The sequence below is a fragment of the Camellia sinensis genome, chromosome 5, assembly GCF_055761805.1.
Source record: "Camellia sinensis isolate YWXY chromosome 5, ASM5576180v1, whole genome shotgun sequence".
In the NCBI taxonomy this organism is placed as follows: domain Eukaryota; kingdom Viridiplantae; phylum Streptophyta; class Magnoliopsida; order Ericales; family Theaceae; genus Camellia; species Camellia sinensis.
The window spans coordinates 205,161,478-205,232,246 of NC_138965.1; the positions used below are offsets into that span (position 1 = coordinate 205,161,478).

Sequence of the window (70,769 nt, forward strand, 5' to 3'; positions counted from 1 at the left end):
CTTTGTCCAGGGCTCCGCTCGAGCGACCATCGAGCGACCATCGCGCGTAAAATCTCAGCATCCAGTACTTTTACTGTTTTGCAGACCGCTCGAGCGAAGGATTCCTAGCTCGAGCGAAGCCTTTGATTTTGGACTTACGCTCGAGCGGAGAAAGTCTCGCTCGAGCGAAGCCCCTATTTTCAGCAAAGTTTGCGAAATGTTTTCTAAGTGTATCTTTGCATCCTCATCCCATCCTAGGCATTCTTAGGCCTAGTTTAAGACATTTAGATGAGGATATCGCTGTGGAACACACCAAGGCAAATTAGGGACTAAGTTATGATATTTCCCAACTGTGTAGCTTAGTGTGTGTTCAATCTGTTAACTGTGTAGGGTTGGCGACTGGGGGACACGCTCTAGCATACTGTAGCCCAGAACTCTGTGAGTAACGATTGTGTAAAGATATGTTCACAAATGATTATTTTCTGAACAACAGAAAACACTGTTAACTGAATGAATGTATGTCCTTTATTTCTGAACTATACTGTGGCATCCTTAGCACCTACTGTTTACTGTTACTGTTACTGTTACAGAGATCTCTGTCGGTTCCCTCGTGGAACCACTACTGTTTACTGACTGATGGCCATCATTACTGTTCGGTCTTTCAAGACCTACTGTTACTGTTATGCTAATGGATGTACCACATATGACTGTTTACTGTACTGAACGACTGAAATACTGATTGAATTGAACTGTTTTCATTACTGTAAGGACATTCATTCTAAACCCCTTTACGCTTTATGTTATTCACTGGGCTTTAGCTCACTGCTCATATATATATGTAGGTGTACAGGCACCAGACCGCAGCTAGAGGCGTCAGGGTTACTCCAGTTTTGTCAAGCTAGCCTTTGTGCCTCACTGTGAGGTTCCGAGTTGCCATGCTATGGCTTGGGGGTGTTTTGTTTGTTTTTCCCCCTTCTGTACTGTTTTACTGTTCTGTATAGACCGAGTGTTACTGTACTGTTATCTAGGGTCGAGTCCCTAGTCTGAATGATTGTAAATATTGTGTATACTGTTCTGTACTGTTTATGTATAAATGTATGAAAAGCCTTTTTGCATTCAGACTGTCACAGCTCAATGGACACTATTTATTTACTGTATTGGCTTCCGCCAGGCCCTGTACTCTGTTTTACTGTATTACTGTTCTGCAGGCCTTCGGTAATCTCGGATTACTGGCCGGTTACGGTGCTAAACCCTTAGGGCCGGGTTTGGGTCGTGACAGAGTGGTATCAGAGCGATACTTACCACGAGTTATACCGCACACACGTGTCCAAATGAGCTATAGGGTGTCCTAGAAAAGTGATTAGGGCATCTCATGAGCATGATAAGTGTGTGGTTATGTTATGACTGAATACATGCTAATGTGTTAAACCGTTAAACAAATGACTGCTCATGTTTAAAACTGTTATAACTGCTTATAGTGAAATGGACAATACAAATGAACCTGAATCCTCGTCTACCGAGGCACGAATGGAAAGAATGGAAAGAATGATAGAACTGATAACTGCTAGACTGGAACAACAACAGAACCAACCGCCCCCACCTCCTCCTCCTCCGGTACAGCCGGAACCTAATGTGAATGTGGATGATGGGGATATTATTGCTCTCACCCATAAATTCAGCAAGATGAAACCGCCATCCTTTCAAGGAGGCCTCGAACCGTTAAAGGCTGAAGCTTGGGTGCTTGAAACAGAAAAATTGTTTGAAGTGTTTCCGTGCTCGGAAGCGAATAAGGTATTGTTAGCTACCTTCACCCTACAAGAAGAAGCTAGAAGGTGGTGGATGTTGATCCGCGATACAAATACTGTTATGACTTGGGCTCAGTTCAAGGAGTCCTTCTTTGAAAAGTACTTCCCACAGTGTGTCAGGGATAGGAAAGTAACTGAGTTTGAACAACTGAAGCAGGGCACAATGTCCGTTGTAGAATATGAAACAAAATTCACTGAACTTGCCCGTTATGCACCGCATATGGTGGATACTGAATATAAGAAGGCCAGAAAATTTGAAGGCGGCCTAAATGTGGCAATACTTGACCGGATAAATGTTTTGAAATTACCGACTTTTGTGGGTGTTCTCGATCGGGCATTGATGGCCGAGTCGAACATTGCAGCAGTGAAACAATCTGAAACACCAACAACTGAATGGCATGGAAAAAGGCAGGGTTTCAAATTCAAGAAAGGCAAGCATAACCCGGCCAACAAGAAACAGAATACGGAGTCGACAACTAGCCCCAGCCAAGGGAGTGGGTTCATACCACCCTGTCCTGAGTGTGGCAAGAAGAACAAGGGGGTCTGCTACAGAGTATCTGGAGCTTGTTACAGGTGTGGCAAGGTGGGCCACATGGTTAAAGACTGCCCCTCTGCTCCACAAGCCAGGGGTAAAGCTGCACCAAGCGCAGCAGCATCAAACGCTCCACCAAAACCGAATCCTAAAGCTACCGGGAAAGAGCCTATGAGGCAAGGCCGAGTGTTCGCACTAGTACCGGGAGATGTGCAGAATACCGAGACCGTTGTGTCAGGTATTCTCTCTATCTGTACTCAAAATGCATATGTACTGATTGATTCGGGGTCTACACATTCTTATGTATCGCATGCTTTCTCACGGAAATTGAATAGACCCTTAGAACCCATGAACTATCTGCTAGCCGTATCATCACCCATAGGGGGATCTATGACATGTGCTTATATGTACCCCGCATGTGAAATTATTGTTGGGGATATGCATCTGTTTATTGATTTACTGCCATTGAACATTGATCATTTTGATGTAATATTGGGGATGGATTGGTTACAAAAATATCATGCCACTATTGATTGTGTGACCAAGCAAGTTGTTTTTCGTCCACCTGGTCTGCCTGAATTTGTGTTTAATGGGAGTGGAGTAGTACCTCCTCCGTATTTGATTTCGTCAGTGAAAGCTGTTAAATTAATTAGAAAGGGGTGTAAAGGATATCTGTGTTCTGTACTGACTGTTTCTACTGATGATAGTGTTAAAACTGATGTGAATTGTATTCCTATAGTCAGAGAATTTCCAGATGTTTTTCTAGATAATCTTCCAGGAGATTTGACTGACAGGGAGATTGAATTTACCGTTGATGTGATTCCCGGAACACAACCAGTTTCTAAAGCTCCTTACCGAATGGCTCCAACTGAACTGAAAGAACTGAAAGTGCAACTGCAAGAATTGTTAGACAAAAAGTTCATCAAACCTAGCACTTCGCCATGGGGTGCTCCTATTTTGTTTGTCAAGAAGAAAGATGGCTCACTGAGACTGTGCATTGACTACCGTGAACTGAACAAGGTAACTGTGAAGAATAAATACCCATTACCGCGCATTGATGATTTATTTGATCAGTTACAGGGTGCACAAGTGTTTTCCAAGATTGATCTCAGATCAGGATACCATCAACTGAAGGTTAAACCGGAAGACATTGATAAAACTGCTTTTAGAACAAGGTATGGACACTATGAATTTTTGGTTATGCCTTTTGGAGTCACGAATGCCCCTGCTGCCTTTATGGACCTTATGAACAGAATTTTTAAACCATACCTTGATGACTTTATTGTTGTATTTATCGATGACATATTGATTTACTCCAAAAGTATAGAACAGCATGAACATCATCTGAGACTTGCCCTACAAACCTTAAGAGAACAGAAACTGTATGCTAAACTGTCTAAATGTGAATTTTGGCTTGACCATGTTATGTTTCTGGGGCATGTTGTTAGCAAAAACGGAATTTCTGTTGATCCGCAGAAAATTGAAGCTGTAGTGAACTGGCCTAGACCGACCAATGTGACTGAAGTCCGAAGCTTTTTGGGATTGGCTGGATATTACAGAAGATTTGTCAAAGATTTCTCCAAAATTGCTCTACCATTGACTCAGTTAACACAAAAGGGGACATCATTTGACTGGACTGACCAAAGGGAATCTGCCTTCCAGGAGTTGAAAACTCGATTAGTGACTGCACCAGTTCTTACCCTACCTTCAGGTACGGATGGTTATACTGTATTTAGTGATGCTTCTCATAAGGGTTTGGGATGTGTTTTAATGCAGAATGGGAGAGTTATTGCTTATGCTTCCCGACAGTTGAGACCACATGAAAAGAACTACCCGACCCATGACCTGGAACTTGCTGCAGTGGTGTTTGCACTGAAAATTTGGCGTCACTATCTGTATGGGGTGACATGTGAAGTATACACCGACCACAAGAGCTTAAAGTATTTCTTCACACAGAAAGAACTGAATATGAGACAGCGGAGATGGCTGGAACTGATTAAAGATTATGACCTACAGATACTGTACCATCCGGGAAAAGCCAATACCGTTGCCGATGCATTGAGCCGGAAATCGATTGGAAACTTAGCCTGTTTGCTTACAGGACAGAAAGAGTTGCTTTGTGACCTTGAAAAATCTGAAATCGAAATTGTTTTACGAGAACAAGGTGGAATCTTAGCTGCTATTTCTGCTCAACCGGCGCTGATTGAGGAGATTAAAGAGAAACAGCAACTGGATGACTTCTTGAAGAAGATCATCGAAGAAAGAGAATCTAAGCCGAGACCGGGATTCAAATTTGAGAACAATGTACTGAAATTTCATGAAAGACTGTGTGTACCAAATGATACTGAACTGAAAAGAAGAGTTCTGCAAGAGGGCCACAACTCAAGATTTTCTATCCACCAGGGGAATACGAAAATGTACCTAGATCTGAAACAGAATTTCTGGTGGCCGGGAATGAAGAAAGAAATTGCTGATTTTGTATCCAAATGTCTTCATTGCCAACAGGTCAAAGCTAAACATCAACGACCTGCCGGACTATTGCAACCCCTACCCATACCAGAGTGGAAATGGGAGCATATCACGATGGATTTTATCGTTGGATTACCTCGCTCCAGAAAAGGTATGGATTCAATTTGGGTTATTGTTGATAGACTAACCAAATCTGCTCACTTCTTACCTGTCAAGACAATTTATAATGCGGACAAATTGGCTGTTATCTATATTGATGAAATTGTAAGACTGCATGGAGTGCCTGTGTCTATTGTTTCTGACAGGGATTCGAAGTTTACATCGAGGTTTTGGCAAAGCCTACAAACTGCACTGGGTACTGAACTGAGACTGAGTAGTGCCTATCATCCTCAGACAGATGGCCAGTCAGAAAGGACCATCCAAACTCTGGAGGATTTACTGAGAATGTGTGTCCTTGATTTTCAGGGAGACTGGGAAAGTCATCTGCCATTAGCTGAATTCGCCTACAACAACAGCTACCATTCGAGTATAGGTATGGCGCCCTTCGAGGCATTGTATGGCAGAAAATGTAGATCTCCAATTTGCTGGGCAGAAGTTGGAGATGGGCCTTTGCTTGGGCCCGAGATTGTGTATGAAACAACTGAAAAAGTGAAACTGATACAGCAAAGATTGAAAACTGCACAGAGTAGGCAGAAAAGTTATGCAGATGTCAGAAGACGGGACAGAGAGTATGAAGTGGGTGATCACGTTTTTGTGAAAGTGACACCAATGAAAGGCCAGACTCGTTTTGGGGTCAAAGGCAAGTTAGCACCGAGATACGTCGGACCATATGAGATCATTGAGAAAATCAATCCGGTGGCGTATCAAGTTGCGCTTCCTCCTGAAATGGAGCATATGCATAACGTCTTCCACATTTCCATGTTGAGAGACTACCTCCGGGATCCCTTCCATGTGATTGAGCCTACTCGGATAGTGTTGAGTGATGACTACACTTACGAGGAACGGCCTATACAGATTGTAAACCGACGGATCAAGAAACTGAGGAACAAAGAGATCCCGCTAGTAAAAGTTGACTGGCAAAACCACGGTGGCGTGTATGCCACTTGGGAAAGGGAAGATGACATGGCCAAACGATATCCTGAACTGTTTCCACTGAATCCTATTTTCTTGCAGAATGAAGGTAACTCGAGTTTAGAGGACTAAACTCTTTATAAGGAGGGGAGACTGTAACAACCCTCATACTGTTTACTGATTAGGGACTGATTGATTACCGATAATCACCGATTACTGCTAAACGGAACTGATGATGACTGATAACTGACTGATAATTGAACTGATTAAAGTACTGAACTGACTGACTGAAATTGGAAACCGAATTGACTGAGTATATGTTAGTTAATTGCATTCTATCTGTTTGATTGTCTGATTATCTGTTCATGTTTATATGTTTAAACTGCTAATTGAAGGCCTTATCGGCGGCCGAATTAGAAACCGATTGATGTTCCGTGACCCTCATAATTAATGTGATTTTATGGTATATTTATCTGAAAACTGATTAGGTATGATTAAATTAGATTAAATTAAGCTAATTAAAGAGTTTGCCATATTTACCATTTTGCCACATGAGTGGCCCACTCAATACACACACTTGAGCCTTATGTACACACTTGAAGAACATTTTGCTCAGCCATTTTCTTGTGCTTAACCGACCAAGAGAGGGAGAGGGAGAGAAATTGAGTTCTACCTTGAAAATTGCTTGGAAATTGAAGTGTATTTGCATATTTGAGCTCCCTCACTCTTAATTCTACAAGACTAAGGTAGGACATCCATCTTCTTGTTGTTGTCTTAGAATCCATTCTTGCACAATTCATGCTTTAATTGTAGAGTTAGGCCATGTTTTGGTGCATACATGTTGAATTGAAGCTCATCTCATGCTTGCATGTGTTCTTGGTTGAGTGTTGAGTTGTTTTCATGGCAAGAATGTTACATACATGCTCATATTGTTGTTATAGACCATGTGTTTCATCTGGTTTTGAAAAGAAACGAGCTCATTTGAGCAAGCTTTGGAGCTTCAATTTGGTTTAAAACTCATTCATGCATGTTTGAATGTTGTTCTTGAAAATGGGTTTGAATATGGTCTTAATTGACTCACCTTTGGGGCTTGAATTCATAAATGGAGCTTTGAAACTTGTTATACATTGAATTTAGTTATGTTTTCCAGAATTTGGGCCCAAGAGGTCGAGTTTGGAGTGGTTGAATGCTTGGTTCGAGCTTGGGAGGCAAATCTGGAAATTCCAGATTTGGCTTCCTCGCTCGAGCGAAGGGTTCCCCGCTCGAGCGAGCACCTTTGTCCAGGGCTCCGCTCGAGCGACCATCGAGCGACCATCGCGCGTAAAATCTCAGCATCCAGTACTTTTACTGTTTTGCAGACCGCTCGAGCGAAGGATTCCTAGCTCGAGCGAAGCCTTTGATTTTGGACTTACGCTCGAGCGGAGAAAGTCTCGCTCGAGCGAAGCCCCTATTTTCAGCAAAGTTTGCGAAATGTTTTCTAAGTGTATCTTTGCATCCTCATCCCATCCTAGGCATTCTTAGGCCTAGTTTAAGACATTTAGATGAGGATATCGCTGTGGAACACACCAAGGCAAATTAGGGACTAAGTTATGATATTTCCCAACTGTGTAGCTTAGTGTGTGTTCAATCTGTTAACTGTGTAGGGTTGGCGACTGGGGGACACGCTCTAGCATACTGTAGCCCAGAACTCTGTGAGTAACGATTGTGTAAAGATATGTTCACAAATGATTATTTTCTGAACAACAGAAAACACTGTTAACTGAATGAATGTATGTCCTTTATTTCTGAACTATACTGTGGCATCCTTAGCACCTACTGTTTACTGTTACTGTTACTGTTACAGAGATCTCTGTCGGTTCCCTCGTGGAACCACTACTGTTTACTGACTGATGGCCATCATTACTGTTCGGTCTTTCAAGACCTACTGTTACTGTTATGCTAATGGATGTACCACATATGACTGTTTACTGTACTGAACGACTGAAATACTGATTGAATTGAACTGTTTTCATTACTGTAAGGACATTCATTCTAAACCCCTTTACGCTTTATGTTATTCACTGGGCTTTAGCTCACTGCTCATATATATATGTAGGTGTACAGGCACCAGACCGCAGCTAGAGGCGTCAGGGTTACTCCAGTTTTGTCAAGCCAGCCTTTGTGCCTCACTGTGAGGTTCCGAGTTGCCATGCTATGGCTTGGGGGTGTTTTGTTTGTTTTTCCCCCTTCTGTACTGTTTTACTGTTCTGTATAGACCGAGTGTTACTGTACTGTTATCTAGGGTCGAGTCCCTAGTCTGAATGATTGTAAATATTGTGTATACTGTTCTGTACTGTTTATGTATAAATGTATGAAAAGCCTTTTTGCATTCAGACTGTCACAGCTCAATGGACACTATTTATTTACTGTATTGGCTTCCGCCAGGCCCTGTACTCTGTTTTACTGTATTACTGTTCTGCAGGCCTTCGGTAATCTCGGATTACTGGCCGATTACGGTGCTAAACCCTTAGGGCCGAGTTTGGGTCGTGACACTGTGCATTTATCGTACCTGTACCAACAATGGCACATCAATTAGATTGTGCACCATGCGTAACCTTTGTTTTAAATATAGATTGGTCTGAAGAATGTCTAAATATCATGTTAATAATGCAGGAATGCTGATGGAAGGCCCACAACAATTTAGACTTTAGTTATACTTTGTTTTATTTATTCAGTAAATTTCGAACAAATGTAATAAATTCTTATTTTTATTACTTTAATTATGCAATGTCAACATTTTCTTTTAAAATTACATATATTTTATGCTAACAATTTAAAAAAATGTTTGACATAACCATAAATAGTTTTTTTAAATTCAATCTCGTGCATAGCACGGGTGATATGCTAGTCTATACTTTATATTAAGCAAAATGGGGGTTTTTAACCCCCAAGGCCTATGGGAGCTTCAATATCCCAATCTGAATTTTCTAAATTTTTTATTTTTTATTTATAAAAAACATTTATTGATTTGGTCAAAATCCCCAGATCAGTATTTATTAACTTTTTTCAATTCACATGTCTTTCTACATGCCTGCATTTATTGATTTGGTTAAAATCCCCTAATCAGCATTTAAAATCCCCTCATACAAATAATTATAGATACAATCCGTGTATAGTTATTGCAGTATCATTTTCAACTTCTCCCATACATTATAGTTAGTGATAAGATTGTTAAATTATTTTTATAAAAAATCTTTAAAAAACACAATTTATATATTAAAAAAAATCTAAAACAAATATAAATATCTATAATTATTCCGTGTACAGCACGGGTGATAGGCTAGTATATATTAAGGAAAAAGGAGTTTCTAACCCCCAAGCCTTGTAGAAGTTTCAATATCTCAATCTTAATTTTCTAAATTTTTTATTTAAAAAAAAAAAACCTCAATATTTGTTGATTTAGTCAAAATCCCTAATCAGCATTTATTAAACTTTTTCAATGCACATGTCTTTCCACATGCCTATATTTATTGATTTAGTCAAAATCTCTTGATCAGCATTATACAAATAATTATAAATACAACCCGTGCATAGTTATTGCAGTATATTTTTCAACTTCTTCTATACACTATGGTTAGTAATAAGATTGTTAAATTATTTTTATAAAAAATCTTAAAAAAAACACAATTTATATATTAAAAAAATCTAAAACAAATCTAAATATTTATAATCTCATGCATAACACGGGTGATAGAATAATTCTAAATTATGAAAATAGGAAATTATATAAAGTATTCACAATAGAAAATGATATAAAGTATTTTTGATTTTTAAAGCTGACTAATTACTAATATAAGAATGACCAGTACATCATTTCTATTTTGATTCATGATTTAATCATATCCATGCTATTTCATTTTGCTTGCATGGTCATGGATTCTATTTTGTGAAGCTATTCTATTCCTTCCGAAGCTAACAAACAAAAAATTTAGAGATTTTTCTTGAAACCAGCAAATATAAAATTTTGGCATATTTTTCAGATTTAATTTGAAATGGAATTCACTACTTTTGAGGCTAATTTGTTTTAGAGCATTGATAGAGGCCCCCTCCAATCATCACCCCCACAACCCCACACACACGTGGCTGGTGGTGATTGGAGGAGAAGGAAAACAAAAAAAAGCAAAAGAAAAAGTAACCAATCAAAAAAGAGAGGGGGTCAAAGGGGGTGAGGAGAAAGGAGGTCCTAAACATTTTTGTTTGTTTTAATAATTACCTCATTTTTTATTATTTGATTATTCGATCTATATTTTTTTTGGTCCCCTTTTTCATGCCTCCAGGACTCTTCTTGAATCGAAAGCTTTGGAATTTGGTTAGGGTTTAAGATTTTGCTTGTAGTTTCAATTCATACAATAAAATTTATAAAATTTAATAACAATTTGTCATGTCTTTACCTCGATCTATTATTCCTAACCAATGATAAGGCGATATGTCTTTATTCCTAACCAATGATGGCGCGACCCCCACGCGCGAAACGCGTGGGGTTCAACTAGTATAAATTAAAATCTCAAAAGAACTCAATAAAATTATGTCAAAATTGTTAAATTTGTTATATTTTCTCCTAATGGGAACTCTTTGTAATTTAAAATAGTACTAATTCACAAGAAATTAAAATGAAACTTGTCCAAAAACAAATAAACATGTGAATATGTCCCAGGAAACTCCAAAACATCAATGCATTCAAACTAGGACTTTACAAGACATTGGTATCACATGCAAAAGGAATTTAATGAGGGAAAAAAAATTGTATACAGAATATCACACACCAAACCTGGAGATCTTTTACATTTTTTCTTCCACAAATAGAAGACACTCCACATGGATATGATCATATGATCCAGATTACAAGTCATAAATTAATCTAGTATCAACTTGAAACAGTCGCCAGATTAAAGGCTGAATAAAAGATCATCAAATATCTCGAGAAGTTGCAGCGGCCTTTTTGCAGTGAGCATTTGGCAGGTTGATGCAGAGAACTTGTCAAGCGAATCAAACGAACGCAGAACCAGATTAACCCTATTTTGATGTTAGAGTGGAATCTTCTCCACTGTTGTTGCTTTGAACCAGCTGGCAAACCACATAAGCAATCAATTAATAATTAAATGCGAGTAACTGAAAATTTACTTCTTGTGAAGGTGTCCGATATCAGATGCATATTTAGAGATCGGACACAACAAAATAAGAGATGTTTGTATATTTTTAATCTATTATGTAAGATAAAATAATATTATATGTAACATACGCTGTCAAAAAGGCATTTTACTCATTCTAAAGCAATTACACGACAAAATTTACATATAATGATAGTGTTATATACAAATATGATTTATTTTGATGAGTTAATAGGAAGAGAGTGGGTTTTACAGTACCAGGGAGCCCACTCGTTCATATGCTTCCATAACCGTTGGATCTTCCTCGTCCTCGTATCCAATTTGCAGTAGCCGTGGTCCATTGACAGACCAAAGAGCTCTTCGACCGGCCTCCTGTTACAAGATTAAACTCACCCAGATGCAATAGCTGTCTTTGAAAATGTGAATTCACACAACAAGAAAGAAGGAAATACTCTCAACTAAAAATGAAAAATAAATTCTTCATTCTGGTGAGCTTTGACTACTTTGAATATTCGAGAAACGACATATTTGATGCTAGAGAAAACTCCATCATTTTCAAAACTCTAATTTTTTTGTTTTTTTTTGGTTGTGTGTGGGGAGGAGTAGGGAGTAGAAAGGGATGTAAGTCATAACCCATACTATTGACAATCTAAAATCCAAAACTATATCAATCTATGCTGCAATGGCTATATGAAGAAAGGCTAAAAGTGAGATCTTTTCTGAGTAGTAAATCTATTCTTAATTATGACTTCTCATATGATTGATTGTTGATCATATTTATAGATTTAGCATTTATTTTCTATCAGGAGGGCAAATAGAGAGGAGGGGGGGGGGGGGGGGGGGGGGGGGGGGGGGGAATTGAAGATGAGTGTTCGTTGATTTGACCTGTAGAGCAAGCAAGTAGATAGCCTCAAGTGTTTGCACACGGATTTCAGGATCATTCACTGGTTCACGCTCAAATGACAGTGCACTCCCAAGTTCAAGTGGCATCTTTGATGTGTCTTGCTCACTATAAATCTGCCACAAGCCACCAGATTGAAGGCAAAAAAAGGAATTTCAGAAAGCAAGCATTTACAAAATCAGTACACCCAAAAATAAATAAATAAATAAACAAACAATGATACAAATCATATAAAAAACTTACAACAGAAGTCAGAAAGCAGCAAAAAAAACTAACAATCCTACTTACAGCCTTCAAAGTGCATAAGAGAAACAAAAAGCTCCTGAAGAAATACAGGAAAATCCTTTCAATTATGTACTTGAGGAAAAATTCAATTAGGGAAGGCCGTCATATGCTCAGCCCAACAAAACCTTAAGTTAACAAAACCATACTTTGGTTTTGTGAGTAGAAGAGTTTAAAAAGTATATAAAAACTTTTCAAGGATACAATCAATATACTATTTCAAATTTTCAATTAGCTTTTATGTCAGCATTTTATCCAAGAAAGCATTTATGGCATGAAGCAAAACCACTGGATTTTCAATATTCAACTCAATAATTTCAACCAAATCACTTGGAGTAAGCCAACCAAAAAACTGACGGACAAAAGGGGAAGATTGGAGATGGTGTGGAGATTAGTAAGGCGATGATGTCTTCTAAGGTGTCTGTTAAGGCCCATTCAAGAGGGAAGTTTTTACCTAAGAAGAGTGTTAGGCCCTTCATTATTTTCATGGATTATTCTAAAGAAAGTTAAGAGAAAAGCATCTGGAAGCTAAATCTATTGCAGTTATAGGGAAGGTGAATAGTGAAATATGGAAATCGATTATAGATGATGAGAAAGCACCTTTGGTGGAAATGGCATGTCAGTGAGGTTTTTCAGAGTTTGGGTGTGATTATTTTTCTGGGTTGTCATGAGTATTGGACCTATGTCATGTTGACTTTATTTTCTTTCTTTACTTTTTCCGGTTGTATAAGGGTTGTGCCCCCTCAGCACATTCTCTAATACAATTTTATTTGTTATTGATAAAAAAAAAATAATAAAAATAAAAAATAAAAAAAAATCACCTTGTTTCCAGCAACTGGCAGAAGTAGAGCTGGCCAAAGAAATTCTGAAATCAAAAGCAAATTCTGTATTTGATTCTCAGCTTCAAAACAGCAGTTGCGAATAGTTCCAGAAACCTGTGAACCAACAGACATCCCACTAAAAATGATGTCCTAGAACAAAATGTAATTGATACAGTTTAAATTATTTAAAACTGTTAAAAACAGCAAAGTATGCCAAAGTATAAAATGCTTAAATATGTACTCTTCACTCTAAGTATACGATGAACAGACAGTGGATTGAGTTTTACTGCAAATTGGTTGCTCTTAGTGATCCCTACTTGGCAAGTTGTAGACAATTCTTTCAAAAGTATGGGGCTAGCTCATTGCTTCTTGCCTCAAAAGCATAATTGCTTCAAGATGCAGAAACCATAACAAGGAGATAGGTTTGAAAATGTCATATTTTGTTGGCGCCGATTTCACAAGAGATGGTAGTACTTGAATGCAACACAGTGGAAACCAATGCAGAAAAGTTTAAGATGTACAGTTGATGATAGAAAGGACAGTATCTAAAATAACCTAGTTATGTAAGGAAATTTCTTTCCATACCCCCTTCTTTCGCAATGAACTTGTTGAATCAAATTGCCTAATGATTTGCTTCAAAAGTCCTCGCTTAGGGTCCAATAGAAGTTTCCTTCCTGCTTCCCTTTTTGAAATATTTACAAGTATAGAACCAACATGTTCAAAAGGATCACCTGATAGATATGGAATTGAAGGAGGAAATATGTTAACAACAGCAATATAGTTTTAGTAAATGATCATTTACACATCTTAAAATTTGGAATGCATATGTAATGCCATGTTATTAGGGCCTCCAGAACAACTGACCAATGCAATATACACATGTATATGCATGAATACATAGCATTGTAATCTTCAAGTGCGCAAATTCAATTACTGAAAAAATTCATAGAATATAAGACCCAAACTTAGGGAGACAAAATTTAAGATATTTTAATCGGATGAAATTATGCTCACCGCGTAATTCAAGACAAAATAACTGAAAACATCAAAATAACAGTGAACTTAAAAGTAAAATAATTATTTTTAAAAAAAAAAATTAATATGCCCCTACCATTATGCATCATTGCATCAATGAGAGGCATGAGCTATAAGGATACATATGTAACTTTAACCAAATGTACATATGTGCACTATGTGCATGGGTGTCTGTATTAGATATACAGTGACTAGAGCACAAAAGCAAACTGAAGTAGATAAGGAACATAACACACCATTCTTCTCATTAGGTGACGTACAGAATGATCTCACGAGCTTCATGACGTACAGGCCATGCATCTTCTCATCTCCAATCTAGCAATCAGCAACAAACATCAGAACACAATGAAAACAAGTAAAATAAGAGAGGAATGATAAAGAAGAAGTAAATATCACTAATCATCCTTAGTACTATCCTCAACTTTAGTAGTAATAGGGATTGGAATTGTTTAAAGGGTCCTGCTAGTGGGTATTCGTTAAGAATCAAATAATGTCAAAATAGTTAAATTTCAATACACATTTCATTTCACATATTCTCATACACTTTTATATTTATATGCATTTTTCACATATTTCAATACACTTTTTACACATACCGACATTAGCATTTCCCTAGTTTAAAATATAACGTTATAAGATTGCTCTGATACAGATTGAAAATAAAGCACCATAACAATATTACGAACTGAAGGTTCACACCTGAAGCAAAGAATCAATACCAGCGTCCAACTGTGTAAGATTTACAAGGAACATAACAAGCAAGCGGGTAATGCCAGGCTCCTGCTTATATAGAATATCCATTGTTGTTTTGATCATTCCCATTGAAACCATTTTCGCTGCCAGTTCTGAATTTTGTGAGAGATTTATGAGAGCCTCGGCTGCAGGTTCCGCAACCTCCTAAAATGTTCAACCAATTTCAAGATGAGAAATTGTGGTTGATTTGCTATATCTGGAAATAAAGGCAGAGTGTATAATCAAAGAACACCTTTTTTTCAGCTAAAAGGTGAGACAATGATGGTATGACAATATCAGAGTAGTTTGCAAGGGATTGCAAGCCATCCTCGGACCCAGTCAATCCCCGAACAATATCCACGGCTGCCTTCTTAACCTGAATTCATTATTCATTCCAACCAGATTTAACAAGCTTTCCCAAAACAAGTACAATAACATAGGGGTCAGAATCAAATAACTATAGGAACTAAATAAGCAAACGTTTAAGGCTCTGTTTGGAAACCCCTAAAAAATCGCATTTTCTCTCTGAATTTTATTGTCTTAAGTTCCAAAAAAAAAAAAAAAAAAGGTGTAAAAAAAAAAAAAATTAGTTCTCATCTCAGGATCATCTAATCTAGAATGACCTAAAAAATACCCAAAAAACCGAATTTTCCTATATATATATTTAAATTTTTTCAAGCCCCTCTAGTCTAATAGAACCTAAAAATACAAAGCCTTTAGAATTTTTTTTTTTTTTTTTTACAAGTTCACCAAAAAAAAGAAAAAGAAAAAGAAAACAATTGTCAAACTCAAACCCCACCTAATTGAGCAAAGTGAGTTACTTTTTTTTTTTTTTTTCTGAATTCGAGAAGAAATGGATATGAAAGAGAGGGACACGCGGGATTTGCAGTGGAATTAGGGTTTTGTTACAGTACATGTTGGGCATTGGAATGGAGTAGATTGCTTTGTCGGAGCAGAGAAACCAACAACCTAATAAAATTTTCGTGGGAAACAAACATAAAATCAAAGCTTTTTAGAGAGAGAGACTCACTGGGGGAGATGGAGACGAGAGAAAGCCCAGCAATTCTTCTAGTTCGTTCGCCATGTTCGTTGCAGTCGGCTGGCCGTTTGGGGTAGCTGTTAAAATAAAGTATAAAATTATAGCTATTAACTCCAATCAAACTCGCTACTTGTCACTACTAAAAGTACAAAAAAAAAAAATAAATAAATAAAAATAAAAATATATTTTTTATTTTACCTAATTATTTTAATTATTGTATTCTTTAACCACGTTTTTTATTTTAGTTAATCATTCAAACTAACTTAATTAATTTTTAAAACTATAAATATTAATTATTGATATTTTACTAATATAAATTTGCAATAATAATAAAATTGCCTATGCAAGCATACAAAACTTGTAGAATGAGGAAAAAAATATAAAATATAAAATACAAAATAAATTATTCTGTAATTCATCAAATAAAATTGAAAGAACATATAAAATTGCTATATACACACACACATATATATATATATAATATATAAAATCACAAATCCAAAACATAAATATACAAAAATTCAAAACATATACATATATATATGTTTGGAAAACTTATGAGATTCTTTAATTGTATCAAAAATGTAAGATAGTAAAATATCTAGTCCAATAGACAGTCTATTGGAGTACAAAAATTAGAGTTATATTGATTAAAATACCTAACAAGCCTTTTTTAACTATTCCCTTAGAGATGCTCTGACAGATTATAGATTATGGTTTTAATTTGAAGTTGTTAATTTGTTTGGTGTAGTTATTGGATTATAAATTTAAGTTATTGAGTAGTATTTATCAAATAAATTGTGAAGTAATTTTTTTAATTAATTTTTTTTTTTTGGTTATTCATTACTTGTCTACTTTTCTCATAAATTATAATAATAATAATTTATAATGAATTTAGTTTTTTTTAATTTTTAAAAAAATAAAAATAAAAAAAATTAAGAATATAATCGTAAATTAACATGCCTATAGCAGAAGTTGATAATCAGAAGTAAGGAGTGAACATTTTCTCAGAATCATTTTTTTTTAATTAAAATAAATTGTTAGAAATAGAAACTATTTGAAATAAGTTTAACTAAATAATCGAAAATAACTTTTTAAAAATTAAAAGTTATAAATTGGCTCAAAAAAATTAAAACAAACACCTCTCGGACTCCGATTGCATGTTTCGAAGTAGAGATGGGTAACCTAAAAAATCATAGCTTGAATGGTTCGAAACACCAAAAACGATGTGGTTTTGAATATAAAACGATATCGTTTTAACACATTCAAACTACAAAAATTTAAATCACCAAACATTTTCTATTTTTAACAATAATAAATAGCCCGAAAAATATATACCTTGGAACGCCGCTATTTTGAGATAAGTAAAACAACAGCGTTTTAATTTGGCTTTCAAATTGTCAAAAGTTAGCTTACAAAAATCGAATCCAGCAAGGTCTGTCTTACGGCATTTTCAACCCTCCACTTTTCTTATTTTAAATTAAATTTGTTTTTCATAAAATAAAAAAAAATTGTTCAATAATTTAAATTTAATTTTTTTTCATATAGCTTACTTTAATGGTAAGAATAAAAAGTTTTCAAAAACATTTAACCTATTCTAAAAATTTATTTGAACCAAGTGTGAAAATTTGATTTTTCAATTCTTCATCTTTTAACAAATTCATTAAATTTAAGCAAAGTAAGTGTTGTTGAAAATTTTGATTCATCCTTTCATTTGATTAAATTTTTTTATAAAAATTCGGTTCGATATAAGTTTGACAAAATAATTTGAGATCATATCTACGAAAAATTTCACCAAGTTTTAATTAAATCCTTCGTTAAAATTTTCACCAAATTTGAATTCCTCACAAAACCCATTATCAAATTTACATTTGATAATTTTTTTGATAAAAATAACCTTTAATTAATATTAAATCAAGTTGTCATCAATTTTTTTGACCGAATCAAGGTAAAAACAAATTTTTTATAAAAGATTTAATATTTTTTTATTCAATTTATAATTATAATTTAATAGATTTTTTATTCATTTTTTAGGGTTGGAGATGTAGCACATTATTGAAGGGACATAATTGTCATTTTGAAATACAAACAGTTAATCAGCGATTTAGAAATTGAGGGAGCCTCTATTTGCACACACCAATTCCACTCTTTGCACACACTTAATAAATTTTATTTTTATTACAATTTTATCCCTAAATAAAATTACCATTATAGACATCTCACACAATTCAAATAAACACACATCCTCTTAATGCACACACAGACGTTGCAATGCCTCTGCTTCCTCATTTTGCTAAATGATCCACACACACACGCGTTACTCCATACCAGAGCTCCAAAGTTACTCCATTCTTCATTAGTGTACACTCCTTGCACAAGCTCCACACTCCTTCCACAAGCTGTCTTCCTCATTCTTCCTTCCGCATTCTTCATTACTTATTTGTGATGGAGGATTTGTCTTCTGAAAATCAGCAAATAAGTATTCATGTGAAGCAGAGCGAAGGAAATGTGAGTTTAATTTTTTTTTTTTTCGCAGCGTCGTTCGGATAACCAGAGCCGAATTTTGTTATTTTGTTCGGAAATGTACTACCGAAATAATTATGTATTTTCAGAAGTTGATGTCCGAATAAATTGATAAATTTCGGAAGTTGTTGTCCGAAAAATATATATAAATTCGGAAGTTGTTGTCCGAAAAATGTTAACTTATACAACATTCAACTTCCGAAATTTGAAAAAAAATTCAGACAACTACTTCTGAATGAAGTAAATTTTTTTTTTTTCCATTTTGTATTCCAAATTTGCAAACTGCATACCAAATTTACAGTTTCAAATTGCAAATTAATCGTTATAATGCCATTAAAAATTTGTAATGTTATACAAAACATGCAGGAATATGTGTCAACTCAAGGAAGTCAGGTTTGCGCGAATTTTGTGTTAGATTACACCACTCATTTCACAACTGAACAGGTTCAGTCTACGAAATTATAACGATTATGTTTTGAATTGCTCACCAAATGTAAATGTTTGATAATATTTATTCCACTTTGTAGGTATTCAAAAGTAAGGATGAATTGCTCAACTGGGTACGTGAAGTTGAAAAGAGAAATGGTTTGGTCATTGTAATCAAAACATCAGACTATGGTGGAGGGAAAAAAAGACCCAGGATGTATCTTGCTTGTGAGAGGAGTGGCCAATATAGAGCAACAAAGAAGTTAAAACATGATGGCAACAATACATCAAGAATAACCGGTACGAAGAAGTGTGGTTGTCCTTTTGATATGAGGGCTCACAGGTTTACCACATATGATGAATGGACATTGACTGTAGTATGCGGATTGCATAATCATCCACCTGCGGAGCACCTCGAGGGACATTCATATGCGGGGAGGCTATCAAAGGATGAGAAAGCATTGTTAATGGATATGTCAAAGAGCATGGTTCGGCCAAAAGAAATCCTAGTAACCTTGAAACAGCGAGATGCCCTCAATGTAAGCACACTTAAAACCATTTACAATGTACGCCATCGAAACAGGGTGGTACAGAGAGCTGGAAGATCACAGATGCAACACTTATTGGGTGAATTGGCCAAGTATAATTACATTGAGCGCCATCGGTCTGAAGAGTCCACGATGACTGTGACTGACTTGTTTTGGGCACATCCTACCAGTTTGGACTTATTTCGGTCTTTCCCACGTATATTAATTATGGATTGCACATATAAAACCAACAGATATCGGCTTTCTCTTCTTGAAATTGTGGGAGTGACATCAACTGAAATGACATTCTATGTAGCTTTTGCATACTTACAGTATGAGAGGGTCGAAACTATGCGTGGGTGTTAGCCACATTACGTGATGTCATGGATGGGTTTGTTGTGCCAACAGTTATTGTTACTGACAGAGAGCTAGCCTTGATGAATGCCATACAGAAGATATTCCCGAGTGCCAGACATTTATTATGTCGTTGGCATATCAGTAAGAATGTGTTGACCAAATGCAAGAAAATGTTTGAGACACAGCAAAAATGGGAGAAGTTCAACCATGAGTGGAACTCTGTAGTGTATTCATCTTCTGAAATTCAATACGAGGAGCGTCTTAAATCATTACTTAAGGAATTCAGTAGTTATCCTGATGCAGTCAAATATGTCATGGATACTTGGTTGGTTCCTTACAAGGACAAAATTGTGGCGGCATGGACAGACACGTGTATGCATTGTGGCAATGTTACAACGAACCGGTAACATTACTTTTGTTGAATATGTTATTAATAACTGCCATGTACTTGATTTTAACTTGACTTACATTGAATTAAACAGGGCTGAGAGTGCACATGCAAAACTTAAAAGACAATTGGGTTCATGTCAAGTCTCATTTCAGGCATCATTTGAGAAAATACACAGTCTGCTTGAGTTGCAACACACTGATATCAAGGCTTCATTTGAGAAAAGTCTAACTGTTGTGCAACATCAATTTAAACCTTCTCAATTCAGAGAGCTACGGGGGAATGTGTCTATCTCTGCATTGGAGTATTTGCTTGTCGAGAGTAAGAGAGCCAATTCCATTGGTATTGATGTTGAAGCTTGTAAAAATATATTGATAGAGATAAATTGTATGTATTATTGATTGTTTTATATTGATATGTTGTTGTGTATATTACAATTACAAGGATTCCTATTATATAGGAGTGTGTTTGGGAGTAGGTGGAGAGTAGGTGAAGTGGAGGTGGTAGTGGTGTAGTGGGTTAGGTTTAGTGGAGTAGGTGAGGTGGTAGTGGTGGTAGGTTTATGGTAAATTCTAACAGCCCCCCGCAAACTCAAGGAGGATAGAAACTAACCAACTTGAGTTTGAAGAGAGTAACAAAACAAGAAAATACATAAAAATAAAAGAGGATAGGAGACACTGTATGGTCGTGTCAGACCATTGGTGAAGACACTGGATGGTGGTGTCATAACGTTGTAGAGGACACTGTATGGCGGTGTCAGACCGATGTAGAAGACAGTTTATGGGGTCATGTCGGACCGTTTGTAGAAGACAGTTTATGGGGTCATGTCGGACCGTTGCAGAAGACAGTTTATGGGGTCTTGCTGGACCCTTGTAGAAACGAACCGGAATCAATGTCGGGACAGTTTACAGAGTATTGTCGAACCCATAAAGGAGCTAACCGGAATCAATGTCGGGACAGTTTACAGAGTCTTGTCGGACCCTTGTAGAAACGAACCGGAATCAATGTCGGGACAGTTTACAGAGTCTTGTCGGACCCTTGTAGAAACTAACCGGAATCTATGTCGGGACAGTTTACAGAGTCTTGTCGGACCCATAAAAAGTCGCACCCTCAAAAGGTGTGCCCAATCTTTCAAAAACCGTGCCATCAAAAGGCGTGCCATCAAAAGGCGTGCCCAAGTCATAAAAAGATGTGCCGGACATGATGGCGAGGCACGTGAGCGCCTTGGCTTGCGTGTCCGTTTTGTCGTCTGTCGGCAAGTGGCGCGCGATGCGCGGATCGGCCCTGGCTATTTAAACCAAGGTTGAGGCGGAGGCTGTGCATACCAGTCTGAAACCTCTGAAACCAACCCTTCTCTGAAAAAAACTTTGCCTCTTCGGAGAGAGAAACTTTGGAACACTTTGTAGCCCAGAAACCAACTGTAACATCTGTAAATACTCTGTAACAACCCTTTCGGACATTATCCGTCTGAAATCGCTACTTCGCTGAAACACTTAGCAACCCAAAACATGGCCTCTTCTTCCCGTCCAGCTACCCAGAACATGGCCTCCTCTTCCCGTGGTCTGCACACGCTCTTTCCAGAACTGAACGAGTCCACAAGAGAAATAACTAGTGCGGTGGCCAGTGAACCTCAACCAAACACCTCTGGTTTTGCTCCGTTGAACTTTCCGATGCGGTCGGTGGAGCAAAGAATGGCGGTGCAAACTGATATTGAGGCCAATCAGTATACTCTGAAGTCATGTGTGGAAACCATGACTGCGGTCACAAACTTGTCGCACCGGCTGCAGAGCAGGACAAATGAGGTGCAACAGTTAAACTCCCAGCTGGCTCTGCTCCAACGCATGTATAAGGAGGCGCGAGCAGAGATAAGTGTGCTAAAGGCAGAAAACAAGGAGCTGAAGCGGAAGGCCACCGTGATGTTCCGATTTGGAGGGCCACCATATGCTGCAATGGAGGAACAGGGCGGCGTAATCGTGCCCAGTGGAGTGGGAAACATGGAGGCAACACCGTCAAGGGCCGCCCAGGACGGAGGCAAGAAGAAAAGACCGGCGGAATAGGCGAAGAAGTGAGGTCGGTGGGTGGCCGTCTGCAGAAAAGAAAACAAAGCTGGGGGTGTTGTGTTTTGGGTTGTTGTTGTTGTGGTTGTTTTTTTTTTTTTTTTTTTTTTTTTTGTAAAATTGTGATCGGGGTTGATCCCTGAGATGAATAAAATATGGTTCGGTGTGCAAAGCTATATGTTTTTTTTTTTTTTGAATAATAATAATAATAATAATATATATGTATAGATAGAAAAGAAAAGAAAAGAGAAAAAAGAAAAGAAATTGAATTCAATGTATATATAGGTATATGTTGACATATTAAAATATAGATAGAATATATGATGATGAGGTTTGTGGTGGAAAAAATGATAAATTATTTGAAGTGATAGTGGGTGGTTCATAGGAGTAGTCCCGTGGGTGATAAAAAAGAGGGAGTGGGTGATATAAAAAAAAAAGAAAAGAAAAGAAAGTGGATGAAAAAAAAAAAAGAAAAAAAAAGATTGATTTAAAAATAAAAAAGAGTATGGGTGGGTGCAAAACCAGCTGGATACCAATATTCATTTTTTAATGTTTTTTTTGCTTACAAAACCAGCTGGACATATAATGGCCAATATAATATATCATACTATAATAATATAATATATTATAATAGAACATACCAAATGAAGCCAAGTTATAGCAAGGCAGACAGTCGGCTGGGATTTGCGTATTATGCACAGGGGAACTACAGGGATGCTATCGACGAAGGATTTTTGGAACCCACCCCCACTCACACAGATCCACACAATTGGGACACTCAGCAGCACCACCATTCACGGAAGAGAATCCTAGAATAGAGAGATCCAGCATCAACAACAGAAAAACCTGAAAACGGCGAGGAGAATGGCATTTGAGATCACCGTCGGCGATCTGTTCGAGGACGTGAAGCCAGGAATCGCGAGAAGGATAGATCTCTGTGAAACTGAAGGCGACGAACGAAACTGAGTGCTGGTGGTGGAGGTGTTTCTTCTTCTTCTTGAATCTTGATCATCATCATCATCATCAGCTGCAAAGTCAACTGAGATCTGCACAAGATGATGTCTGGCAACTACACCCCGATCGATAAGCAGAAAGTCTCCGGATCTGTACCTGCAGTCTCAGATTCACCAGGTCAAGTCACCGTCAAATTCTCAGATTCGAATCTCCAGACATTTCCGCCTTCCTTAGCGCAGGGGAAGATCTCCGGTGACTCTGGACCTCCTCGCGATGCCGACGATTCCTTCTCAAAACCGGTAGCTGGTTCTGGTGAAGCACAGTTTCAAGCATTCACAATTGCTTATTACAGGCAGTACTTCGAAGTTGACACAGCAGACATCTTGGAGAGGATCAAGGATTCAATCATTCCATTTAGAGGAAGCTTTTCTGAGAAAACTGCTAACAACCCAGATTTGTATGGACCATTCTGTATCTTCTGTGCCACATTGAGTGAGAGAGAGCCGTGGGTCTCCTTGGTTTGATGCCAGGAGAGTGTAAAAGAAATTGAGAGAGAGAGTAGATGTGCCAAGAGAGAGCCAGCCTCCCCTCATGCACACCACCTTGCTCGATGTCCCTTGTGTCTGTGTGTTTTTCAGCTCCCAATGGGTGAGTGTTGCTGGTGTGTATTCGTGTGTGTGTATATGCTCAGCTCCTCTACTGATGCATCGAACCAGAGGGAGAGAGACGGCCTGGTCCGTGTGTGTCTATCCCCTAGAGCTGCCGCTATGTGTTGAGAGAGAGATGTGGAATTTTGTGGCAGTGGAGTGAAGGTATGTGTAGAGGTCCGGCGGGCGGCCAAGGCGAGACTGCCGCCCGCCGGTGAAGCAGAATGACTAAGTTGTTAACCTTGCTCTGATACCATGTAAAAATATATTGATAAAGATAAATTGTATGTATTATTGATTGTTTTATATTGATATGTTGTTGTGTATATTACAATTACAAGGATTCCTATTATATAGGAGTGTGTTTGGGAGTAGGTGGAGAGTAGGTGAAGTGGAGGTGGTAGTGGTGTAGTGGGTTAGGTTTAGTGGAGTAGGTGAGGTGGTAGTGGTGGTAGGTTTATGGTAAATTCTAACAAAGCTTGTGGATGCGTCCTTCGCCACACTCATGGTTTACCTTGCGCCCATGAGATTGCTGACTACATCAGACAAGATCGTCCTATACCACTTGCTACCATACAGTCACAGTGGAGGCAACTTCATATCTCCATATGCAAGAAAGAAGAGGAAACAGAGGTGACTTATCATGCAGAAGTAGAGTTGTTTGTCAACAAGTTTAATGAAAGTGATAGAACCATGCGATTGGAGCTTATGAAGAAGTTGAAAGAGATTGTATATCCGGAAAGCAGTTTTCTTGTTGAGCCAGAGGTGAAGCCCAAAACACGTCCTCGGGATCATAAGAAGATCAATGTTTCTACCCGTCGTGACCCGTGTGCATTTGAGTTAGTGCAATCTGGACATGATTCCTTCTCACCTAGGGACACGCAAATCACTACATTAGCTTATACTCTGCAAACCAAGACGAAGCGACCTGTTAAGGGAAAGGAGAAGGTGAACCCGAAAGGGAAGGCATACATTACTAGAGCAGTGAAACCTGGTGCATATGTTGATGCTTTCCCTACTGGGTTAAAACCATATATTAAGTTTGTCAAGGATGTAGCTGCAGATGGGAATTGTGGTTTCAGGGCTATAGCTGCTTCAATTGGTCATACAGAAGATGATTGGGCTCAGGTTAGGCGTGACCTATTGGGTGAGCTGCACACACACAAAGAGGAATACATTACACTTTATGGGTCCTATGAAAGGTTTGAAGAATTGACAAGCATATTGTCATACTTTGAAGACAGTCCTGGATACTCACATTGGATGACTCTGCCAGACATGGGCCATCTTGTTGCATCGTGCTACAATCTTGTGTTATACCATTTGTCTTTACAGCAATGTCTCACCTTTTTACCTCTTAGAACTGTGCCAGTACCTCAACTTGATAGACGTGAGATTGCCATTGGGTTTGTCAACGGAAATCATTTCGTGCAGGTATAACAGAAACTTATCAATTGCGTTTATGCATGTACAAGAAGTTATGAGGTATGACCACTAAGTCAATTGATATTTGGTGCAGGTTTTGTTGCAGCCAGGCCATCCAGTTCCTCCTATTGCCACTAATTGGAGAAAATACCGTCACCCTTGCGCTGTGGACTGGGATGATGCATATGTGCGTCGCATTCAACATTTCAAGGACATTATTCATGATAATGTAGCTACTCGAGAGACTTTTGATGTTGTTGATGTCGCATGACACATGTATGCATTTGACAATGTTACAATTATGGAAGAAATTAATGCATGTGTTTTTTATGTTGATGTGTTATATTTTGCAATGTGGATTGAATGTTATCGACCATGGTTACCATTCCATTGTAATAAGAAAATATCATTTACAAAATCAACGACCATTGTTACCATTTCATTCTAATAATAAAAGGTCATTACAATGTCATTACAATACCATTGTTGTCATTCCATTCTAATAAGAAAATATTAACTACTGTTACCATTACAACAATGTCATCTTACAAAAAACACCAAACAATATTCATCAACTAACAAAATAACATGTAACAACATAACATGTCACGAATCAGCTGTATGCCTACGCCGAGGCCTACGACTGTATGTCAACGTCGAAGTTGGAAAGCGACCTCCAGCAGAACTAGGTCCAGCAGAACTAGGTCCAGCTTCGTCAATGTGCTGACCTTCAAGAACATGTGTCATACTCTCGATAGCCTGGTAAAGTCGATAAGGATGGCGAATCCCCTCCTCATAACCAGCGTCAATAATAGGATATGAAATCTGCAGTGCATGTGCAATACGCTGCATTTGAAAAGAATATCATATTTTAGGGAACATATCAAAAAAAAAAAAGTAAGTTACATATGCATCAGAGAGGATAATAGATTACATCCGCATGTTCGCTGAAATCCTGATGGTCATGGGCACGCGGTTCATCAGTGTGCTCGACATATAGGTGCGTGATATTCTTATACCAATCCATGTAACCCGGTACACATTGCCAAGGCTGACGAACTGGTGTGCTCCTCCGTTGCGCAGACAACACGTGGTTATCCCAAGCCTCCCACATCCTATCCAAGTATCTGTACATGACGGTATATCGTGCAGATATGTTGCCTCGTGCACCACGACTAGGAGCTAGCGGTGCATCTGGGATGGTTTGAACCCTGCCAAACTGCCTCAAAACTCTATCTGGATGATACGGTTCGACAACGTCTAAGCACTTTAAGCATCCATGGTAGAACGTAACTGGGTTACATGGATGCTGGTCTCTGCAGCTGTGGTATGGATCCCAAATAACCTGTAAACGTAAAAGTGTTATTGCATTAAAGTACATAAAGGGTAAGATAAATGGAAGTCTTAAAATTATCGCAGGATGAGTAAACTTACATCAGTAGCTACTAAACTGTCAAGCTCGGCTCGAAAAGATTTCAAATGGTCAATGGAGGAACCCGCCTCTCTCCTAGATGCCCAATGGTACACATGTGGCATGTCTTCAGTGTAGCCCATGTTCTGATGAGGTCGGAATGCTCTGAAGTGCTCATAAATCCACGCCTCCAAAAGAGTCATATAACCATCCATCTGCTTAACCCCAGACCGGCTAGCAAACCCCAACTATCGATATAAAAATGCTAATGCAGCAGCACCCCAGGCATAAGTATGTATGGATCCCAAATCCATCAACAAGCCGAGGTAAACAACGGGAACCCTGCCGCCACTCTTGTCACTGAAGAGTGTACATCCCAACAGAAACAATAAATAAGCTCTTGCTGCGCACTGTATAGCCTCCTCGGGGTCTGAATCTGTGACACCAGCAAACTGACTTCGCAACCATTCAAGCCTGACTGAATTGCCACCAGCAGAAGAAACCTCTTCATATGCTGCACGTTCAGTAATCCCCAAGCCATAAACGAGTAATGTAACTCCATAATGATCTATCACATTTGGTATGCTAATTGATTTGCCTACAATGGGAAGGCCAAGAATAGTGCCAACATCATCCAGGGTCAAGGTCATCTCACCAACTGTCATGTGAAATGTGTTCGTCTCAGGTTGCCATCTCTCAACAAAACATGAGACTAGAAGCTTGTTGACGAACCGATAAGTGCAACGAGCTAACTGTGATAGTCCAGACTGCTCAATAATGGCTTTGAATCTGGTGTTGTTCTCTACTAACCACCATGGCCATGCAAGGATCTTGGAAGAGTGATTATGACACTTTAGGGGCCCTCGTTCCTACAACACAAATGATATCTCATTACAAACTACCATACAACACACAAAAAAAAAAAAAAAAAAAACTCATATACAAATAAATTTCAATTTTACTGAGGAATGTTTACCTCCCCGTGCCAAATAGCTGCAGCCACATTACTATTGAAACTCCGCAGTATTGACGGATCATTCGGTCCACCTGGAAAAGCATGAGTAAGGTACTCTTCCTGGACAGGAGGAGAATCAGGTAAAGAGGTATCCTCCACACCAATGTCAGGCATATCATAACCTTCAACTCGTCTTTGGTTTCGGCCCCCACTTTGACTGGCACTGGGAATATCATATTCTACCGAAACTGGATCACGACCTCGACCACGACCTTGACCTCGTCCTCGCCCACGCCCTTGTCCCCGTTGATGGTCTACATCCAATTCACGACGTCGTCTATTTGAAGCAGTAGGTGGGACACGTTGTTGATATTCAGAATCCATATTATCTGCAAAAAATACTAAGTGTGTGTAATGAGTGTGTGTGTAAATAATAACGGTCTGTGTGTGTAAAATTAATGAGAGTGTTTTAAAATATAAGTGTGTGTGTAATGAGTGTGTGTGCAAAATTAATGAGAGTGTGTGTGTAAATAATAAGTGTTTTAAATTATAATGAGAGTGTGTGTAAAATTAATGAGAGTGTGTGTAGTGAGTGTTATAATTAAGTGTTATAATTAAGTGTTTTAATTAAGTGTTAGAAGGAAAAAAAAAAAAATTTATTTTCTGTTTGGAAGTTGTTGTCCGAAAACACCTACTCTGTTCGGAAGTTGTTGTCCGAAAATACCTGTTCTGTTCGGAACTTGTTGTCCGAAATTATAGCTCATATTCGGAAGTTGAAAACCGAAAAAAAAAATTATTTTCGGCACTTGAAAGCCGAACCAAGTCAATATTTTCGGAACTATAGTGCCGAATGGAAGCAGAAATTTCGAAACTCTACTGCCGAACAAAAACAAAAATTTTGAATAACCAGTTCCGAATGAAACACGGCAATCACAGTGGACTGAAAATTTCGAAAATGGTAAAAATTAACTCTACATTACAAATAAAATAGGAATGAGAAGATTATAATCTGTGTAAACTAACCTAAAATGTGAAAATTTCAATGCTCTTCAATGCCCTTCAATGCCAAAACTTCAATGACATAAATGGATGGATGAAGCTTTTGGGGAGGAACGGTGGAGAGTGCGAGAGATGGGTGTGTGTGTGAGAGGGGTTCTCAGATGGGTGTGTGTGTGAGAGGGGTCTCACGGGTGTGTGTGTGTGTGAGAGGGGGTGTGTGCGTATGATTTACATTTGGGGGTATATGTGGAATGATAGGTATGTGTAGTGAGTCAAATATATTAGGATTTATTTTTTTAGTGTGTGTATTAAGAAAGATTTGTATAGAGAGGAAAGGGTATGCGTATATAGAAGCTCCCAGAAATTGAGGAGGAGCGACATTTTTATTTGCAAAAAGGGAATGAGGTGCGAAATTGGCAATGCTACTCCGGATCCAATGGATCTCTATTTCGATCTTTATACAAAACTATCCCCTTTCTCCACAGCTCTTCCACTTCCATTCAGGTGAATTTTCCAACCACCTAATACCACCATTTATAACCTCCAATCTCTCTCTCTCTCTCTCTCCCCCATGGAACTAGGGTTTTCTGTGATGGTAATTTTGGGTTAGGCTTCTTTTTTTTGTTCTGTCAATCCATTCTTCAGCTCAATCGAAAGGGGAAGATAAAGAGGAAGATAATTAATGAGAGAGAGAGATACTTAGGATTGATTCGTATGATGTGGAGAGGTGAGAGAGATTGTCACTGTCTAAGATTGAGGATAGTGAATTTGACAATAATGCCTCGAACAAGTGGTATTTCAAAACCTTAAGCTTTTAGTCATTGAATCAATTGTTTGTTTTGCCTGGTTTTTTAAATTCCTACTTGTTTTTATCATCCAAAAGTACTTATGGATTTGAAGCTCTGGATTTCAAATCCACCTCACTTGAAAATCCATAAATCCAAACATACCTTCAAAAAAACTTTTAAGAGGGTGAAGAGATGGGTTGATTTACTGGTTTTCATTTGTGTAGGTTATTTATGTAGTTTTTGTTTAGCTTCTTGTTCTTATGTTTTTTTGTTTTATTTTTTTGTTATATATATATATATATATTTATATTTTGATTGATTAATTTTTTGCAGGGGTTTGCCCCTTGAATGTGCTACATTTTACTGATTCTTTCGAATAAAATTCTAGCTCCATTACCTTCTTTTTAAAAAAAAATAAAATAAAATAAAATAAATAAAAAGACAGACAAAATGCTCTGGAATTGTGTGGGAAAGCCTAGGAGATAAAATTTTGAAATATTTTGAAAATGTTGAAACTGATTGGAGATGCTAGGTCTAAAACTTGTTTCCCAAAAGAAAGTAATATGGATGTCATGCATTGTTTACAACTACATGTTGCTTGGGAAGTTGGGATGGCTGACTAGATTTGGGTGGAGGCCAAATTGGACTTCGCTTTGCAGTCCTCTATGAAACCAAATTTACATAATTTACTAATAGCATGTAAACTTTAAACTCACATATCTTACTATAAATGATTGGTGTATTTTGGAAGAATACATGAATGATTATTTTAGGATTTTGGGGTTTCTAAAGTCTTCTGCTTCTCATTGAAACTATTGCACAGATGAGCTGGTTTGCACCTGAGGTTTGGAAGGTATGTCGTGATGGCTCCTTATAGGCACAGTAGCGAATTGCTGCCAGATAAAAGAGGCATCATTGGAGTGGTTTTTAAGTCCCTTGATCGGAGCAAGCAAGGCTTACGGGGTGTTCGCCGAGGGACTAGGTTTGGCAGGATTAGTGTAAGAAGATTATTGTTTTGGATGTTTTCAGTAGCAGTGCTCTTTTCAATCTATTTGTCACTCTTTGGCTTAAAGATGCAGTTTCATGGTGAGATTAAAGACTTCTCTTGTTTATGTTTGTACTGTCTCTAATTAAGATACTCACGAAATTTAATTCATCCACCATGACAACATCAACAACTATCACACTGTCCGACTAAAGTCGCAGATAATGTACTTCAATCGTGATTATAGTTTACTATGTTTGCTTGCTTCATTAGATTGACCTTTTTCCTCTTTCTAGCATTGCAACTACTGTCCTTCATTATGTTTCCTTCTGTTTTACTTTTACTCTTTTTTTTTTGGGTAATAGTTTCACAATCTTAATGCTCTTTAAATTCATAAACGTGGTACTGTTATTAAGCTTTTTATTGGCCATACTTACGCTTGGCAAATTGGTACTTGCAAAGTTTTACGATTAATCAAGAAGTCCTCATAATAAAATTATTGGTGCATAGACATTCTTGAAAGCATACCTGTTTGTAACTTGTAAGTTGTAAGTTCATGATAAGAAGTTATTATCCTCTTTTTCCCCTTTGTTTTACTATTGTACTTATGTATTCCTTATTTATTTTTATTTTTAAGGAAAATTGGTACATGACATTTCATCACTTCAAGTACAAGAAGATTTTTTGGGATCAGATGACTTAGAGCAACCCAAAAGAAAGCCCCCCCGCAAGCAACGTAAGAAGTGTTTTATTTCATTTTAAAAAATGGCTTTGGCCACTCAAACATCCAAAAACACTTTATTTTTTCTCTAGGTTGTTTCTTTAGAAGAATATTTGGAACAATTGATGCTTCCATTTTTTGCGCATTCTCAATGAACCAGCATGTTAGCAGTTTCGTTCGTTGGAATAAGCTAATGACTTTGAAGAATGAAAAATCTTCTTCTAAATGCTTAACTCTTTCCAATTTTGATGGGTTATAGTCATTGTTGACGTACAAAAACTATTAAATGGGGACAATCTTTGGTTTAGAAATATCATGTATGTCGTATGTTGTGTTCAATTTAAAGTGCTTTAGATAATAGGTTTTGCTTATGAGGCCAATGTGTCAAATGCTACTTATGAATACACTGAGAAATCAGAGGATTAGTGATTCAAATTGAGTTTTCTTCAAATCATCTCAAACTAAAGTCACTTTTATATATATATATATATATACAGACAATGCAACCCCATGCATTAAAGTATTACATTTTGAACTGATACAAAGAATGGTTGATGTGTTCCATCCAGATTTTTGCAAAGGCAGTTTACCAATATAGAATCCTTGCGAATCTATTTTAAAAACTTTGTATCCAATTCTATCAATGTAATAACTATAGAAAGGATCATGCTTATTGAATTTATTTGATTTAGGGTTAAAATTTATTTGTTTGTCTAATCTTGATTTGACAAGCACCAAGGCTATGTTTGAATGACAGGAATCTTGAGGAGTAATGGGAATGTCATTACGAGTAATAAAACTCATGTGGCAATGCTATTCAAGCATTTGGTTTCGTTGGGAATCCTCAATGGGAAAATAATACAAATTTTAAAGATTGTGGGCCCAATTATTTTTTTACTCTTAAATGACTAACATTAATCTAGGAATGTGAGATTCCAATGGGGGAGTGGGGGAATCGAATTCCTACCTAGTTTGGGAATGTGATTCCTACTAAAATAGATAATTAGGAATCACTTTCCTATTCCAGCCTGTTTTAAATGCTGGAATCATGGGATTCGGAATCATATTCACTATGCTTGGTTACCACTTTTCAAAAACACTTTTCAGAAAATTCTACTATCTTATTTTCCGTATTTTTTTGTTTTTACTGAATTTTTTTAATATTTTGAGCAATTTTTTTAATTTTTAGACATACTTAACGTAAATATACCTAAAAAGTAAAAAAAAAATTGAAAAAAATCTTTTAAAAATTCACTAAATATCAAAAATACAAAAAAAATACGAGGATTCAATACATTTTTTGTATTTTTATGTATTTATTAATTTTTAAAAATATTTTTTCACAATTTTTTTACTTTTTAGATACATCTAAGTAAGTTGCATCTAAAAAGTAAAAAAAAGTTTAAAATTTTAAAAATATTCACTAAAAACAAAAAAATACGAAAACCAAAAAACACAATTTTCAAAAAACTTAATTCAGAAAACTCAAACCAAACAGACTGATTCCCATTTCCCCTTAAGATTACTGCCATTCAAATATATAGCCTAAGGTGATATTAGTCAATGAGAACAAATTAATTGATCCATTTGACCAATTATGGATACAAGTAGTGTTGTGGTGGAAGCCAAAAAGTTCTGCAAATTTATTATTCAGTGTGAAATTCTTTATGTAATTTTTGGTGTTACACTGAATCACTGACTAAATTATGTGTTAATTTTAAAGTTCATATTACTTGTGTGATCCTAACATTAAAGTCTCTAAACTAATTTTGTTTATGTTTTCTTTCATTACATTCTAATGCATTTTATTTTTTCCCTCTAAATATTCCATCTTTCAGATTTCTTTCCTTGTGAGGTTGGGCTTTTGGACTCGGTCAATAATCTTGTTGAGCCAAAGGATTATGCAAATTTCACACAATTCTCCTCCTGGTATGTTGATAGAGAGGAGAAACCTTTTGGGGATGACCAATTTGAACCCAGATTTGGAGGACATCAAACCCTCGAAGAAAGAGAGAAATCCTTTTATGCAAGGAATCAAACAATTCATTGTGGTTTTGTGGGAGGACCAGACGGATATCCAAGCACTGGATTTGATTTGGATGAAAAGGATAAGTCATACATGAATACCTGTAAAGTTGTTGTATCATCTTGCATTTTTGGTAGCTCTGACTTTTTGAGGAGGCCCACCAGCAAACTGGTAAATGAGCTATTTTCTTTCTGCTTCTGCAAACCCACTCAAGATTGACAACTATTCATATTTTTTATACGTAGTAATCCACATTATGTATTGCTTGCCAAAAAATTACGAAGAGAATTCAGTTTAGTAATTCACCACCACACACAGAAGTAGACTCCTCCAAGATTGAGTTATATTTTTCGACACTCAAAGAAAAGAAACTGGAAAGAATTTGAGTAATAACCAGCATGCAAGGGATGAAATCTCCTACAGTGTAACTCATTTCATCTAAATGTTCTATCAATGGAGACTTTGTTGTTATATGTAAATATTAAAATATGCTGTTTGATGTACGTCTTGATCAAGCTCTGGTTCTTATTCAGATAATTCTGATTGTTAACTGGATAATTTCTTACCTTTTCATTCAATTCTGTTCTGCTGACAGTGCTTTGAGTTTTCATGATATACTATTTCTCATAAGTATGACTATGTTTCATGATCTTGTTATTATGATCTCAGGATTAGACACTGAATGTGTGTCCAGCTCAGAAGCTAAGAACTGTTAGTTTCTTTGCTCTACCATGCTAGCTGTCAATAATCACAACAAAAATTCTCATTTTTTTGGAACTGCTGGATGTTTTTGGGTTTTGCTTTTGTTTTCTGTGTTAACTTTAGGACAGTATACTCTGTTTGGTAAATATTTCTTCTCTGCTACAGATCAGTGAGTATTCCAAGAAGAATGTTTGTTTCGTCATGTTTTTAGATGAGCAAACACTGTTGAAACTGTCAACAGAGGGGAATGTTCCTGATGAGAGAGGATGTATTGGGTTATGGAGAATAGTTATTGTGAGGAACCTACCCTACAAGGATATGCGCAAAACTGGAAAGGTGCCAAAATTTCTATCACATCGTCTCTTCCCTTCTTCTAGGTGATTCTCGCACCAAATTTTGTAGATGACTGGGTTATTGACCTTATTTGCTTTCTTCGTTAACCAACACCAAGATTTCTACATAACATATTTTCTTATTCTGTGGTGATTTCTTAGGTATTCTATTTGGCTTGATAGCAAGATGCGACTTCAGACTGATCCGATGCTGATCCTTGAATTCTTTTTGTGGCGAACTGGATCAGAGTATGCTATTTCAAATCATTATATTCGCCACTGTGTTTGGGAGGAGGTACACCAGAATAAGCGTCTAAATAAATACAACCACACAGCCATCGATGAACAGTTCAACTTTTACCAGTCTGACGGTCTCACCAAGTTTGACCCTTCAGACCTAAATACTCCTCTTCCAAGTTGTGCGTGTCGTTGTCTTTTTTTATTTTGGAGTTTGCCTTTTTCCTTATCTGCAATTATTGCCCGTTGATGCTCATGTGCTTATTTTTGTTTGTCATATGCTTTGCACTTTGCAGATGTGCCAGAAGGTTCATTTATTGTTAAGGCCCATACACCGATGTCAAATTTATTTTCATGCCTTTGGTTTAATGAAGTTAACCGTTTTACATCACGTGATCAACTGAGCTTTGCTTATACTTTCTTGAAGCTGAAGAGATTGAATCCAGATAGGCCATTCTTTCTAAATATGTTCAAGGTGGGTAATTACTAAAATAAAACTATTCTTTCCATTACATTGTGCTTCAGCAGTTTGTTGTTTGTGATTGTCGACTACTGTTTTAAGTGCAATATTTGTAAATTTAACATTTCTCAGGGACTGTAACCACCTTAGTTCTTGGTTTCCCTTTAGTGCCGTCATCGACCCATTTCATGATTTATCTCCGTGATATTCTTAAAAAGGTCTTGTCAATGCTCGGAAACAGAGCTAGGTTGATTTCCTACACACATGTTGGTAAACATAACATCTGAGATGTATTGTTATTTGTGGCTTTGGTTGGTGGTTATGTACCCATTAGTTAGGCTTTCTAATTTTTTGAGAAAACCCCAATGCCAATATTACTGTTGTGGCATTGAGACTCAAGAGTAATAGGCAATATAAAAGCAAGCAAATACATTCAAATTTATCATTGTGCTTTTGGGATGTGCCAAACACAGACATGGATGCATGTTAAACACTTCTATTCGTGTGCGGAACTAATTAGGTAGAACAAAATATATCATATACTCATTCAAACAATTCACACTCAAAGGACCTTTTTATTCATGTATTAATGTATCTGCAGGACTGTGAGCGCAGAGCACTGGCTAAGTTATTTCGTCATAGAGCAGTGCCGCCTCCACCAACTTCTTGAAATTCCTTAGGTGTTTTTGCCTGGTAAGGCGAAGTATGCCCTTTTCCGTTTGTTATCTTTTTGTTCCCCCTACCATGCTCCTTTAAATTGACTTGTAAATTCTTTTTAAACTAGTCTCCAGGATGATTGACTGCAGTGGACTTTCATCTGTGAAGTTCCAAGCACAACCGCAGCTAGTAATGGTGGGCCCGCGATTTTTTCATTACGGAATGACTTGATCTTGGATTTGTGTCTATTTGAACCACTTTCCACCACCATGAAACGGATGCATTGGTACACCATTTTGACTTTCACCAGGTTTTGTTGATGTAGACTTTCTTTTATGGCTGTTGAGCCCCACACTTAAATACTTAGGTAACATAATGTAGGCTATAGTAATGCCCAGTGAATTACGCTTATGTGTAGTAATTATGGCATTAAATATATTTTTTCGGCATCCTATCCAAACAATTGTACATTTTCTCACTGAAGTTTGTTTTGTATATTAGGTATGTTCCTCTAATTTATTTATTTATTTATTTTTTTCTCCCCCTTCAGTTGAATGTAATGGGTTCTTTTTATTTGCTTGCTGTTGTGAAAGGAACTTTCTCAACTACTTTTAACAGTGTGTATATTTAAATGATGCTCCTTTTTTTTTTTTTGCCCTTTCTGGTAATCATGCAGTTGTTAATAATCAAGATGAATTTATGAACATTATGGTGAACCAAAAAAAGGAAAAGAAAAGAAAAGAAAAGGAAGGCAGAAGGATTTAGAAAGTAAAGTTACGGTTTGGTATGTGATAAAGACCTAGAAGGAGGGTTGAGTCCACCAGGATAGAAGAAGACCGAAGGTTGTGTTTGGTAGAACTTTCTAAATATGATTTGAGAGTAGGAGTTATATTTTAAATTTGTGAGTTTTGAAATTATGATTTGAATGTGAAAAATTTGTTTGGTGAAAGAGTTTTGAAAAGATTTTTGAATTGAGTGGGAAATTTTTGATGGGACATATAATATTGATACAAAAATTTATAATTTATAACTAAACACACAATTCAAAATTCTATTAAAGTTCATAATTTTTTTTTAAAAATTCATAAATTTTTTTTTTGAATATATAAAAATTAATGTGTCATTTGTAAAAAAAAAAAAAATAAAAAAAAAATAAATAAATAAATTTACACTGTTTCGGTCAATCGGTTGGGCAATCGGCCGGACGTCCGGTGGGATAACCGGTTAGCTCAAATTTTCTCGTCTTCGACTGAGTTTTCAAAAGTGAGTGTGGAATTAAATTTTGAAACGCGTAAACAAACATTATGTTAGAAATAAGGTTTGGAACTAATGTTCCAGAGTTGTACCAAACATAGCCTAACTGTTTGTGAGCATGCAGGTGGTATGTTTCTTGAGAAATTGTGACTGGAGATCATGCTGTTGGTAAAGATTCCATTCCAGTACTCGTCAACTGAACCCTATAAATACCAACTTATTGCTCGGATAAGCCAACAAAACTGATGACTAGCACAACGATATTGGCTTTAGGTACTTAGTTGTTGGGTATTCATTGGAACTGAGTTGGAAAAAAAACTTGTGAAAAACTAATTCTAACAGTTAGAACTAGTTAGTTTGTGAGTGGAATAGAGACGAAAGAACTTTAATGTCATGGGAGATTTCGTTTTTGCTCCCTTGATTCAATAAGCTTTCATTAACAATAAATGTCTGTTGTACGTGGAGGAAATGTTCGTCCCTGTTCGTACTCCTTTCGTCCAAGCTCCTTGTCTATCCGATCAACTTGAGAACACAACGGTGGTGAGCTGCCCGGCGGTATGTTGCCAGAAAACCCCTCCGACAGTCAAGTTAGCACATCTTCAGGGAGAGAGAGGAGGTGAGAGATATAGCACAATGAGTGTTTCTTACCAAATGATATTCCATCCTCAGCATGGGGGGGTGCAGTCATGCTTATATACTTTCTACGCTCAACTCTGCACCCATTAGTCTCTTGACACGTGGAGCTGCTCTCCCATCTGTCAGCACAAATCCAACGAACACCGCCTAACTAAACCGCCAGACAACATTAGCGGGAACTCGACAGCCCGGTGGCATCCTCCTCGGCCTTCCACGACTGTGCTGTGTAACGAGTCTGAGTGCTCCACTCGCCGAGCTCCATAACAGCCGAGCTCGATAGCATTCCGGCAGAGCCGAGTTCAAGACAAGTCGAACCGGTGAGTAGAAGGCCTTCCTCGTCGAGCTACACGTGCGAACCATGGAACCCGGGTTGGCAGGCGATCATCTCGGCCAAGCAAGCTCGGTCCAAACAGGGGATCGGGACCTCAACCTTGGGCCTCGACCGAGTAAGACCAACTCTAGGGAAGCCCCAGTTAGCTCGGCCTAAACAGGGGGCCTGAGACTCGACCGAGTAAAACCCACTCTGAATAGGCCCAAGTTAGCTCGACCCAATCATGCTCGGCCCTATCTTGTCCGGCTTCTACCACGGCCCAAAGCCAGATTATAAATCTCTCTCTCAATTGCCCCTTAATTCCGTCCGCGCAAGCATGACTGGGATTACATGATCCGACTGAGGTAGACTCTCCCTCGGTTCTTAGTTCGCAAGACGTCAACCGCGCTAATCGATACGCTCAGTTTCTTGTCGACGCCTCAACTTGCCTTCCTGTCTCTTTAATATTGACGCCGCCGTCAATAGGGACACGCGTCGATCATTTATTGGCCTCGAGCAGCCAACCCAGACGTCTCTTTATATCCAAAATTTTGGCGGTTTTTTTCTCCTATAAACACGCCACATCCCCCTTTCATTTTCTTCTTATTGTTTCACCTTTGTTCCAGATGAACCAAGGTTGTCGTGCCCTCCCTACTGCCTAGCATCATTCCAGCTCTCAACTGCGTTTGTGCTCGAAGATTCGATTTTTGCCTCATTCTGGTAAGTTCTTCGAATCTCTTCATTGCTTTTTCATTTGGTATTTCTCATTTTAGGGCACAAAAACTATAGGTTTTAGGATATAGCTCCCTAAAATCCTTTTCTGCCCCTGCTCTCGTTACTGTTCTTCAACTTCAGTGATGAACACATGAAGATCTGGGGCGGACTGGGCTCCAGGTCTTCTTTTGATCCTAAAAAAACGCCGAAGCCGAGCAAGTTACGAGTTTACGAAACTCGTGTAGAAACTGAGGTAACGGAGTGCTGGACCGCTCGACCGGGCTAAAATCTGGTCCGCTTGAGCGGCCGAGCTTTTGGTTTACCTCTGTGACCGAGATGGACTGGCACACCATATGACCGAGCTAAAGTCAAGCTCGTTTTGCGCGATCGCGCTCCCACTTACACTTACACTTACACTCCTTTTACTGCAGAGTCCAAAGGGACCGCGCACCAACACTGAGGCTCTCAAAGACCAAGCAGCCATCAAACGAGAGTTTTTGCCAAACCAACACAGCCGTGCTAAAACCAGCCGGCTACACATGGGGCGCTACCGCTTCCTAATTGACACGCGGGTCGCATTAGCCGCGTTCTGGGAAGAATACGGTGTCCCCGCCGACATACATCTCGAGCTCGGTGCCGAGGACACAACCCCTTGGGGCAGACTAGACCAGTGCCCTTTCACCGTGCTTTCCATTATCGAAGGCGACCTCCGTTTCCCGGTCAATCCCCTCATGTCCGAGTTCTTGAGGTGCACCGGGCTAGCACCAACGCAAGTCTCAACCAACACTTATAGAATAATTAACGGAATAGCCGAGCTGAACAACCGGCTAGGAGTCAGCCTAGGTTTAGCCGAGATACTTCGCTAGTACACCCTCGGGCATACAAGCGATGGACTAAACTACTACCTCAAGATTAGACCGGGCAAGAAGAAAATAGTAACCGGTACCCTAGTCAAAGATATGCACGACGACAACTTTTTCTGGGTGTCTGGAAACTATGAAACAGCCGACGTGTCCGGTTGGTACATCAGCAAGAACTTCGGTTCGACATGTAAGTCGTGCACGCTGCTCGGTCAAATTATTTTCCTTCACTACTCTGTACTAATGCCTTTTCTTCTTTTTCTCTTTGCAGCCATTGAAGCTTTGCAAGCCAACTATCATAATCCCAACGAATCAACCATCAGAACTGTACTGCGGTACCATGACTGGGATTGCCACGAACTTTTCGGCTATGTACCGACCTACAGATATTCTGCTTCTCGTCGAAGCAGAGTAACAGCTTCCTCTGAGCGCCGTCTCCACCTCCCAATCCAACACTACCGGACGTGCCCCTAATCTGGCTGACAGAAGTAGAGGAGCAGGCCAAACGAAGCCGCATCAAAAATCTCATCACTGCCACATCCACCGAGCTGCCGAGCATCCCTTCCCGCGCAGCTACTGTTGGTCAATCAAGCGGGGCCGTGGTTGCATTGGTGTCAATTGCCGCGGTGCAAACAAGCAAGGAAAGCCGTCGCCCCGAGAAAAGGCCTTGCGTCGCCGATCCTTCAGCCGAGCTCGTTGCGGAGCTGAATACTGAGCAACCAGCGGTCACAACTGAGCCAACACCTCTCTGGAAGCCTCAATTGAAGCACCGGGGGAAAGAGATCCCGACCAATGCTTCGGTCATAGGAGATAAAAAACACATCCTCGCCTTCGACCTAACAAAAGCCCTGCTCCTGCCGAGCAATGTGATCGGCATCGACCACGTGCCCGACACCTGGCTCGTGCAATCCTCGATCAAGTCTATGACCAGGGTAAGAATTTTGAAGGCTTTACTCAAATTTTTCCAAGTGTTTGCTCGGTTTCCTTTTTCTAATCAAACTCTCTTCTCGCAAGCCATCCAGAAACAACATCTGGTGATGGAGCGGATCCATAGACTCCGGCAGAAAGCGACCGACGCTGCCAGCTAGGTTGAGCATCTGCAGATCGAGCTGGGACGGTCAAAGGCCTCTTTGGAGATTGCCAACACAGACAACTCCAAATTGCTTGGTCAACTTGGAGCCGCTAAGAACGAAAGGGACGCTCTCCGGGCCGAGCTGGAAGCGTTGAAACAATCAAGGAAGGATGAGGTGGATGCAGCCAACAACGAAGGTTTCAAAGAGACCGAAGAAAGCTACACCAAGCAGGTCGAGGCCACCAAGGACATATTCTTCAAGTCTAGTTAGAAGGCTGCTTGCGAACAACTCGGCCAAGGATCTGGAACCGACGTGTTTGCCTCTCCCCCAGTTGCCTTTCTGCTAACGTACATGGTGCCATATGCCAACGATGTCTTCAGTGCATTGTAGGCTGAGGCCGAGGAGGAAGACGGGGACGAAGCCGAGGAAAATGCCAACGGAGAAAACCGTGCAAAGCAAGCCGGCCAGGTGGAGACCGGTGTCCAAGAAACCATAACCACGGTCAACCTGGAGGCAACTGCAATCGGGGATGACTTCGCTGACCTCTCCCCTTTAGTTTAGTTTTATTTTCTTTCTTTTTTAAGAATGTAATCGGGCTGCCTGCCACACCTTATGTAATTCAGTTTCACATCAATGAAAAGTTTTGATTTCGCTAAATGTTGCACTGCTTGTTGGACTGTGTTTCATCAACTCGGCATGAACTTTTAAACAAAACGTCAACTACTTTAGCCGGGGTAAATCACCTCGGCTAATTCTTTTGAGTTGGGCAAATCACCGACCAATTTTGCCGGGACAAAGCATCTCAGCTAAAGCCTGAGTAAATCAACTCATTCAACCGGAGTAAAACATCTCGGTTGAAACCACAGAGTTGAATAAATCATCAACTCATTCAACCGGAGTAAAGCATCTCGGTTGAAACCAAAGAGTTGAATAAATCATCAACTCATTCAACCAGAGTTCGGTTGAAACCAAAGAGTAGAGTAAATCATCAACTCATTCAACCTGAGTAAAACATCTCGGTTGAAACCACGGAGTTGAGTAAATCATCAACTCATTCAACTGAAGTAAAACATTTTGGTTGAAACCACGGAGTTGAGTAAATTATCAACTCATTCAACCGAAGTAAAGCATCTCGGTTGAAACCAAAGAATAGAGTAAATCATCAACTCATTCAACCGGAGTACAACATCTCTGTTGAAACCACGGAGTTGAGTAAATCATCAACTTATTCAACCGGAGTAAAATATCTCGGTTGAAACCAAAGAGTAAAGTAAATCATCAACTCATTTAACCGGAGTAAAACATCTCGGTTGAAACCACGGAGTTGAGTAAATCATCAACTTATTCAACCGGAGTAAAGTATCTCGGTTGAAACTAAAGAGTAGAGTAAATCATCAACTCATTCAACCGAAGTACAATATCTCAGTTAAAACCACGGAGTTGAGTAAATCATCAACTCATTCAACCGGAGTAAAAGATTTCGATTGAGATCACAAAGTTGAGTAAATCATCAACTCATTCAATCGGAGTAAAACTTCAGCGAAGATAAGTCATTTCTATTATATTGACAAAAAGGGTATTACATTCAAAAGTACAGGGAGAGCAAGTCCTTCCACATAAAAAATTACATAAGAACGTCAAATATTAAAAATAGTACAGTTTGAGGTTAGCCGCATTCCATGGCCGGGGTATGCCTTTTCCTTCAAAATCTTCCAAGTGGTATGCCCCATTGCCCGCCAGACCAGTTATCCTGTAAGGCCCTTCCCAGTTTGCCCCTAGCTTGCTTTCGCCCGGCACCAGTGTGTTGCCCATCACCTTTCTTAAAACCCAATCCTCGACTTTGAACGGTCTGGGGTGCACCATTTTGTTGTATTTTCTGGACAGCTCTTGTTGGTATGCGGCCACGTGGATCAAAGTTTTTTTGTGGCGCTCATAAGCCAGGTTCAATTCCAAGGCGACTGCTTCAGAGTTCAACTCAAGCTCAAAATTTTCACTGCGGATGGTGGGCATGCCGATTTCCAATGGGATGACCGCCTCCATGCCAATGGAGTTTCCTTAGTAGATCGCCTCGGGGTCGTCCGATATGCCCAAAGGACACTTCGGAGTTCCTCGGCCCATTTTCCTTTGGCTTTCTCTAGTATTTTCTTCAACCCATCAAGAATGGTCTTGTTTGATGCTTCGGCTTGGCCGTTGGACTGCGGGTAAGCCGGGGTGGAGTTGTAGAATTCGATCTTCAATTCCTCACAAAATCCTCTGAATAAGCGGCCGTCAAATTGGGTGCCATTATCGGAAATCAGAATCTTGGGGATGCCAAACCATGTTACCACATTCTGCCAGACAAACCGTTTGACGCCTTTCTCCTTGATAGTCGCTAAGGGCTCAACTTCAACCCATTTGGTGAAGTAGTCCGTAGCTGCAATGAAGAACTTCCGGTTGCCCAGCGCCGTTGGCAGTGGTCCCACTATGTCTAGCCCCCACATCACAAAAGGCTAAGGGCTTGTGAGGGGAAGAAGTTCTCTGGCCGGCTGGTAAATTTGGTGGCCAAAATTCTAGCACTTCTCACATTTTCTAACATACTTTTGAGCGTCCGCTTGCATGCATGGCCACCAATATCCTTGCGAGATAGCTTGGTAGGACAAAGATCTTCCCCCAATGTGACTTCCGCATATGCCTTCATGAATTTCATACAGGAAAGCTTCCACGTTGTTTGGGTGTACACACTTCAGGTAAGGGACCAGCGTATGACTTCTTGTATAAAGTGCCAGATGGAGAGAGCCAAAACTGCTCTGACTTCACCCAGACTTTAAGTGCTTCCTTGTTATCGGCCGAAAGGGTCTGTTCTTTCAGGAAGAGGATAATATGGTTCATCCAAGGAGGGCCAAGCTCGGTGTAGAGTACTTCTGTTTGCTCGAGTTCCTTGATACTAGGCCTTGGAAGAAACTCAATCAGGAGAGGGCTGGGAGATGTTCCATCGACCATGGAAGCGAGACCGGCTAATTCATCCGCTCGGCCATTATCTTCCCTACCAATTTGTTAGACCCTTATTGCCTGGAATTGCTTGATGTGTTCTCTTACGAGAGCTTGATACTTGGCCATTATGTCGTCTTTGGCTTCGTAGACCCTGAACACTTGGTTGATAACAAGTTGGGAGTCATTGTAAACCATCAGCTCGGATGCACGCAATTGAAGTGCGCTCTTAAGCCCGACCAATAGCGCCTCGTACTCAGCCTCGTTGTTTGACGCAGGGAATCCGAGGGTGATAGAGTGCTCTATAGTCAGACTATCTGGCGAGATCAAAACTATGCCCAGCCCGGCGCTGTGATGATGTGAGGCTCCATCTACAAAAAGTTTTCACATTTCACCGACGAACAGTTTCCAACACTCTGAGGGGTCGTGGGAGGCTTGAAGGTTGATGGGATCACGGGCACTCGACTGTTCGGTTTTAGGTTCGCTGTTGTTCGGTTCCATTTCATCCCCCCTCGGCGATGCGGTACTGGACCCAACAGGTGGGTTTGTTGTGCCCGAGTCCGTCGCCGCATTGTCGGGCTGCTCTACTATTCCGACAAGAGGTGCTATGGTCAAGCGTGCAAGTTCCGCGTTGCCACCATTACCCTGTTGTGCAATTTCCGTTGAGCCTTCACTCACTTCCTCGGCTACCGCGCTGAGATCCACCAGGCATACTTGGTGAATTCCAGGTGAGAATTCAACAACGAAATCGACCAATGCTTGTGCTTTTATGGCCCTTCGGGATTGAAATTTGACGTCAAACTGACCCAATTCGACCGCCCACTTCAGGATTTGACCAGAGAAATCCGTCCGCTCGAACAATGATTGTGTGAGCGTGAAAGTAGTGCGCCAATTTCATGGAGGCCATCATCAACGCCAAAGCAAGTTTTTCTAGCGGCAAATACCTCGACTCGGCCGGTAGCAAAGTTTTGCTCACATAAAAGATAGGCAAATGCTGGATACCTTCTGACTAGACAAGCACCGCGCTAACTGCATGTTGTGAAACTGCCAGATAGAGGTAGAGTTCTTCAACGAGCTTGGGTGTCACCAATAATGGAGCATAAGACAAATAGGCCTTGAGCTCGGCCAAAGCCCTGTCACATTCCTCGTCCCATGAAAACTTGGATTTCAAGGCTCGAAAGAAAGGGCGGCAGCGATCTGATGACCGGGTTACGAATCGGTTAAGCGCGGCGGCCATTCCGGCTAGATGCTGCATGTCCTTTGCCTAGTTGGGCTGCTTCAATTCTTGTATGGCTTTGATTTGTGTGGGGTCTACCTTGATGCCTTGGTTTGTGACTAGAAAACCCAGGAATTTCCTGAATCTCACGCCAAAGGCACACTTTGACGCATTCAGGAGTAGCTTGTGCTGTTTGAGAATGGCGAACATCCCGACTAGGTCGAACAAGTGGTCTGCCTGATGCCTGCTTTTGACCACCATGTCATCGATATAAGCCTCCATCGTCCGGCCTAGCAGAGGGGTGAACATTTTGGTCACCAAGTTGCCCCAACGTTCTTCAAACCAAAAGGCATGGCTCGATAGCAGAAGAGTTCCCTTGGAGTGGTGAAAGAGGTAATCTCGCGGTCGGGGCCATGCATGGCAATCTAATGATAACCGCGGTAGGCATCCAACAAACTGAGCCTGTTATGCCCGGCTGTTAGATCCACCAGCTGGTCTATTCTGGGCAGAGGAAAGCTGTCTTTAGGGCAAGCTCGGTTGACGGTCTTGTAGTCAACGCAAACTCGCCACTTCCCATTCTTCTTGGGTACTACGACCGTGTTTGAAATCCACCGAGGGTAGTGCACTTCCTGAATAGCCTGTGCTTGAAGCAACTTCCTTACCTCCTCCGCGACTACCTCGGCATGATGAAGAGCCGATCTTTTTGTTCTTTGAATGACGGGGCGTGCATCTGGGAAGACATTGAGTTGGTGGCAAATAAAACTTGGGTCAACGCCGAGCATGTTGTACGGCGTCCAGGCGAAGACTTCGATATTCGACATCAAGAAATCAACCATCTCGGTCCTTTCTTGGGCGGTAAGGCTTGAGCCTAGCAAAAAGAATTTTTTTGGACTTTCGGTGCTGATCCACACTTCTACCAATTCTTCAACAGCCTTGTCCTCGGCCTTGGTGCCCACATCTTCAAGGACTCCCTGGTCTTCCGATTCTTCTATCATTTGGACAAAGCCTTTGGCAGCCTGGCTCCCGTTTACTGCTACGAAGTATTGCTTCAACATGACTTGATTGCCCCAAATTTCCTTAATCTCCCCCATAGTCGAGGGGAATCTCATAACCTGGTGGTAGGTTGACACTATAACTTGCATAGCGTGAAGCCATCCCCTACCGAGGATCAGATTGTATGTAGACGGCACCTTCAATACCCAGAACTCCATCTACTTGACCACAGATCCGGCTTTGACGGGTAAAATAATCTTTCCCATAGGCCACTCTGGTTGCGAGTTGAAACCAACCAGTGGCGAAGTTGCGGAGCCAAGTCCGTATCCCGGAGTTTGAGTTGCTTGAACGCATCGTAGTACATAATCTCAACCGAGCTTCCCTAGTTAATCAAGATGCGCTTGACATCGAACTCTCTAACGCGGAGGGTGACTACTAGGGCGTCGTTGTGCGGCGTTTGAATGTGCTCTAGGTCCCTTGTTGAGAAACTAATCACGTCTTTTTCCTCGGTCTTGCCCTTTTTGACTGCGGGCTGAACTGACAAAACTTCTCTCATATGTTCTGCCTTTTTGATCATTCCTCGGAGCTCGCACACACGTGCCAGTTCCACTATGCCGTGGATCACATTGACCACTCCTTGAGGGGGCGCCTCTAAGTTATCTAAACCATTCGGATCGGCCGGGGCAGGATGCGCGGCTTTGACGCCTCCATCAATGTAAAGGTCTAAGTGACCGGTGGCGGCTAACTCTTCCAAATGTTGTTTCAAAGGTAAACAGTCCTCTGTCCGGTGTCCTCGCTCCCTATGATAAGTGCAGTGGTACTGCGGATTGAAGCCCTTTTGCGTATCACCCAACGTAGCAGGAAACTGGACATAATCCTCGTCACGGATCTCACTAAGTATGCGATAGATTGGAATTTTAAATACCATGGTGATGCCCGTCTGGGTGTTCAACCTTCTGTTGGCATTAGCTGCGTCATCGCGGGGATGTTCTGCTCGGTCATTGTGGCGACCTCTACCCCGGTTTCGATGATTTGTTCCACGGTCAAATTCCCTGGTGCGATCATTTGGACGGTTAGTCTTCTATCCGACTGCGTGTACCTTGCCAGCCACCCTTTTGTCTGGCACCACTGGATTTGTCTTCACGGTGGATGCCGTCGCATCATCCTCTACTCTGAGGTGCTCATTGATGCGCTATATTAGTTGCCCCATGGACGTCGGCTGGTTCATTGTAAGCGAGTCCCTCAGCCTATGTCCGACCGGGAGATCGCACTTATACTGAGTGATTGCCAAGTTCATCGGGCAATCTAGGATCTCGTTGAAGGTTTCCCAGTATCTAGGGTTGTATGCCTTGAGGGTGTCGCTCGACTTCATCTTGACACTTAGAAGGTGTTCCACTTCCTTTGGCGTTTTGGTGTTGGTTTTGAAACGAGTTATGAATGCTTTCGCCAACTGTTGCCACCTCTCAATGCTCTCTTCTGGGAGTCTCTCAAACCATTTCAAGCCCAGTTCGCCCAAGTTGGATGGGAAAATAAGGCACATAAGAGCATCATTACGCCTGTGTCCGGCCATGACTTGCCGGAAGTGGCTTACATGCATGTACGGATCGCTTTTTCTGTCATAAAGTGTAAACTTCGGCTGGTGAAAGCCTGCTGGGAGCGGCGTGGTCTCTATTTCAAGGGAGAAGGGGGAGGCGTTCAGCCTTGCCAAGTCGGTGTCCAAAGGAATTGGTACGGCCAAACGGGGCGGGGGCATCATAACCTCCTCACTATGGCGACCTCCGTAAGATAACCGCTGGAATGCCGGCACCCGTCCGGCCTCCCGTCGACGAGCTCGCTCTTTCAGGACATCCCTTAAGTCCTCTGAACGGACGGAGTAAGAATATCCCGAAGTGGTCGCCGGACATGAGGGATGGTAGGTGCTATCTTGCGCGCTAGACTTCTCTACAGGCGTGTCTAGGTCTCCACCCCTATAGCTTCTGGTGATAGAAAGGGAGAGAGTGCGCCGCTGGCTCTGATTGCCTGAACGGTGGGGTTAGGTGCGCTCACTGTGGTCTCCCACTCTAGCAACACCCTTCCCTTTGACCTAGCGTTTGAGAGCTTCCATCTCTGCCACCATTCTCTAGATGACGGTGTCTTAGTCCTTCAACTTGTGCTCCAGACGTCAAGCATGCAATTCTCTTCACCGCCGGTGTCCCTTTAGGCTCCGTGAGCGACCAAAACTTCTGGAGCACTTATCTCGTGCATCTCTCGGAAGTCCTCCCGGGGAAGTTTCCAAGTCCTCCATGTTCTGAACGGCGGGGAGTCCGTCTCTCCGTCTGGCTGATTCTGGGGTAACACCGTCAATGGCAGACAATGGTATTTCGTCGTTGTTCGCTATTGAAAGCGATCGGATGAGCTTGGAAGACAAGGTTTTGTTTGTTGACTCTTCCCACAGACGACGCCAATTGTACGAGGAGAAAATGTTCGTCCCCGTCCGTACTCCTTTTGTCCAAGCTCCTTGTCTATCCGATCAACCTAAGAACACAACGGCAGTGAGCTGCCCGGCAGTGTGTTGCCGGAAAATCCCTCCGACGGTCAAGTTAGCACACCCTCAGGAAGAGAGAGGAGGAGAGAGAGATATAGCACAATAAGTGTTTCTTACCAAATGATGTTTCATCCTCAACATGAGGGGGCGCAGTCATACATATATACTTTCTGCGCTCAACTCTGCACCCAGTAGTCTCTTGACATGTGGAGCTGCTCTCCCATCTGTCAGCACAAATCCAGCGAACACCGCCTAACCAAACTGCCACACAACATTAGCGGGAACTCAGCAGCCCGGTGGCATCCTCCTCGGCCTTCCACGACCATACTGTGTAACGAGTCCGAGTGCTCCACTCGTCGAGCTCCATAACAGCCGAGCTCGGTAGCATTCCGACAGAGCCGAGTTCAAGATAGGTCGAACCGGTGAGTAGAAGGCCTTCCCTGCCGAGCTACACGTGCGAACCATGGAACCCGGGTTGGCAGGTGATCGTCTCGGCCAAGTAAGCTCAGTCCAAACAGGGGACCTGGACCTCAAGCTTGCGCCTCGACCGAGCAAGACCAACTCTAGGGAAGCCCTAGTTAGCTCGGCCTAAACCCGGGGCCTGAGCCTCGACCGAGTAAAACCCACTCTGAACAGGCCTAAGTTAGCTCGACCCAATCATGCTCGGCCCTATCTTGTCCGGCTTCTACCATGGCCCAAAGCCAGATTATAAATCTCCCTCTCAATTGCCCCTTAATTCCGTCCGCGCAAGCGTGACTGGGATTACATGATCCGACCGGGGTAGACTCTCCCTCGGTTCTTAGTTCGCAAGACGTCAACCGTGCTAATCGATACGCTCAGTTTCTTGATTTGCTCGGTTGACGCCTCAACTCGCCTTCCTGTCTCTTCAATACTAACGCCACCGTTAATAGGGACACACGTCGATCATTTATTGGCCTCGAGCAGCCAACCCAGACGTGTCTTCACATTCAAAATTTTGGTGGTTCTTTTCTCCTATAAACACGCCACATCCCCCTTTCATTTTCTTCTTACTGTTTCACCTTTGTTCCAGACGAACCAAGGCTGCTGTGCCCTCCCTACTACCCAGTATCATTCCAGCTCTCGACTGCGTTTGTGCTCGAAGATTCGACTTTTGCCTCATTCTGGTAAGTTCTTTGAATCTCTTCATTGCTTTTTCATTTGGTATTTCTCATTTTAGGGCACAAAAACTATAGGTTTCAGGATATAGTTCCCCAAAATCCTCTTCTACCCCTGCTCTCGTTACTATTCTTCAACTTCAGTGATGAACACATGAAGATCTTAGGCGGATCGGGCTTCGGGTCTTCTTTTGATCCCAAAAAAACACCGAAACCGAGCAAGTTACGAGTTTACGAAACTCGTGTAGAAACCAAGGTAACGGAGTGCTGGACCGCTCGACCGGGCTAAATGAAGCAACTACTTTCTGTGCCTTGCACATATTGTCCGCTTTGGCGAAACCCGCCTCACGGTTTTGTTCCTCCCCCACTGGGGGAAAAGGCCTATGCAAGGTAAGAGGAGCCAGCCTACTTATAAGGTGGGAAAGTAGTCCCTCACAGACCGATGTGGGATTCCCCGCACATTAGCCCCCAGCCACGCTGGCTCCGGCACCAGCGCAATACCTCCAGATGCCGAAGGAAGTTCCCACAGACGGCGCTAAATGAAGAAACTACTCCCTGCGCCTTGCACATATTGTCCGCTTTGGCAAAACCCGCCTCACGGTTTTGTTCCTCCCCCACTGGGGGAAAAGGCCTATGCAAGATAACAGGAGCCAGCCTACTTATAAGGTGAGAAAGTAGTCCTTCACAGACCGATGTGGGATTCCCTGCACATTAGCCCCCAGCCACGCTGGCTCCGGCACCGGCGTAATACCTCCAGATGTCGAAGGGAGTTCCCACAGACGGCGCCAAATGAAGCAACTACTCCCCGTGCCTTGCACATATTGTCCGCTTTGGTGAAACCCGCCTCACGGTTTTGTTCCTCCCCCACTGGGGGAAAAGGCCTCTGCAAGGTAAGAGGAGCCAGCCTGCTTATAAGGTGGGAAAGTAGTCCCTCACAGATTGATGTGGGATTCCCCGCACATTAGCCCCCAGCCGCGCTGGCTCCGGTACCAGCGCAATACCTCCAGATGTTGAAGGGAGTTCCCACAGACGGCGCCAAATGAAGCAACTACTCCCCATGCCTTGCACATATTGTCTGCTTTGGCGAAACCCGCCTCACGGTTTTGTTCCTCCCCCAGTGGGGGAAAAGGCCTATGCCAGATAAGAGGAGCCAGCCTGCTTATAAGGTGGGAAAGTAGTCCCTCACAGACCGATGTGGGATTCCCGCACATCTGTCAATAGAAGTTTATTGAATAGCAAATAATACAAAACTAAATATTCTAACTCTTTACATCTAAAGTTCTTTTTTATATTTTTTTTACAACTAATTTTACCAATTTTGGTAACCCAATTCCAATGGATACCCAAAGTCTGGTTTCTTAGTTTATAGGGGCGTAATGTGGTATACGAGAATTGGAAGAAATTAAACTGATTGATATTACTCGTATTATAAAATGCAAAACTAAACATATTGGATAATTTTGTGCATCCTGTTTAATTTCTTCCAATACTACATATTGGTTTATTTTGTGTATCCTGTTTAATTTCTTCCAATATCTCATGTCCGACAGCGTTCACCAGCATCGTAGGATATAATGCTAAACTGAAGGGAACTAAACTCTATTTTTGTGTATCATGTTTGTTCTATAATTTCTATAATGAAATTGAAAAGCATTATTTACAAAAAGCAAATTACGTAAGTGCAGTAATACGTGCAGTAGTATCATATACGTCAAAATTATGAAAACCAATTGGTGTTGTGCATTTGAGGGTGGAAAGGTCAAATTAACTCATTTTTATTTAATTTTCAAATTTCATCAATCTATAAATGAAGTTTTATTTATTATTATTATTTTTTTTTTGAGTAAACACTAAACAATTCAATTTTAAGCTAATTATCCAATCTCTTAAATGAAAGATCAAATCTAAAGCTTCATGGAACTAAATAATAATAAACTTTCTACATTTTTTAAAACTATTTCTAATCAATAAATTGATTTTAAAAATATTCCTTTCTTAACATAATCACAAATTTTAATCATTTAAATTATTTTTAAAATAAATAAATATTAAACAGAAACAACACCAAACATATTGATACAAAATTTGAAAAAAAAATTAAAAAAAAATAACACACACACACACACACAAACAATTCCAATAAACTACAAAACAACGTATACCATAAAATCTAATTTATTTTTGAGTTAATTGTTAAAAAGTCCACTCTAACAATTGTCTAAGGCAAGTAGATATTTTTGTTTTAGTGAGAGGTCTACCTTATGTGAAATAGTTTAGTGAGAAATCATTTTATTAGTTTTGAAGGACCTTTTGTTTTCAATTTTTCCCTTTAATTTATCTGTTAACTTTTGTTAATTATCTGTTCAAATTATTTTCTATTTGTTCAAATTTATATCTATCTGTTTAAATTTTTTCTATGTCTAAATTTATTTTATCTGTGTAAATTTTTTATATATCCAAATTATTTTCTATCTATTTAAATATATATATATATATATATTCGTTTAATTTTTCTCTTTATCTATTCAAATATCTGTCCAAATTTTATTATTTGTTCAATTTTTTTGCTTATTTGTTTAAATCTATCTGTTTCGGTATCTATAAAAAAAATAAAATTGAATCTCTTTGTTCTTATCTGTTAAAACATTATATGTTGAAATAGAAATGATACATCCCTCTAATTTGGGAGCTCTAAAAGAGCACTAATGATGTGAAATTTTTTTTTAAAAAAAAAAAAAAAAAACCAAGGCCAAAACATCATATCACATGAGACTCACACACCAATTAGAGCTATTAAAACTCTTAATTTAGAGCTCATAATCTTTTTTGATGTTGAAAATTTGTGTCGAAACTTTTTTTTTTTTATCTATTGCAATCAATATCAACAACAAAGAAAGAAAAAATATATAATCAGATCATTAACAATGAAAAGCCGAATAAAAAAAAATATTTTTGATCTGTGTTCAAATCCTACAAATCTGTGTTGGATCGATGTTCAAATCCAAAAGAATTCCTACTATCTATTAAAAATCCAACATATCTATTTTTGTTAGGGTTTGATTTGGTTAGGATTTGATTTGGAAACCATGTGTATATGTATATGATATTTTTGTCATTTCGTAAAGACTTGTCCGTATGGACATATAATAAAATAGTTTGTAGACTTTCGGTCATAAAAAAATACGGGATTGGATTTTTCATCCAAGTGCCCATTATATTCTCTTTAAGCTTTTTAAAAAGTGTGATTTTACTTACATCACTATTTTATCTCTTTACATCTTTTTTTTTTTTTTTTTTTTCTTCTCAATTTTATCTATGTGTGAAATTACATTTATAGACAAAATACTAAAATTCAATATATTTTGTTGTCTACTTACACCCTTGGTGTTCAATCCCTACTCTTTTTCCTTCCTTAATTTTTCTTTTCTCTTACACATCTCTTTTCAAAAAGTGAGAATCATAGTATTTTGATTATTAAAGAAAGCAATTGATGAAGAAACAATGGTGAAGAACTATCAAAAAAGTGAAATGGTGAATATTTTTTTATTTATTTGGTAGGTTTTTGTTTCGTTTTTTGGACTGGTGTTTGACTTTTGTTTGGTGGTTCGAAATCGAACAAAATAAAATAGTCTGACATTACATTGTCGAACAAAAAATATAAGTCTGGTAACCAACTACCGAATAAAAGATACATTTTCTGATAACTCCAAACTGAATTTTTTAAATTTATTTGGCTTCTCATTACCATGTATTTTTAGTTTCATTTTTTTAATATATATTTTTTTTATTTTTTTGCCTAGAAGGATTATACTTATACTCATTGCAACAGCGCAAGTACTGCAATATTAGTGGACTCTAGTCATGAATTTATTACAGACGAGATTTGTTAAGTTTTTCTTATGAACACGATTTTTTTTTTTTTTATAATTTGTATTGAGTTTTATTAATAATTCGACGTATAAATGTATTTATTATCTTTAGATTTTTAGTAGTCGTGAAGCATTAATTAAATGGAATTCTGATGTTGGGAAGAAGACTGGATTTGTCATTGTTATAAAGACATTAGATGTGGGAGGCAATGGCAGAAAACCAAGACTTACACTTGTAAAAGAAGTGGTTCCTATAGAGACAACATGAAAATCAAGGGGGAATGATTAAGGTTGACAGGTTCTAAAAAGTGTGGATGTCTACTTCTATTAAGGGGGGAAAATTACCTACAAATTACCAAGACGAATTGTAATGCCCCCAAAATTTATACAATAAATACATCCCAAAACATATATAAATAACTACATGAATCAGAGTGTAATGTTCTTTCATTTCATAGAGTTAATGGTACAAAAGAATTTAGCATAAATACATGCCTAATAGGCTTACACCTTTCCAAGCCTTGGCTTGGTTACAACAAAAGTGAGGCTAGCTCATATAAATAAAGCTTTTGGCTATTCAAAAGAAAATACAACAAAATAAAGAAACTCTTGCTCCCAAAAGTCCCTCCAAACTATTGCATTAGTGGAGGCATGTTACCAACACCTAAAAATATTTTTCCCAAATAGGGTGAGCCACAGCCCAGTAGGAATAATTTAACACAATATATAAGATTTAGCAAATATATAGGTACAACGTGCATATACAATGCCTGTGATAAAGCGTTCACATTTATATAATCATAAAATACTGAGTTCACATCTTATTTCGTTTTCCTTCAATTCATTTCAATTCATGGGCCTATTTCATCGTCATTCAACAACCCAATTGAGACTACACGTGGTTCTCCAATCACACAATTAACACATAAATACTTCAATCTGCCATTTTACGGATATTTCGTTCATGGGATCGGTACCCATGTATATACAAGATTTCGGGACTTTCACCCTGGATACTTCGGCCAACTTAATTTCAATGGAGTTCATCCTCTATTTCCTCCCAAACAATGGAGTACATTCCCTTTCTCCTCCCAAACATCATACATATACAATATATTTAAAGCATAGTCACATTCAATGACAACCAATATTAGATTAATTTCAATTTACCTAATCCTCATGCAATTTCTACAAAAATCATAACTATCCTCCACTGATAACCTAATACAAATATTTCTAAACAAATACACAATATTCTCAATAGATAAATTATTCAAATTTCCATAGGTGAGAGACAACACGTGTCCAACTCTACCACATATATCAATAATCCTCCAATTTCACATTACCAATGTCAATTTTTAGTTATTTATACAAAATAACAATTTAATCAAATTAGGGCAAAACTCCTCATTTTCCAAACATCAACCCAAGTACCAAAATCAACAATTTTGACACAATATAACCTCATATGCAAACTCCATACTCACTTATTTCACATTCACCCAAAAACTCCTTTTTTTATTTTACACCAAAACCCTCGGTTTGTTCAAACTACTCCCAAATCCCATCATTATTACACAACGACAAATAACTAAGTTAAAAATCATATGAAAGTGTAGAAAATCCCTACCTCAAGAAGAGAAGACGAGCAAAGCAAGGGTGAAACTCCAAAGATGCTCAAATCCAACTTTGTTTGGATCAAAACGAAGATCTAGAGATGCTTTACCTTATTCTCAAAGGAATTAGGGTGAGGAAATCACTAATAGTAGGTGAAAATGTAAAGAGAATGTGTTTTAGAGAGAGAGGGTCTTAACTTTAGGTTTTAGGTAGAAAAGATCTGAAAAAGTGATGTAAAAAGTCATTTTCGCGATCTGATATATGCACAGTCCGCTCGAGCGCAAGAGTTGATGCTCGAGCATTAGACACAAAAAGTTGTTTCGCTTGAGCGCAAGAAAGACCGCTCGAGCGCCAAGACACAATGAACAAGATGCTCACCACTCGAGTGCAAGAAGTGGCGCTCGAGCGTAGAAAACACACATCTAATAGTTTTGTAGACAACAGACCAACGCTTGAGCGCCTACCCGCTCGAGCGTAGGAAACGCTGCTCGAGCATAAAAAACACTATCTTAGTAGCTTTGCAGACCTGCAAAGTACTGAGAGTTCTCAAAGCACGCTCGAGGGCGAGAAGTGCCACTCGAGCGGAGGAGCAAAATTTGCAAAGTCTGCTCGAGCGCAAGAATGGCCGCTCGAGCGGAATAGCAAAAATCTGGGCAACAAAGGTTTGGAAAAATAAACAATCAACCTGTTCCAAACACACAACTACCATCCAAAACCAAACCTAAGGGGGGATTAAGACGGAAAAACGATAATGAACATGTTCAGAAACTATAAGCCTGAGTCCGGAATGCAACCAGAGTCGGGTCAAAACCGGGATCGCTATACGAATTGTGATAACATGTTTGATTGATGGATGTGAACAATGATAGATTTTATGGATACTTTATGTATATTCGTACGCTTGATGTTTTTATGAATACCTTTTATGTATGATTTTATGAATGCATGTTTGATTTATGAATTTTTTTGTGGATGTTTGAAGGAAAAAGTAAATCTTTCAACAACAATGATAGATAGCTCTAATTTTGGAGCTCTAATGATATGGCAATAGAAAAAAAAAACAAAAAACAAAAACATAGGCACACACATCACATCACATGTGGGTCTCATTTCTTGCCACATCACTTGAGCTCTCTTTAGAGCTCCAAAATTATAGCTCTCAATTTTTATTCATCTTTCAATGTACAGCGACGGGGGCCTAGACAACTCTATTGTAGTTTGACAACATGACACTAGAGTAATCCCATTTGTATAACAATGTATCACTGAACATGTATTTCACAAGTAGCCCAAATTAATTTCTTGGTATCATCTAATTGAACGGCAACATAATGTTGGGAAAAAAAATATTGTCTAGTAACATGGCACTAGCATAATTCAAATTAACAGTTCTGATATAGAGCACTAAAATAGCAGCTCTAAAAAGAGCTCTAAACAGGTGGCATCTAATGTGTGAGTCCATTTGTATCTACAGTACGTATGTTTCATGCACTGTGTAAAAAAAAAAAAATAATTTCCCGTTCAAATGTAGATTTGAGATCATGTATATAAAAGAAAAAAAAAAAGAAATTCCCGCACATTTGCATATAGATCTGAGTTTCTTTTCTATTGTCCTTCTCCTCTACGAGCATCTCCAATGCACTAGGCATATAATACTTGTTAGTTAAAATGCCTAGTGTAAGTCACTTTTTTCAATTCCAATGCACTAGGCATATGATTAGGCATTTTGGCTCAACTCATATTTACTAGTTACATGTAGCTAACCTTTAACGCTAGGCAAAATGTATTCAATCATTAGGATCATTTCCCTCCATCTTTGTTGTTGACGTGGCATTCTATAAAATTAATAGTATTTAGATAAATAGCTAAAATAAAGAGCATGGTTGGAGTAAAAACATAAAACAGTTGATAGGCAAAATAAAATATATACTTTATAGTAATATTCAGATAGGTAAAATGCCTACTACCGTTGGAGATGCTCTACTATCTAGCATTTGCCCTCTCCTCCGCCGTCCAGCATTTGCCCTTTCCTCCGCTGTCCCTCACCTTTACTGTCTGGCGTTTGCCGTCTCTTTCGGCATTTGCAGATTTGTCCTCTGCTGTTCGTCTCCTCCATCGTCCGACGTCTTCTCCCGCTTCTACCGTTCGGCATCTTCGTCGGATTTGGACTTCCACGTTCCTTCTGGTCAGGTTCTGTCTCTGTCACATAGCAAGATAGATATGAAAAAAAAAAAAAAACAGTTCATGAAACCAATTAGAAGTTTATACTTCAAGTCCAAACATTTGAGTTCATGAAACCAATTAGAATTTTATACTTCAGGTCTAAACGTTAGAAGTTTATACTTCTGGTGAGACATTTGAGTTCAAAAATCCCCTTTAGAAGTTTATACTTCAGGTCCAAACATTGGTCACATATTCTGTTTATGTACATTTAGGACTGGGGTTATGTATGTTTATACTTCAGTTTTGGTTTCTTGTGAAATTTGTTGTATACATTAGTTCAACACACATTCCGTTCATGTATGTTCCCCCCCTCCCTTCCAAAAGAAAAAAAAAAATTATGAGTAATCCAAATAAGTTTAATCACCATGATAAAGAAGTAATCTTTTGATCCATTATTCAGCACCCTTCACATCTCAATCAAAGTTTAATATGTTATTAATTTGTCATTAAAACACAATAATCTGTTATTAATTTTTGAAAATAATCTGTTATGATAATATTATGTTATTAATTTATGAATAATCTATTATTATAATAATTTGTTATTAATTTTTGAATAATCTGTTATTAACAGATTAATAACAACCTCAATAATGATTAAATTGTGAACTAATTAATAATAGATTATTGTATGTATGTGCCGGTACGTGTACATAATACGAATTTACATTGATCAGTTTATTTGATTTTTAAATAATGTACACTAAACTGTTTTTTTTTCATGTTATTGTAATTGAATATGGACAAATGGTAAATGTGATTAGAGGCACACTAGGAAGTATGGACATTATGAGAAGACAAAGTTTTATGACTGCTCCAACTCATATTTACGGAGTCGGTACATCTCTTACCCCATCAGAATGTATTGGAGGCACACCGGGAGTTATTGATATGATGAGAACTCAAGCAAAAGGGTCTATGAAACTGTAAAAAAATTTGTGTTCAAAACCTGTTGACAAATTGTGTTCAAATTGTGTTCCGATCTGTTGAAGAAATTTGTGTTCAAAATTTGTATGTTAGTAATGGTCAATCTGTGTGTTGTCTAGCTCTATATTTGATGTTGGTTTGATTTGGTGCTTTTCATCCTATTGCTTTTCATGCTACAAATTTTTGCGTGTTAGCAATGGTCAAGCAAAAGGATCTATGAAACTATGAAGAAATTTGTGTTCAAAATTTGTTGACAGATTGTGTTGAATTTGTGTTCCAATTTGTTAAAGAAATTTGTGTTCAAAATTTGTGTATTACTAATGCTACAAATTGTTGACAGATTGTGTCCAAAATCTGTCAAGAATGTGTTCAAAATCTGTCAACAATCTGAAAAGAATCTGTGTTCACAATCTGTCAAGAATTTGTGTTCAAAATGTGTCAAAATCTGTCAACAATGTGTCCAAAATCTATCAAGAATTTGTGTTCAAAATCTGTCAAGAATGTGTTCAAAATTTGTCAACAATCTAAGAAGAATCTGTGTTCACAATCTATCAAGAATTTGTGTTCAAAATATGTCAAAATTTGTTAATAATGTGTCCAAAATCTGTCAAGAATGTGTTCAAAATCTGTCAAAAATCTGGGAAGAATTTGTGTTCAAAATCTATCAAGAATTTGTGTTCAAAATGTGTCAAAATCTGTCAACAATTTGTCCAGAATCTGTCTAGAATTTGTGTTCAAAATCTGTCAATAATGTGTTTAAAATCTGTGAACAATCTGGGAAGAATCTGTGTTCAAAATCTGTTAAGAATTTGTGTTCAAAATCTGTTAATAATGTGTTCAAAATCTATCAAGAATCTGTGTTCAACATTTGCGTTCAAAATGTGAAAGTTCTAATCACAATTTGTGTTCAAACAGACAAACAGATAACTTTGAAATTTCTAATCAGATAACCTTGTAAATTATGCCAATTAACTCCGAAAACAAAACAAACAATTAACATGATTACATTTTCATACTTCTCAAAAATAACTTTAATAAATCATAAATCTTCATACATATCATCTATTTTTACTTCTAAGTTACATCAAAATTATTACATATTCATAACTAATACAACACCAATTACAAGCAAGATGAAGATCCCATAAATACAACACCAACTTCGATTTATGTCTGTTTGCATTTTTTGCATCTGCGCGCTCTGAAATTGAAGTTGTTCGCTTTGAAATCGAAGTTGTTCGCCCATACTTCGAAGTTGTTTGGTGACAGTTGGTATATTGTCCATTTGCACTTGTCCTTCATCTCTACATTGTGAATTTATAGGCAAGCACCGTCCAATAAAACCACCGCAATCATGACAACAATAAAATAACTTGTTTTTGTTTTGCTCCGTCTCAGAAATTCAAATAGTTGCTTTTTTTCCGACATTTAGGACAATTTTTGTTGCAATATGTCAATTGATCTGAGGTACTGTCGTTAGCAATTGAAGTTGATGTCATGACCCAAACCCGCCTCTATAGGTTTAGCATCGTAACCGGGCAGTAATCCTTGGATTACCGAAGGCCTCTGAGCTGATTAACAAAATTAAGGGGCTAGCGGAAGCAAATACATAAATATAGTTGCCCATTGAGCTGTGCGGACTTATATGAAAACAGAATATTTAAAACTTTATATATGTATCCAATAGTCATTCATACATTATACCCACACACAAAATAGCATCTTAAGTACAGCCAACAAAAACAACAAGGTCTGATATATAAAAGCAACTAGAACTCATAACATGTGACACTTCTAGAACCTCCACGTGAGGCACGATGGCTGGCTGATGACAGAACACAGATCCAGATAAAGCTTTCAGGCCTGATCTCCAGAATGCTCACTTATACATATATATACACACAGTGAGCTATAGCCCAGCGAATAACATTAAGGTATAAGAGTTAGTGAACAAATTCTGAACATGCCATAAGCGTAAAATAGATCATAACATAATCATTCTCATATTTGAACATAATAATGGTACATCCCATAGAGCACATCACATATCGTCTTCCGACTAGAGTAATCAGTTCCGGATACCGATTAAACACATATCACCACAATGAAGTGGCTAACGAGATCTCCTATCACATATATGTCATGGACCCGCATTTACATGCCGTTCCCCATGACTTGGGACTAGCTGCGGATGCCATAATAGATTCACAAATAGGACATTCATTCACATAAACAGATATCATTTCAGAAATTGTAACTTATCATATTTCATTTGGAACATAATTCATATGAACGTATCTTTACAATAACGTTACTCACAGTGGTTGCCGTAAACGGTCAATCAGTCTTCGAGTCTTGACCTACAACCACAAAGTACATAACACAAAGATATTTATCATTACACATGTACTTGGCCATCATGGCTTAGTTCTCATTACATGGTTTCGTGCTTAACGCATTGTTCAAAACACACTCTTGTAATCTCTTAACTTAGTACATTCCTTTCTTAGTGTGTTTCTAATTCATAGCCTCATTAATATGGCTTAAATAAGGCTTAAGAATGCCTAAGATGCAATGAGGATGCCGAAATATGAGTTGAACCACTTGGTAAAATTTCTGAAAAAAAGGTCCCCGCTCGAGCGTAGCTTTCCTTGCTTGAGCGGACATGCAACATGAGAAGGGTCGCTCGAGCGCGACTTCCTTCGCTCGAGCGATCTGTAAACTTGGAAAAAGTACTGGTTGGCCTCAATCTACGCTTGAGCCACAACTCCTACGCTCGAGCGGATCAACAATACACAAAGGGGTTCGCTCGAGCGTCCAAATGGTCACTCGAGCGAGGTGCTCATGCCTGCAAAAATACTGAGAGCTCGCATTCTCCGCTCGAGCGCAGGTCTCCTCGCTTGAGCGGACTGTGAAATTCTGGATTTCCAAAAACAGAGTTTTGAACTTCAAAATGCAATTTCAATGGCTACACTCATGCGTAGCTTGACCAAAACACTTGGAAAACTTTTCTAAAACACAAATATATGATCATTTACAAACCTTTAGCTCAAGACTCATGGATTTAGCAAATTTGAACTCTAAAGCTCATGCACAAAAGATTTTCAAACTATCTTCTTGATTTCTTCAAAACATGCAAATGGTTGATAGAATCCATTAATTTCCAAAACATTATGCAAGATATGAACTCACATGCTTGCAATGACTTCAAAACTCTGACTCAAAATGATGGAACCAAAGGTTAATCTCCAAGTATGCACATGCAAGTCATCTACAAGCCCAAAGACCCACTTCTCTTGCTAATTTCATAAAATTGGTTCAAAGATGTATTGAAGTCATGATGCATGGAAGTTGGCTGCAGAAAATATGCTCAAGACTCTTACCTAGAGCTTTGATTTCAGAAATGTGAGATGAATCTCCCTAGTTTCCTTCCTTCCCATCAAACTCTTTTGCTCTCTCTTTCTCTCTAGCCAAACTCTCTCAACACAAGGGACTAAATGAGTAAAAAGGGATGATACAACACTCCCTCACTCAGCTGAATATACACATACACACTTCTCCTCAAAATGTCCACGTGGTTATGCATGCAAGGCTCCAACGCACACAAAGGTTGTGATCCCCTACACTCAACATCACCAAGGCCTTAGCACACAATACTCTTAATCACATCTTGGATCATTAATAGGATTAGATTAGGTGCCAATCATGCATCATTTAAATCAAACACAAGTAACCTTAATTTATCCAGGTTAGCTCAAAATTCAATTAATCCAAAATAGTTCCCATCAAGGCTCAATTTAATCACATGCGATTCTTACTGAACTAAATCAATTTTTTTAATAAAAAGTGCCAAATGATTCTATAAATTCCAAATGACACATCCATGTAATCAATTCAGGTTTCGGACACCGGTAAGGCTTTCTATTTTCAGATTAATACAGAATTCACAATAGATAGAAAATCAAATGGCATGCAAAATTACACAATTAACATATAATTATTTTTAATCACTTGATTAACGTCCTTAATCACAGTTTAGTAACTAATTACGGATCGAGGTTGTTACAGTTGACATTTACAAAAATATGAAACCAATTTTTAATAATTTAGACAACCTACTCTTCTTCAGAACAAAACTTGATTCCTTTATTGGTAGCTTAAGTTCTATGTTTATTCGCAAAAAAGGGTTTTTCAGAAATTGAACTAAAACATACATTCAAAGACTCGTAGAAATTGAACTGAAAAAGGTGATTTAAATCTTGTATTTAGATAAAGGTTTTTTAGAAATTGAATTGAAGCATACATTCAAACCTTGATCTAAATAGAAGATCTAAATCGCCTTTTTTTTTTAAACAAGAAATTGATTCGCAACTTAAGTTCCTAATTTTCACAACACAAAGACTCTATTTGGATCTTGTATTTGTATGCCAAGGTAAAGAAAACTACAAGGCAGGTGAAATTACTTGAACTTTTTTTAAAACAATATATATATATATATATATTTAATAAATATCTACTGATTTTTATCTCAATTTTCTAACCCGTTGTAAAAGAGGAAAAAGAATACAGATTCCTTCACTTCATTTTCTTTTCCCTTTCTATTTCTACAAAGGACTTAAAAACCAATGATTAAGAATATAAAATCACATGACCTACCCTCAAACAATTCATCCAATGAGAAACATGTACCAAGTAACCTTTAACATTTTACACCCAACTTCCTCATCCTTCTAATCTCAACAGGACAATAACGGCCACCGCTAAAATGCAAAGTCACAAACAATACTCAATTCATGATGTGAAAACCAGCACATATGCAATTTTAAAAATTCAAACCCCACAGCATACTTGCCCAAACATCTACAATAACAAAAAAACTTTTGAGTAAAATAAGCAGTATAATTGATTATATTGTCGAATTCAGTAACCAAGTTTTGGCAAACAAATATCATAAAAAATCTAATTACCTTCATTATTATGAAGACTCAATGTTCATAAAATGTTTGCAAAGTAAGCATTTTAGCCAAAAAAAATCTAACAAAGAAAGCACAAGGCATTGCCCAACCAACAAAATTAAACCATACAAATACAAGCAACAAATGACAACCAATCAAACCCTAATGCTTACTTCCCAAACATCTAACAAAGAAAGCACAAGGCATTGCACTGAAAAGGGCAATTTAGATCTTGTATTTAGATCAAGGTTTTTCAGAAATTGAACTGAAACATACATTCAAACCCTTCAACAATATAAATTATATGTTTATGGCATACAATATAAATGCTGTTACAAATTATATTTTCTTTTTTCAATTTGTGATAGATTCTACAACGATAGATTTCAATTTTCTTTTTTTTTTCTATAACAGATTTCTGCAACAAATTATAAATTATAAATTCTACAACAACAACAATAGATTTCAATTTTCTTTTTTTTTTCCCTTAAAAAAAACCCTAATTCAAGAAACCAGAAAAAAAGGGCGATTTAGATCAAGTTTTGTCCCAAATTGAACGGAAACATACATTGAAACCCTTACACACATACACATACATATAAGCCCTAGCGCTATGTCAATTTATAGTTATATACCTGTAGGTTGGAGTCACTGGCTCGGGTCGGAGACAGAGAATCAGGTTGGTCGGAGAAAGAGAGAGTCAAGAGAAGACAGATCAGGTGAGAGAGTCGAGAGAAGACAGATCAGGCGAGAGACTTGATCGTCGGAGATAGAGACTCGAATTGATCGTCGGATGAAGGGAGGCTCGGTCGGTGAGAGCCTTGATCGTCGCTGGGTTGGAGAGCTACGCTCATCGGAGAGCTCTAGGTCAAAGACAGAGATATGCAATGGCGAATAGAGCGAGAGAGAGAGAAGAGAAGGAAAGAATGAATGAGCAAATAGAGAGAGAGTGTGTGAAAAGTCAGAATATTGAAAACTCGCAAAATGATTTTGAAATTTGAAATGAATGAGAAAGAGAGAGAAAATGACGAGTTAGCCACAGTGGCCAATAGTGGTTGCCATGCCGGCGCCATGTCATTAGAACCATTTTAGAATTTCTACTTTAGTGGTCCGAAACATTATTGTTCAAATTAATTATCGTTGTATTACCGAACATACCCATCACAAATTAAGAAATTATTGTTTGAAAGAAAGTGTCTCTATAAATGTACAGTAACAAAATACTGGAGAGATCTATTTTTTCTAGCAGCATAACACCGGAATAATCTAAATTGTTTAGCACCGTGTTATCAAAATTAGTGGCGTAAAGAGATGAAATAGTTAATTTGGGGTTAGTTTTGGTAATATATTGAGGGTATAATGAGAATTACATTTTTTTTTAGTGATGTAATGAGATGGAAGCTATAAAGAGGTTAAATAATGGTGTCGGTAGAATCACCCTTTTAAAAATTTATAATTTAAATGAAATTACTAAATTACCCTTAATAAAATTAATTAATGTCATCATCACTCTGAAATTGCATCATCGCCTAGTGTTTGTTTGCAACCATGGAGGCTTCCACGTTCTTCAGAACCCTAAAACCTTTCAATTTTAAGCTCACTTCATCTATTCGATCCTCTTCCTTCTCTCCCACTCTTCACCCAGGTATTTTCCCCTCGTAATTTGCATAATTTTCTCTTTCTTTTCCTTTTCCGTCACTTTCTCAGCTTCCAAACAGCACTATTTACGTTTCCCCCCTTTCTCAGGGAGGTTGGTTAAGAGAGCCTATGATGCATTGTTGTTGGACGCTGGTGGCACTCTTTTGCAATTGCCGAAACCTGTTGAAGAAACTTACGCATCAATCGGCAGAAAATACGGTTAGCTTCACAGAGTTGTTGCTTTGATTCATGGAAATTTTAACTCAATGTTGTTTAAAGCTATGGATTTAAATCAGTTGTGAATTCTGATGCATTTGGAAATCGTTAGCTTTGATTTCTCATGTGGAAGATGAAATTGATTTACTGTCCATCTATTTTCTTGGGACTTAGGCAGAGTTATACATAAAATGCAATTGAACAAAACCCTTTTTAATTTTAATTTTTGTTTGTTTAGTGTTTTCTTTGGTCTTGTTAAAATTGCTCAATGTTGCTGTTCTTTGTGAGACTCTGTTTTTTCTTTGTGCTTTTTTGGTAATTGATTTGTTTGGGTCCTGAGTTTGGCATCTTAAAACAGGTTTGAGTGTGAAATCAACTGAAATAAAGCAAGGATTTAAAAGAGCTTTCGCTGCTCCGTGGCCTGAAAAACTTCGCTACCAGGTCAGTCCATATAATTGGTGTGATGCCTAGAATATTCTTGTCTTTCTTCTCTACAAATTTCTGTGATTTTAAGCCTTTTCAAGAGTAAAATGAGTTTGAACTTCGTTCTTTTTTTACCCTTAACCTTTCATTGTTCAAGCCTAAACTAGCCCTCATTCATATATGCAACAATAGTACATCAAAACTCAAAATTTGCAAAGTTATTGTTCTCAGGTAATGTTCACAATCACAGCACCCAAAATAATCCCTAAACAGTGCCAAAAATTGCATCATTTCATGCTTAAAAACCCTTACTTCTCTATTACTCCTTACAAATCCTTAAAACCCAATTCTGGGTTTACTAGTTGTACGAGAGTGTTCGCCACATTCATCCTACATCAGTTTATTTCAATGCATTGAGAGTTTTGCATGATGCAATCAGTGAGGCATTTATCACTGATAATAATTGCAGCATGCTATTGAGATATTTACATTAGAAGATGAAGGCACCCAGATCATTGGAAATTTACCCCTCCTAAAGGATTTAAGAGTTTCAATGGGAGCCATTTTTCGTCTGTAAACTTCTGTTTTATTTGTTTACCTCTTTATAGAATTGTTTCTTAGGCCTCTATGTGATTAAGAAATTTTTAAGTTATGTTTTAAAAATGTCTTTCATTAATTTGTTGTAAAATTTTTCAAAGCCATGTTTTGAAAACATGACTTTCGTTGAGTATTCAAAATCTGTTTTTTTGTTTACAACCAACCTTGTTCTATGTGATCTTCTGTGCAGATGCTGAGATTTGTATAATGTAAATGTATATGTATATGTATCTTTAGTTAACCATTAAAGGCAATATTTTGTTATCTTGTGTAAGAAAAGTGATTCCTATGCAACTACTTGAATAAAGAATCAAAACTGCTTCAGCACATAAAAAAGATGAAACTCATACTATCTTCTTTTCTTCTTTTTTTTTGGTCTACAACATAATTGACATACATACATTCTGTACTGTTGGTAGGGAGATGGAAAGCCATTTTGGAAACTTCTTGTTTCTGAAGCCACAGGTTGTGAAGATGATGATTATTTTGAAGAAGTATATGAGGTAATGCTGTAGTATGTTCAAAACATATCTTTGGCATACATTGTTTATCTAAGTGATGAGATTCAGAAGATTTATGGGAAAAAATTAATGATTCTAGCACTTAGAAGTCATTAAACTATTCCAACACATATTTTATATGGGACAACTTACTGTCTCAGTTATCAATGGTTGCTTGTATCAGTACTATGCAAAAGGTGATGCATGGCATCTTCCCCCTGGAGCCTATGAAACAATGTCAATCCTGAAAGATGCTGGAGGTTATATTCATCAAGTCTTTCCTTTATCTATTATACTTGTAATAAACTCGAAGGTTTGAAATTGAATGCTTGTAGTATCTTTCTTTTCCTTTGTTTCTAAACTACTGAATTGTGGAACAGTTAAATTGGCTGTTGTATCCAACTTTGACACCCGATTGAGGAAGGTGTTAAAGGAACTCAATGTTATCGATCTGTAAGCATTGAAGCCCTATTCTGTTCATAGTCTATTACTTTCATTCGTTGTGTAAGCTAATAGTGGTATTGCAATAATCATGACTTCAGTCTTGAAGAATAGCATTCTGAATTTTTACGTATACTATTTTGGGCTAGTGAGGCACTAAATGTTGATCTGTGTCTCTCCCCCACAGAAACTCTTTCCAATCTTTCTTCTCCTTTTCAGTAAGGCACTAAATGCTGGCAATGGACCATATTTTCTTATTACTTTATTTTCTTAATCAATTAGAAATTATAGCAGTGTGCTTGCAGCTAGGTATTGATCTGTGTTACATGGACTCTTCTATTTCCCCCACAATACCCGTGTCCACCGGATATGACATGGATAAGGGTGTGGGATATGTGTCCGACGCTCGTACCCAATTTAGACACTCAGATCCTTTAATTTGTGACAATACATGAAGAAAAAGAAACTTGCATTTGTTAGTAAAGCAATATTTTTAGGCTCCCACATGAATTAGATATAGAAATTTCATATTTTTTTCTAAATCATATTTAATTTCTAATATATTTCTACATAATTTAAATCATCTCATCCGAGAATATTATATAATATACAATATATATGTGCATATGACGTGTCCCCGTATCCATATCCAATTTTGGATACATACCCCAAGATCCTAAGATTTAAATTTATGAAGGTCTGACGCTTGGATACACACCCGCACCCGACACTCGTATCCGAGTCCATGTAACATAGGTATTGATAGTGGCATGCAACAAAGGACACTGATTTATGTTATGAATTAAAGTATCTTTTATTGATTTTATTATTATTATTATTATTCTCATTTTAGGTTTGATGCTGTGGTTATATCTTCAGAGGTTGGATATGAAAAACCAGATGCACAAATATTTAAAGCTGCTTTAGGTACGTATTCAAGTACCTAGTTCCTTTTTCTTAAATCGTGGACAGCGCTTTTGATTTTTCCTGCAAAGTTTGCCTTGGATTTCCATTATAGTAGCGAGCTTGATGCCAACTTTGCGTGTCGTTTCTTCTCTGCTTGAGGATTGGTTTTATAGTTTTGCACTCTTTGATCATGCACTGCTATGGGTTTGTGTTGGATTGGATGAAGCATGCATACTGCATAAATATAGTGATATAGCATTTCTCACGGCCGATGCTAACGGTGATAACAATGCAACGTTTCTAATGGTTGGCAATGTTGCAGATCAGACCAATATAGAAGCTAGAAAAGCAGTACATGTTGGAGATGATGACAAGGCTGACAAGGCAGGTGCCAATGCAATTGGTATTGATTGCTGGTAAGTTTTTAAGTGTGAACTTTGGATCACTTTCCTCTATGTATTGACACAATCTATGGCCTTTTTTATGACACAAAGGAGACATGTATGTTGCTCCAACAGAGCCCCCTTTATAGCTATTGTTCGTCCTTACACAATCACCATTCTTAAGTGTGTCTACCAAATTTACGGTGTATAGAATTTTCAATGAATGTTGGAGTCAATTGAATGAGTGATCTTATTTTGTTAATGGTATGATACTTACCATGAATCTGAATAAGCAGGTTATGGGGAAAAGATGTTAAGACTTTCTCAGATATACAAAGCCGCATCCTAATTCCGGGGCCATAGCTTTCAAGTACATAAGTTTCACTCCCCGTATCATTGTTGGTAATTGAAGCTGTTGCTTTGCCCTATTCCTCTGGTCCTCAATTTCAGTCTCTATTAGATTTGTATCGATAAGTTTTCATCTCATGGAAATTTTTGAGTCCACAATTGCTTTGGCAAAATACTGGCCTAACTTGTTTATGTGATTTGTATTGGCAGGATTGAGTGTTGATGGGAGAAAATAATTCTTGTCATTGACTGGATAACCAGTGAAGTTTCAGTGACTATTTTGAATATGGGATTTTTTTTCACCCTTTGCACTCAGTTTTCAATTATGCTACTGAGAATGGATTAAAATATACTCCAAGAAATATACAGCCAGACCTTTGTGGATTAAAATGTCCAAATAACTTGGTGACAAGTACATAAAAGCTTCTCTGTTTCTCATTTACTTGGTCAAATGTTCAATAATGTGACATCATATGATTGTCTAAATATCAAATTTAGCTACCATCTACTCATGATCATCATAAATTTCCAGTAAATTTTGATGAAAACTAGCTCCTTCAACTGGTTTGGAGAAGAATCAGTTTGATTGGATATCAAAAAATAACGAGATGTGCTATTATATTTGATTCAGTGAGTAATGTCTTATGAAGAGCTATTGTTTGTTTTGTACTTTCCTATGAATGTAAGGCTGAATTATAATTGATTTTGATATATTTCACTTGTTTGTTTTGATCATTGTGTTTATAAGCCGTGGATATCTCTTTATTTTGGATTTATATGCCAATCATCTCAAAAACTTAAAATGTCAAGAAATGAGCCAAACAATGTATAATAAGGCGAATCTCTTTTATATGTAATCTTGTCTCATATGCTAACAGATGAATAAATTAAATGAATGAATAAGGTACACGAACACAAACCGAACATAATTTACAATAACTAAAATCTCAGAATGAGAAGACCTGAAAATCAAGATTTCATGTAATGTGACTCTACTCTAATACCAAGTTACATCACTAATAGTCTCAAAAATTTGAACTTCCTTAACAGGGACAGATGGCTCTTAGACAGAAGTGATGAACTGGCTTTGTTAACTTCTTTTGTACATTTGTGTGTAAATATGGACAAGAAAATGAGCTATTGTTTGCTTCAATTATGCAGATGTAGAATTGATAGTGTTGTCTCCTCTGAAAACTACATATGTTTACAGATTCTCTGTCCCTTCTCTCTTATCCTTTGTGTATTTGTTTTTGACCACACGACGAGTCTATTTACCTTAATCGTGTGGTATAGAGAATGAATTTAAGACTGAGGACAGGGAAGGAACAAACGATCCTTTTCCTACTCTTTATAGTCCAACAATCTCCCTGTTCCCGAATAAGAGCTTTAAAAATATAGCTTAATTTTCACCAAATACCTAGTTTCAAATTCGAAGATAAAAAGCTGAGCAAAAAGAAAAAAGGGAAAAACATTATAAATTTCATTAATTTTTTTTTCTTGACGTACATAATTAAAAACAAAATATGTTTTTTTAACTATAACAATGCCATGTACTCAAAAAAATTTACTTTGAGAAGTGTTTATAGTTTGAATGTGCGAACCAAATTCATTTGAGTGTGACTCACGGTGATGGCTCGAGAAATTCTTCATGGGGCATTCTTTTTAGAGACACCTCGAAATACGTTGGTGCTTATGATGCAAAAATTAACCAGAAACACATCATCATTTGGTAATGGGGATAATAAGGCTAGGTTAGTGAGAAATAAGAGCTGATCTATTTTATTTGTAATTTTTATTACATCACCTAAGATGGTGTTACCATTGAACACCTTCATGATACTGCCCTAATAATTTACACCACACTAAGTATAAGTCTACATCATAAATTTAAATTCTTGTTATTTTCCTTTTAGCTACCCTACAACAGCTGGACTGAGCCTGCCAAAATATCATGATGGCATGTCTCAATTTAAAGCACAATAGATGTCAAAATCAAAATTCAAAAGAAGTTTTGGTGATGAAGCCAAACAAGTCCTGCTCATGGATTGGTTGATGTTAAGACTTTGAATAATATCATGAATTTATGTGACTCAATGCTGGGTCGCTTATGAGGCTAAGTCACTACTTTGAATTTAGGCACTTGGTGTCCAAGCATGTGATACCAATCAAAGCTATTTATTTATATGGGATGTGGACTCTTCTTGAAATTTCTTGGTAGCCAATTTAAATCAAATCATTGCCAAATCTAGTGTATATATGTAAATGATAATGACATGGACATCAACCATAACTTGTTAAGACCCACAGTACCTTAAAATTAAACTAAAACAAAGTTAAATACTAGATTAGGATTTAGTCCATCAATATTAGTAACAACTTTCATTTTGATAATTTTACCCCCCCCCAAAAAAAAAGTCATAATAAATAAACCAATGAGGAATGAGCCGACTCAAGGAACTTTAAAATAATAATAAAAAATAAATAAAAGTATTCCATATAAAAACTGTCAAAGTCCACCTGTGGATATTCAAAGTTCAAATCATATCACCATTACATGAGATAAATTTTCAACTATCGTACAATTTTTGTTTGATTGTCTTCATCTAATTTTTCTTTGAATATCTTTATCCAATTTTTTCTTTGATTGTTT

General features: G+C 38.3%; 8 protein-coding genes across 14 annotated transcripts; 5 read left to right on the forward strand and 3 right to left on the reverse strand.

Moving 5' to 3' along the window:
• Positions 1–10,541: 10,541 nt before the first annotated feature.
• On the reverse strand, positions 10,542–15,948 carry LOC114263555 (ARM repeat superfamily protein). Its single transcript, XM_028204115.2, has 9 exons — positions 15,805–15,948; positions 15,028–15,150; positions 14,742–14,939; positions 14,279–14,357; positions 13,593–13,738; positions 13,008–13,121; positions 11,889–12,020; positions 11,262–11,375; positions 10,542–10,959 (listed from the first exon to the last, which is right to left on the reverse strand). The coding sequence occupies exons 1-9, from the start codon at positions 15,856–15,858 to the stop codon at positions 10,909–10,911; spliced, it is 1,011 nt and encodes a 336-aa protein (XP_028059916.1). The 5' UTR covers positions 15,859–15,948; the 3' UTR covers positions 10,542–10,908.
• Positions 15,949–18,696: 2,748 nt separating this feature from the next.
• LOC145792037 (uncharacterized) lies at positions 18,697–19,655 on the forward strand. The gene is made up of 2 exons (XM_082872518.1): positions 18,697–18,729; positions 18,864–19,655. The coding sequence occupies exons 1-2, from the start codon at positions 18,697–18,699 to the stop codon at positions 19,653–19,655; spliced, it is 825 nt and encodes a 274-aa protein (XP_082728644.1).
• Positions 19,656–23,149: 3,494 nt separating this feature from the next.
• LOC145792038 (uncharacterized) lies at positions 23,150–23,569 on the forward strand. Its single transcript, XM_082872519.1, has one exon. The coding sequence runs from the start codon at positions 23,150–23,152 to the stop codon at positions 23,567–23,569; it is 420 nt and encodes a 139-aa protein (XP_082728645.1).
• A 582-nt stretch (positions 23,570–24,151) lies between these two features.
• On the forward strand, positions 24,152–25,388 carry LOC145792039 (uncharacterized). The gene is made up of 2 exons (XM_082872520.1): positions 24,152–25,126; positions 25,212–25,388. Exons 1-2 carry the CDS (start codon positions 24,152–24,154, stop codon positions 25,386–25,388), a joined length of 1,152 nt encoding a protein of 383 aa, XP_082728646.1.
• A 1,388-nt stretch (positions 25,389–26,776) lies between these two features.
• LOC114263563 (protein MAIN-LIKE 2) lies at positions 26,777–27,867 on the reverse strand. Its single transcript, XM_082872521.1, has 2 exons — positions 27,505–27,867; positions 26,777–27,397 (listed from the first exon to the last, which is right to left on the reverse strand). The coding sequence occupies exons 1-2, from the start codon at positions 27,865–27,867 to the stop codon at positions 26,777–26,779; spliced, it is 984 nt and encodes a 327-aa protein (XP_082728647.1).
• Positions 27,868–28,787: 920 nt separating this feature from the next.
• LOC114263556 (transmembrane protein (DUF616)) lies at positions 28,788–35,939 on the forward strand. Of its 6 annotated transcripts, none has more exons than XM_028204116.2 (9): positions 28,788–28,986; positions 30,094–30,356; positions 30,893–30,991; positions 32,815–33,173; positions 33,870–34,081; positions 34,199–34,455; positions 34,570–34,748; positions 35,335–35,426; positions 35,518–35,939. In XM_028204116.2, the coding sequence occupies exons 2-8, from the start codon at positions 30,134–30,136 to the stop codon at positions 35,401–35,403; spliced, it is 1,398 nt and encodes a 465-aa protein (XP_028059917.2). In that variant the 5' UTR covers positions 28,788–28,986; positions 30,094–30,133; the 3' UTR covers positions 35,404–35,426; positions 35,518–35,939. The 6 variants fall into 6 exon arrangements, with proteins under 6 accessions (XP_028059917.2, XP_082727441.1, XP_082727443.1 ...); XM_082871315.1 differs by having other exon boundaries at positions 35,525–35,939; XM_082871316.1 differs by having other exon boundaries at positions 28,859–29,275.
• A 9,856-nt stretch (positions 35,940–45,795) lies between these two features.
• LOC114263564 (uncharacterized) lies at positions 45,796–46,341 on the reverse strand. Its single transcript, XM_028204123.2, has one exon. It carries the CDS (start codon positions 46,339–46,341, stop codon positions 45,796–45,798), a length of 546 nt encoding a protein of 181 aa, XP_028059924.2.
• Positions 46,342–64,047: 17,706 nt separating this feature from the next.
• On the forward strand, positions 64,048–68,854 carry LOC114263557 (Haloacid dehalogenase-like hydrolase (HAD) superfamily protein). Of its 2 annotated transcripts, none has more exons than XR_003629648.2 (10): positions 64,048–64,312; positions 64,414–64,524; positions 64,880–64,962; positions 65,961–66,044; positions 66,226–66,301; positions 66,422–66,494; positions 67,336–67,409; positions 67,711–67,804; positions 68,068–68,207; positions 68,330–68,854. XR_003629648.2 is itself a non-coding variant. In XM_028204117.2 (10 exons), exons 1-9 carry the CDS (start codon positions 64,216–64,218, stop codon positions 68,132–68,134), a joined length of 759 nt encoding a protein of 252 aa, XP_028059918.2. In that variant the 5' UTR covers positions 64,048–64,215; the 3' UTR covers positions 68,135–68,173; positions 68,330–68,854. The 2 variants fall into 2 exon arrangements, 1 of the variants encoding a protein (XP_028059918.2); XM_028204117.2 differs by having other exon boundaries at positions 68,068–68,173.
• Positions 68,855–70,769: the final 1,915 nt, after the last annotated feature.

Coding starts and splice junctions, on each gene's coding strand:
- LOC114263555 (XM_028204115.2), bottom strand. CDS start 15,858: ATGGCGAACGAACTAGAAGAATTGCTGGGCTTTCTCTCGTCTCCATCT. Junction 13,122..13,592: donor GTTCATTGCGAAAGAAGGGG/GTATGGAAAGAA, acceptor GTTGGTTCACAG/GTTTCTGGAACTATTCGCAA. Junction 10,960..11,261: donor ATGAACGAGTGGGCTCCCTG/GTACTGTAAAAC, acceptor GTGGTTTGCCAG/CTGGTTCAAAGCAACAACAG.
- LOC114263556 (XM_028204116.2), top strand. CDS start 30,134: ATGGCTCCTTATAGGCACAGTAGCGAATTGCTGCCAGATAAAAGAGGC. Junction 30,357..30,892: donor CTTAAAGATGCAGTTTCATG/GTGAGATTAAAG, acceptor TTTATTTTTAAG/GAAAATTGGTACATGACATT. Junction 34,082..34,198: donor CGTCTCTTCCCTTCTTCTAG/GTGATTCTCGCA, acceptor GTGATTTCTTAG/GTATTCTATTTGGCTTGATA.
- LOC145792038 (XM_082872519.1), top strand. CDS start 23,150: ATGTCTGGCAACTACACCCCGATCGATAAGCAGAAAGTCTCCGGATCT.
- LOC114263557 (XM_028204117.2), top strand. CDS start 64,216: ATGGAGGCTTCCACGTTCTTCAGAACCCTAAAACCTTTCAATTTTAAG. Junction 64,525..64,879: donor ATCAATCGGCAGAAAATACG/GTTAGCTTCACA, acceptor ATCTTAAAACAG/GTTTGAGTGTGAAATCAACT. Junction 67,410..67,710: donor AATATTTAAAGCTGCTTTAG/GTACGTATTCAA, acceptor GCAATGTTGCAG/ATCAGACCAATATAGAAGCT.
- LOC145792039 (XM_082872520.1), top strand. CDS start 24,152: ATGGTAAATTCTAACAAAGCTTGTGGATGCGTCCTTCGCCACACTCAT. Junction 25,127..25,211: donor ACGGAAATCATTTCGTGCAG/GTATAACAGAAA, acceptor TATTTGGTGCAG/GTTTTGTTGCAGCCAGGCCA.
- LOC145792037 (XM_082872518.1), top strand. CDS start 18,697: ATGCAGGAATATGTGTCAACTCAAGGAAGTCAG. Junction 18,730..18,863: donor TGTCAACTCAAGGAAGTCAG/GTTTGCGCGAAT, acceptor TCCACTTTGTAG/GTATTCAAAAGTAAGGATGA.
- LOC114263563 (XM_082872521.1), bottom strand. CDS start 27,867: ATGGATTCTGAATATCAACAACGTGTCCCACCTACTGCTTCAAATAGA. Junction 27,398..27,504: donor CAGCTATTTGGCACGGGGAG/GTAAACATTCCT, acceptor TTTGTGTTGTAG/GAACGAGGGCCCCTAAAGTG.
- LOC114263564 (XM_028204123.2), bottom strand. CDS start 46,341: ATGGTATTTAAAATTCCAATCTATCGCATACTTAGTGAGATCCGTGAC.